The 72,089-nt window shown below is 44.6% G+C and overlaps 1 long non-coding RNA gene across 1 annotated transcript; it reads right to left on the bottom strand.

Annotated features, from left to right (window-relative positions):
* Positions 1-13,658: 13,658 nt before the first annotated feature.
* Positions 13,659-33,320, bottom strand: LOC116971688. Its single transcript, XR_004411555.1, has 3 exons — positions 33,310-33,320; positions 31,325-31,331; positions 13,659-13,804 (listed from the first exon to the last, which is right to left on the bottom strand). It is a non-coding gene; the product is annotated as an uncharacterized LOC116971688 (long non-coding RNA).
* Positions 33,321-72,089: the final 38,769 nt, after the last annotated feature.

Here is a 72,089-nt window from a genome sequence, read left to right as displayed (position 1 = left end):
GGAGGAAACCGAAGATCTCGGAGAAAACCCACGCAGGTCACGGGGAGAATGTACAAACTCTGTACAGACAGCACTGGTACTCGGGAACGAACTCGGGTCACCAGCGCTGCTATCGCTGTAAGGCAGCAACTTTACCGCTGCGCCACCATGCTGCCCTAAGTGTGTAATAAATCTTTGATGATGTTCCTCGGTGATCATAAACCATCGTTAGTCATCATGAAGTATGAGTTTGGACAAATGCTGGGCAATGCAGGAACTAATGCTCATCCCAGTGCCGTTTCAAGCAACACAAACAACATGGATACTTAGAATAAAGGGGAGATCATTTAAGGTGAGAAAAAACTTTTTCAGCCAGAGAGTTGTGAATTTATGGAATTCTCTGCCACAGAGGGCAGTGGAGGCCAAGTCACTGGATGGATTTAAGAGAGAGTTAGATAGAGCTCTAGGGGCTAGTGGAGTCAAGGGATATGGGGAGAAGGCAGGCACGGCTTATTGATAGGGGAAGATCAGCCATGATCACAATGAATGGCGGTGCTGGTTCGAAGGGCCCAATGGCCTACTCTTGCACTTATTTTCTATGTTTCTATGTGTCTATTAATATCAGTCACAATGAATTGGAATCACAGATCTTAACCTTGAGGAATAGCACAGAACAATGCCAGCAAACACTCCAAACCCTCTACATCCATGCCACATCTCTGCATGAACAATGCATCAGCTCTCACTTCTTCATTCTCCACTGTTCTGCAATATTTCTTCATTTAAGTATAGATCCAGAACTTTTTTGAAAACCAAGATTGAATTGTTTCCACCACTCTGTCACATAAAAATATCTTTCTTCATATCACCTTTAGTTCCTTCACCAATCATTTTAAATTAACTCTCTGTTTTTTTCAGCCTTCAGTCAATAGATGCCGTTGCTCTTTACCTCTTGCTTCATTCAAGGCTTACAATTTCAAAGACTTTGTTTTTGTTTTTTTAGTTTTAGAGAGGTACAGCGCAAAAACTGGCCCCTTGGTCAAACAAGTCCACGCCAACCAGTGATCCTCATACACTAGCACTAGCCTACACACTAGGGACTATTTACAACTCTACGGAAGCAACAAACATAGAAACATAGCAACATAGAAAAATAGGTGCAGGAGGAGGCCATTCGGCCCTTCGAGCCTGCACTGCCATTCAATATGATCATAGCTGATCATCCAACTCAGTATCCTGTACCTGCCTTTTCTCTCCATGCCCCCTGATCCCTTTAGCCACAAGGGCCACATCTAACTCCCTCTTAAATATAGCCAATGAACTGGCCTCAACTACCTTCTGTGGCAGAGAATTCCAGAGATTCACCACTCTCTGTGTGAAAATGTTTTTTTCATCTCGGTCCTAAAAGATTTCCCCCTTATCCTTAAACTGTGACCCCTTGTTCTGGACTTCCCCAACATCGGGAACAATCTTCCTGCATCTAGCCTGTCCAACCCCTTAAGAATTTTGTACGTTTCTATAAGATCCCCCCTCAATCTTCTAAATTCTAGTGAGTACAAGCCGAGTCTATCCAGTCTTTCTTCATATGAAAGTCCTTTCATCCCAGGAATCAGTCTGGTGAACCTTCTCTGTACTCCCTCTATGGCAAGAATGTATTTCCTCAGATTAGGAGACCAAAACTGTACCCAATACTCCAGGTGTGGTCTCACCAAGACCCTGTACAACTGCAGTAGAACCTCCCTGCTCCTATACTCAAATCCTTTTGCTATGAATGCTAACACACCATTTGCTTTCTTCACTGCCTGCTGCACCTGCATGCCTACTTTCAATGACTGGTGTACCATGACACCCAGGTCTCGTTGCATCTCCCCTTTTCCTAATTGGCCACCATTCAGATATAAGTCTACTTTCCTGTTTTTGCCACCAAAGTGGATAACCTCACATTTAGCCACATCTTTGGAGAAGAAACTGCGGCACCCAGGGAAATCCCACACGGTCACAGGGAGAATGTATAAATTCCTTACAGACAGCACCTGTAGTCAGAATCAAACCCGGGTCTCTGGCATTGTAAGGCAGCATCTTTACCACTGTGCCGCCATAAACCTCCCTCAATCACATCTCCTCTTAAGATTCACTTCTCAAAGAAGAACAACCTCAACTTGTTCTACCATTTCCTGTAACTTAATGTAGTAATTGCTGGTCTTAATGACTACAGGCTTGTCGCACTGACCTTGAAAGGCTTGTGCTGGCGAAGCTGAAAAATATCACAAACCCCCTGCTGGACCCTCTGCAGAGGTGAAGTGCTGGGCCACCGGGAGATCAGGTTGGTTAAGACGGACTGAGCGGATGAACCAACCTGATCTCCCGGTGGCTCAGCACTTCAAATCCCCCTCCCAATCCCAATCTGACCTTTCTGTCCTGGGCCTCCTCCATTGTCACGGTGAGGCCCAGCAAAAATTGGAGGAACAGCACCTCATATTTTGCTTGAGTAGTCTGCACCCCAGCGGTAAGAACATTGACTTCTCTAATTTTAGATAGCCCTTGCTTTCTCCCTCCTTCCCCTCCCCTTCTCAGTTATCCCACAGTCCTACTGTCTCATCCTACTTCCTTTCTTCCCCCCCCCCCAACATCAGTCTGAAGAAGGGTCTCAACTCGAAACATTGCCTACTCTCCATAGATGCTGCCTCACCTGCTGAGATTCTCCAGCATTTTTTGTCTATATTATCTGTCAATATCAGGTCACCACCATTTATAGAGGTTAGCACCATGGGAGTAATACAGGTCCCTCTGGTCCCTGTATTAACATCCAAGCTGTGTATCCCTGTCCATCTGCAACAGATTTTCTGACTAGATATGAGAATTTGGAGAATGTACCCATACTGTAGCATCATTTGACTGCCCACCATCCCTTGGGGCATCTTTCTTGGTCTCATCTTTGTCATTATCCAATGCTTGGATTTGTATCATCAGTTTACTCGGTAACAAGTTTTGGGAGGATGGTGGTGTTGAATTATAGTCGATGAACAACAGCCTGATGTACTGTTCTTACTATCAACATAATCCGGTGCAGTTTAGCGAGCAAGTGGGATCACATCCTCTATTGATCTATTGTGGCAGTAGACAATCTGTAGTGCTATTACAAAAATAATACATATCCCCTTTCACTTTGCCGATTCCACAATACTATGTGTTTCTAAATGTTTTGAGGATTTGCGGGACAGTGAGCCATAATTAGCGGTTCTTCACCTTCAACTGCCATCTTAAGGTTCGCCTTCAGCTGCCATCTTGGGGCTATTTCATCCAAATAGTTATTACACTGGATCAAGGATCATTGTTTTATAAGTGTGCATCCACATGGTTTATGGAAATAGTCATTTTCCAAGCCCTAGTTAAGATCTCTTCCCAAAGGTTCTTTTTCTATGTTTTTTCTGTTTCCTTGCATTGGTTTTCCCCTGATCTGCCAATATTGTGCTTGTCATTTCTTGATCCAAATTGGCATTAAGTTGGCCACCACCCATGAAATGGTAAGTGAATGTAGCTGGGATTCTTCCTCCAAATCCAGGAGAACCTCTGTCCGCATGGCTCCCATGGGTCTGGGATCAATTGGGTTACATGGGTATTGGATATAACCTATTCAAGACAAGAGAGTTTATTGTCATGTGTCCCTGATAAGACAATGAACCTACCAGCAAATCTTTGGGATGTGGGGGGGAAAAAAATCAAACAAAGGATACAAAGGACACAAAGGACATTTATTGTCACGTACACCAATTGGTGTAGTGAAATTTGACTTGTCATTTGCAGCACACAGATAAAGATAAGACACAACATTAAAGAATTTAACAATAAACACAAAAAACATCCCCCACAATGGTTCCCACTGTGAGAATAGGCACAAAGTCCAGTCCCCATCCCCATGTCCACCCATAGTCGGGCCTATTGAGGCCTCCGCAGTCGGCGCTACGAGGCCCGATGTTCCAGGCCCTTCTCGCCGGATGATGGTGCTCCGGCGTCAGGAGAACCCTCTCAGCGGCTTGGGACACCTGGAACGGCCGCTTCCTTACTGGAGACCGCGGCTTCCGAAGCCGACAGGCCGCGCTGGATGGAGCTCCAACACTGGCGATCTAGGCGAGAGATTCCAGGCTCCCGATGTTAAAGTCAGCGCCGCCGCCCGCAGCTGGCCCCTCCACAGTCCCGCAGCTCCGCGATGTTTCATCGGCGGCCTCAGCTCACCGGAATACCAGCACGGCGACCCGGGCTAGGCATCCCCCGCTCTGCTCAGCGATAGCGCTCCAGCGCCGTGCCGCCGACGAAGCCGAGGTTCTGGGCGGTCCCCTCAGCAAACGCCGCTCCAGGCCCGCTGGTAGGCCGTGAGGACGGGTCAAAGATGCTGCCCGGAGAAAAGCCGCCTCTCCGACTAGGTAGGGACCAGGAAAAGCAGTTTCCCCCCCCCACATAAAAAAGACTAGAGCTCCAAACAAAACATTTTTTAACACACTAAAAATAAAAGAAAGAAGTGAAAAGACAGACAGCTGCAGGCTGGGCAGCCATACCCAACTGGACGGCGCCCCCTACGAACGTATCAGAGGACCTGGGACAAGCCTACACAATCACAGGTAAATGTGCAAAGTGCACACTGACAGCATTGGAGGTCAGAATTGATCATTGATCTCCCAGAGGCAGCAGTATAATCTGCCGCACTGCGATGTCCTTGGGATTAAACTGCACAATATACCTTTCTGGCAAATCAACAAACAGGTGTCACAGTTTTTCTGCTAGTACCCTAACCTGGACTTTTAAAGAAGTCAGTGACCAGCTACAATATGCAGTGCAACCTCCATCACCTAAGCAATACTTATGTTGATCTTTAATTCCAAAACCTAGCCAGCTGCATTATTAAAGCACCTTGCGGAGATAAGGAAAGTTAATCGGCATTGTAATGGTTCAATGTTAAATTATACTTCAAGAGTAAGTAAATAACATTCAAATGTGTTACCTGCAGGGGCCATGGTTTAATGCAAAATGCCCTAAATACAATTTAAATAATATGAAGAATGTTCAAAATTCGGGAAAAAACGCCTCATGAAACACAAAGCATTCTTTACATGGAAAATGATGGAACTGGTTGTTCTGTATAAAATGAGCATTTGATAACTGCTTAACATATAACAAAACAAAAAAATGCTGGAAATAGTCAGCAGGTCAAGCAATACTTGTGGAAAGAGAAACAGAGTATTCACTTTAGGTTGAAAACCCTTAATTACAACCTGGTTAAAACAGATGGGAGTTGCAATTAACCTGAGTGGCAGATTTCAATGTAGCAATGTAACAATGGAATTTTCATGTGGTGGCAATATTTCTTTGTTTGGAAAGAGTTTGCCATTATTCTTAATTGTTCCTGCTGAGTTACTCCAGCTTTTTGTGTCTATCTTTGGTGTGATAACGAGTTATACAGACAGTGAAACTCATAGGAAGACAGTGAAACGAGTACAACAAATAGGATGGGGGAGGGATGGAGAGAGAGGGGATTCAGGGGTTACGAAGTTAGATAAATCAATATTCATACCACTGGGCTGTAAGTTGTCCAAGCAAAATATGAGGTGCAGTTCCTCCAATTTGCCATTGGCCTCACTCTGCAACAGATGAAAAAGCACATCATAATATAAACCATTGCATAACACTCTAGTCTGGGCTAAGGCATCTGCAGAATTGATCTTGCCTTATATTTTTCAGGGGTGCTCATGTAGGACAGGCAACAAACCCCATCCATAACAACGGTGAAAGTATGATAGTGGGCCAAAAAATGTTTTAATAGAGCTTGTTTCCAAAAGGTGTAGGAAGGAACTGCAGATGCTGGTTTACGATAGAAGACAGACACAAAAAGCTGGAGTAACTCAGCAGGTCAAGCAGCATATCTGGAGAAAGGAAATAGGTGACGTTTCAGGTTGAGACCCTTGTTTAGACAGAGAGTCAGGGGAGAGGGGAAACGAGAGATATAGAAGGGAAATAGAACGAATGAATAAAAAATATGCTAAAAGCAACAATGATTAAGGAATTGTGGAGCCTACAATGGTGCATTGTTGGCTGTGGGGTAGGTGATAACAAACTATACAGACAGTAAAACGCAACAGGATGACATTGAAACTAATCAACAACTAGGGTGGGGGTGGGAGGGGATGCAAGGTTTTGCTTGAAGTTAGAGAAATCAAGATTAATGCTGCTGGGTTGTAAGTTGTCCAAGTGAAATATGAGGTGCGGTTCCTCCAATTTGCATTGGGCCTCACCCTGACAATAAAGGAGGCCCAGGACAGAAAGGTCATTATGGGAATGGGGTGTTAAAATGTTTGGCAAATGGGAGATCATGTAGGTCAAGGTGGACTGTGTTCAGCTAAATAATCAAAAGGATTACCCTAAGCTTGTGCCCTGAATAAAAATAACAGTTGGGATGGATGGAGGGAGGGAGGGAATGAGGGAGGGAATGAGGGAGGGAGGGAGGGAGGGAGGGAGGGAGGGAGGGAGGGAGGGAGGGAGGGAGGGAGGGAGGGAGGGAGGGAGGGAGGGAGGGAGGGAGGGAGGGATGAAGTCACGTTTAGTGAGCTGTCAATTTATTCCTGAAATATGTCTGGAAGTACTTCTCGACAAAATAAACAGTATCTCTTCCCAGAGTGGAAATGTCATAGAAATGAGGGCATAGGTTTAAGGTGAGAGGGGCAAAGTTTTAAAGTAAACTGTGCAAGTCAAATTTTATTTACACTGAGGGTGGTGGGAGTCTTGAATGTACTGCCAGGAGTGGTAGTGGAGGCAGAAACAATGGTGGCATTTAAAATGCTTTTAGATAGTCACGTGGAAATACAGGGAATGGAGGGGGATGGATCATGTAAAGGCAAATAAGATTCATTTATCTCGGCATCTTGTTTGCCACAGACATGTGGAAGTTATGGCCTATTCCGGTGCTGTAGGTTTCTATGTTCTAGGGCCTAGCAGAGGTTCATGGGCCAAGTGTTGTACTTCCGGTGGCGCTGGTGCCAGCTGCCTCCACCTTCACCTTTTTGTTTTTTCTTTTTTTTTGTTATGTTGAAGTGTGTTTTTTATGTTTTTTTAAATGTTTTAATGTGGGGGAAGAGGGTACGGTGCGGCGGATACCGTCCTTCAGTCGCTTCCTGGAGAGGACGCGACTATTATTCGAGTCGCGTCCTCGCCCCCCCCCCCCCCCCCCCCCCCGGCGGCCTACCTACTGGATTGGCGTGGCCTTTCCTGCCTGGACCGACCAGAGCTCCAGCAGCGGCGGGACAGCGCTGATACATCGCGGGGCTGGCGATGCCTTACCGGGGATCGCCGTCTGGAGCCCGGAGTGCTGGGCCTGCGGCACCGACATCCTGGAGCTGTGGTTCGCGGAGCTCCCAATGCGGGCGGCGCTGACAAACATCCTGCGACTCTGCCCGGCTCAGCCTGCGGACTCGGGAGCTGCGGACTCTGGTGGGAGGCGGCTGATCGGGAGGTCCGGGCCGCTGAGGAGGATTTTCACCTTCGGGGTTCGGCGTCGGCGTTCCATCAGCCCGGCGAGAGGGCTTGAGCATCGGGCCGCCCGGGATGGCGACTGCGGGTGCTCGGAAGGCCCCGACCACGGGTGAACATCTGGGAAGATCGGAGGGGAGGCTGGCTGGACTATGGTGCCTTCCTCACCTTGGTGCCATTGCGTTATGTTGTGTCGTGGACTTTCTGTGTTTGTGCTTTTTTTTTAAAATTCTATTTTATTTTTAATATGTTTTATTATTTATCGTTTATTTATTTTTATGATACTGACTGTAAAGGGAAATTCATTTTGTTGTCTCTAATTGAGACAATGACAATAAATTTGAATACAATACAATACTATTAAAGGATAGGTTTAATCCTATCAGACATGGAAAAGCATGTGAAGCTGTTTTAAAGCATATAAAAAACATAGATATTAAAATAGTAAACGGCATTTGATTTAGTTAAAACGCTCAAGTATAGTTAAATAAAGAAAAAATAACAAAGATCATAACTAAAGTGATCTTTTTTAATCATTATAGCTATCACATTCAAATTGATGGAGCTGTGCAAGATATCCCAGCCGTGGCTTGCACCAAGCTGAAGAGCCAGTGCCAAAACGTATTTGACACAAAATTCAGGACATAATTGTAAGACCCTGGACTCAATGGTAAATCCAGGCTTGGAGCAAGAGATTCGACGCAGATACATCATATTTCTGCACTGCAGTACACAACTGTGGAAATCAGGAATGCACTCACTGCAGTTAGTCAGCAGTTTTCCGCAGAACCATTGACTTGTCATCAGCACAATTTGGCCTATCATTTAAATAGCGACTAATGACTGCTGACTTTCAGAGAGATGTGATTGCCCATGCACAAAAAGTCCAAACGTAGCATGCAATTTCAGCAAGTAATTTAAAAGGCAAATGGAATGTTTGCCTTTGTTACAGGAGAGATATATTTCAACTGTGTAAGGCTTTGGAGATACATCACTCATCAAAAACTTTGGTCTCTTTATTTAAAAGAAGATAAATATTTGTTTTTGAAAAGAATATACTGTACAACATGATTGTTTCTTAGAATGAAGAGGTTACGTTAAATTGAGAAGTTTAAGCCTATGATCACTCAAGTTTAGAAGAATGCAATATTATCTGATGGAAATATATGATTCTGGGTAGGGTTGTTGACGAAGATGCTGTGGGATTAGCCTCCTAATGAGGGAATCATAGTGTCAGACAAAGCATCGCTCACTTAAGTCTGAGATAAGGGGAGTCACTTTTCTCAGATAGTTGTGAAATTTGAGAACTCTCTATCCTAATGAATTAGGCATCTATGTCATTAAGTATATATATAGATATGGCTAAGATAGATAAATATTGGTATACATTTGAGAAACAGCGCTTCATTGTTTGACATGATACATTCTGACCTTCAGGACTCAACATTGAAGTCAGCAATTTCACATAACCAGCCTTTTAAGTTTACGTCAGGATTGGCTGGATCGAATGAAACTCACAGTCTTAATTTTGCTTTTCTCACTCCATATATGTTATATTTCTATCTAGATTTCATTGAGGCAGATCAGTGACAATTAAGAACCTTAAGGCACACTCCTTCAGTCAACCCTGCCACCTGCACTCCTGTCAATCAGTCTCTCTTGTGCTCCAAATAATTATTTTTGTCACTTTCCTGCTTTCTCCCTTCTTTGTTTAAACATGTTTAATTGTTCAACTTCCCCCAGTTCCGATGAAAGGTTATCAATATGAATAAAACATATCTGCTCTTTCCTCCAAAGATGTTGCCTGAATTGCTGACTATGCCCGTCAGTTTCTGTTCTTGGAACATATGGTTTCATTAGAATCAGCCAATACTGACACAAAGACTGCTTATCTGAAATTGCTTACTTCAGTGTTAAGTCCTGAAGGGTAGCACAGGACAGTACAGCACAGGAATGGGCGCTTTGGCCCACAATTATTGTGCCAAACATGATGTTCAGATGAACTGATCTCAACTGCCTGCATATGATCCATATCCCTTTATTCCCTGCCCTTCCATGTGCCTATCTAAAATCCTCTTGGATACCATTATCATATCTGCCTCCACCACCACCCCAGGAAATGTGTTATAGGAACTATCCCCCTGTGTGTAAATCACACATCTCCATTAAACTTTCCCCCTCTCACCTTATAGCTATGCCCTCTAATGTTCGGCCTTTTCACCCTGGGAAAAAGGTTCTGACGGTCTACCCTCTCTATGCCTCTCATAATTTTTATATACTTTTATCAAGTTTTCTTTCAACTCCCGACATGTCGGAAAAGTACAATCCTGTAGCTGAAACCCTCTAATCCTGGCATTATTCTGGAAAACCTTCTCTGCACACTATCCACATCATTCATTCCTGTAATGCAGTGGGCAGTACTGCACGCAATACTTCAAATGTGGCCTCACCATAGTTTTATAGAGCTGAATCATGACTTCCCGACTCTTATATTCAATGAGCCTAGCAATGAAGACAAACGTACCATGTGCTGTCTTTACTACCCTATCTACATGTGCTGCCATCTGTAGTAAGCCCTGAACTTGGACTACAAGATCCCTCTGCACATCAATGCTGTTAAGGGTCTTGCCTTTAATTGTATATCCTCTGCTGACATTCAACCTCCCAAAGTATAACACCTCACATTTGCTCAGGTTAAACTCCATCTGCCATTTCTCTGCCCATTTCTGCAGCTGATCTTTATACTGCTGATAGCTTCCCTTATTATCTCTGATAATATTCCCTTATTATGCTCTGCTAGCTTCCATTATTATCTGCAATTCCTCCAATTTTCATGTCATGAGCAAACCTTCTCACCAACCCATCTACATATACATCTAGGTCAGTTATATATATATCACAAATAGCAGAGGCCTCGACAAAGTTCCCTGCAGAACTCCACTGGTCACAGACCTCCAATGCCTTCTGTGAATAAGCCAGTTCTGAATCGATATGACCAAGTCATCATGAATCTTGGACAACTTAATCTTCTGGATCGGCCTACCTTGAGCGACCTTATCAAAAGCCTTACTAAAATCTAAGTGTACAGCATCCACCGCCCTACCTTCATCAATCTCCTTTGTCACCTTGTCCCTGTTTTTGCGCTCCATGTCTTGATTTATGAATCCCAGGTTCCCATATTGTTTACTAAGCACTATGTCAACATGTCTTGTCACAATCAAAGATTTGGGCACGTATATATATCCAGGTTACACTGTTCCTGCATACCCTTTAAAACTGTGACATTTAGTCCACATATTTTCTCCTTATTCTTTCAGCCAAAAGCTATCATGTCACATCTTACTGTATTCTATTGTGTTTGTCATTTGTCAGCCTATCCTCCTATTATTTACTGCACTTCCAGGCTTTATATCATCTGAATTTTGGAATTGTTACACTTCATACCTCAGTTGATGTTGGAAAAATATATCAAAACAAGTAATTATTTCAATATTGTCTTCTGGCAATGACACTATCTACTTTCTTCCAGATAATTCCCGCAACTCTCTGCTTTCTGCCTTTAAGCCAATTTCCTATTCATTCTTCTTCTGATCCTGTAATTTCATGAGCCTTAGTTTTGTTAACCAGTCTTTCACTGTATTGTCCCAGACTGATTCCTGGGATGTCAGGACTTTCATATGTAGAAAGACTGGATAGACTCGGCTTGTACTCGCCAGAATTTAGAAGATTGAGGGGGGATCTTATAGAAACTTACAAAATTCTTAAGGGGTTGTACAGGCTAGATGCAGGAAGATTGTTCCCGATGTTGGGGAAGTCCAGAACAAGGGGTTTAAGGATAAAGGGGAAATCTTTTAGGACTGAGATGAGAAAAACATTTTTTTACACAGAGAGTGGTGAATCTGTGGAATTCTCTGCCACAGAATGTAGTTGAGGCCAGTCCATTGGCTATATTTAAGAGGGAGTTAGATGTGGCCCTTGTGGCTAAAGGGATCAGGGAATATGGAGAGAAGGCAGGTACAGGATACTGAGTTGGATGATCAGCCATGATCATATTGAATGGCGGTGCAGGCTCGAAGGGCCGAATGGCCTACTCCTGCACCTATTTTCTATGTTTCTATGTCCCTCTCAAAAATCGTGAATAGCGACATAGAGACAAAGAGTGGTAGAGTCATGCAGCAGGGAAACAGGACGTTCAGCCCAACTTTCCCTCATCGACCAACATGACACATCTAAACTAGTCCCACCTGCATTTGGCCCATATCCTTCTAAACCTATACTACCCATGTACCTGTCTAAATGTTTCTTAAATGTTGCCTCAACTACTTCCTCCGGCAGCTCGTTCCATACACCCACCACATTGTGTATAAAGAAACATCATATATTGATGAAAATAAAACATCCGTTACATAATATTCCTCAAAAATATCAGAAACAAAACTTGGCAAGCACATTTGCCTGATATCCAAATTTGATAGTGGAAGACTTCTGGGCCAGGGGACCAGTAAAATTGCTTCTTCTCCTTTTGGTTATGATCAAGTGGATCCAAGATAGCGCCCAAGTCAGGCGACTCTTTATGTGCTGGTCACAAAAGTGGATCTGCAATCACGTATTACAATCGTTCCTCTACTCCAACAACAGATTCCCTTCATCATGTATCTGTACACTGTGGATAGTTCGATTGACATCATGTATAGTCTTTCCGCTGTCTGGATAGCACGCAACAAATGTTTTTCACTGTACCTCAGCTAAACTAAAAGTTATCTCTCAGGTTCCTATTAAATGTCTTCCCCTGGTTACATCATCTACTGCAGTTCCTCCACTGTAAGCTCATAAAAATCAAGATTATCATAAATTAGTTCCCTTCCAAAATTCATACTTGAGTTTCTTCTCCAAACATAGCCAAATCTCCAAATTGTCTTCATTGATTATTGTTTGTCTTAGTTTTTACCACAACTGATTGTGTATTTACAATGTCTTATTAGTTTTCACGTTGTATGCTTCCCAATTCCTCAAATGGATCATAGGAATACATTTGTTTTTGTTTATGCACTCACTTTAGTTTGCCATATCCTAAATTCCCAAAGTAACTCCGTGATATGTCTGTCTAAATCTTGCTTACATTTTTAACAATTTAGCATTGAAATCTAGTTTTCTTAACAAATTATCTGAATGGTTCTGCAAATGGGCATGCAGGCCTCTTCTGAGCCAAAAACTCCACCTTGGGTGTAATTGGCACAGTAGTTTAGGATTATTATTCCCGACCCACACAGTAATGATGTTCTACTATGTTGAATATAGATTCTATTAGAGTATTTCCTCATAGGTAATAGTCTTCAATTGTCAATCAACACGAGTTGAGATTGCCACATCAGCATTATTTTAAAATAATTCTGCCATATTCCTTTAAACTAATGCCTATTGTAAAAAGTGCATTACATACTTTAAAACGCTCATTGGCTGTAATATGTCCTCGTCCCTGAGATATCCCTGCCTGCCTAAGGTATATATTACACTTGCTTTCATTACGGAAAACTGAGAAAAGAGAAATTACAGAACTAAATATGTTGCCATATTTGAAAGATCACTTTTCTTGTTAAGATAAATTGTCTATAGAGTTCAATGAAATTGATTAACAATATCAATATACTATTTTCCCTTGCAACAATAGAAAGGAGAGTTCTTTTTTTTATGTTTAGCAAATAGTACTGAATAAACATTGCTAAATTTCTGGATCTTGGCTTAGATGCCTTCATCTGAAACTGGCTTCTGGATTTCCTAATTGACAGACTGGGCTGGGTCTCCGACTTTGGGCTGGGTCTCCGATGCTGGGTCGCTTGATGCTGGGCTATTTGATGCTGGGCTCCTTGGGCTGGGCTCCTTGGGCTAGGCTGATAGGGGCTGGGCTGCTTGGGGCTGAGCTGCTTGGGGCCGGGCTGCTGGGGGTGGGCTGGTTCGGGTCCCTCCGAAAATTGTGTCCAGTTGGAAACCTTCGCCGGCCATCCTCAGCTCCAATAAAAACGCGATGGCTCAGGAAGGGGCGGACCATCCCGGTGAGTGACAGGGGAAGAGACTAATCCATGCAGCGCTGAACAGCAGAAGAGATCGATCTGCGCATGCGCAGTTTTTAAGACTTTTTAAACTTCGCTAACTTTTACAACATTCAACTGATCGGAATGAAACGGTGCAATCGCAGCATAGGAGAACGGAGAGTGAACTGGCTAAAAATCCTAGCGCTATCACAAACCAATTTTGTGCAAATAGAAAGAACACACAAACCGGAAGATAACAAGATCAGAGTTTTAGTTATGTACTAGACTAAGTGGGACCCATTGAGTCCCAGCATCACACGGGATGGCTGGTCACCAACGCAATATTCTTCCTCTCCACCAATTCCAATATTGCTCGCCAGTAGGGGGGCTGTCTGTTGCGCTAGTATGGGTGTTGCGGGCCGAAGGGACTGGTTTCCAGAGGGCTAGTATAGACATTGTGGGCCGAATGGATTCTTGGGATGGCATCCAACTGTTGCAACGATTTTAAATGCCAAGCCAAGGCAAACAATTGGGCTGCAGTCACCTGACAACCAAAATTCATTTTGTGAACACAAACTTGTTAAAAAGGCGAGGCAAACAATTGGGCTGCAGCCACATGACAACCAAAATTCATTTTGTGAACACAATTGTTTAAAAAGGCGAGGCAAACAATTGGGCTGCAGCCATCTGACAATCAAAATTCATTTTGTGAACACAAACTTTTTAAAAAGGCGAGGCTAACAATTGGGCTGCAGCCACCTGACAACCAAAATTCATTTTGTGAACACAAACTTTTTTAAAAGGCGAGGCAAACAATTGAGTGGCAGCCAGCTGACAACCAAAATTCAATTTGTGAATACAAACTTTATGAAAAGGCGAGGCAAACAATTGAGCTGCAGCCAACTGACAACCAACATTCATTTTGTGAACACAAACTTGTTAAAAAGGCGAGGCAAACAATTGGGCGGCAACCACCTGACAACCAAAATTCATTTTGTGAGCACAAACCTTTTAAAAAGGCGAAGCAAACAATTGGGCTGCAGCCACCTGACAACCAAAATTCATTTTGTGAACACAAACTTATAAAAAAGGCGTGGCAAACAATTGGGCTGCAGCCACCTGACAACCAAAATTCATTTTGTGAACACAAACTTTTTAAAAAGGTGTGGCAAACAATTGGGCTGCAGCTTACTGACAACCAAAATTCATTTTGTGAACACAAATCTTTTAAAAATGGGAGGAAAACAATTGGGCTGCAGCTTCCTGACAACCAAAATTCATTTTGTGAACACAAACATGTTAAAAAGGCGAGGCAAAAAATTGGGCTGCAGCCACCTGACAACCAAATTTCTTTTTGTGAACACAAACTTTTAAAAAAGGCGAGGCAAACAATTGGGCAGCAGGCACTTTACAGCCGCATCGAGGGGGCTCACAGTGGAGTAGACGTGTGTAAAGTGTTATTCGCAGCTCAGAGAGCTGTGACCCTCTCACTTCCTGGGTCTGGCAGAGACTGAGTGAGGGACTACACTTCTAGGTTTTATAGTCCCTCCCCCCTGCCGCCAGTGGGGGCAGCAGAGAGAATGGCAATTAAAAAAAAAAACATTAATATCTCTCTGATTTTTCATCAATGGGAAAAATCCTCCAGTGCCGGAAGGCGGAGGGGGGCTCTGAGTAAGGTGGCCAAAAATGACGGCCGTAGGTGGTGGCGAAATCACCTATCACCTATCAAAGTCGCTGCCTCAAAAAGGCAGCCAACATCATCAAAGACCCACACCATCCTGTCCACACACTCATTGCACCATATCCATCGGGAAGAAGGTACAGGAGCCTGAATACTATTATGACCAGGTTCAGGAACAGCTTCTTCCTTACAGCCATCAGGCTATTAAACACAACAGCAAATAAGCTCTGAACTATAACAGATTATTATTATTATTACACTATATTTGCTTATTTATTGAGTATGTGTGAATATGTATATATACACACTTAACTTTTTATTTTCTCCCGTTGTGTACTATGTTTACATGTACAGTCTGAAGAAGGGTTTCGGCCCGAAACGTCGCCTATTTCCTTCGCTCCATAGATGCTGCTGCACCCGCTGAGTTCCTCCAGCAATTTTGTGTACCTACTATGTTTACATGTTCTGTTGTGCTGCAGCAAGTAAGAATTTCATGTCCAATCTGGGACACATGACAATAAAACACTTGACTCTTGACTCTTGATGTTTTGCTTTCTACAGATACTGCCTAACCTGCTGAGGGTTTCCAGCATTTACTCTTTTTTAATTTAACTCTCATTAGTCTATGGAGTGGGGGGCGCTGGGGGGCGTTGGGGGGCGCTGCACTGCAGCAGCCTCTACCTACAGCCTGTCTGTTTTTTCTATCTTTTTTTTAATTTTTAGTTAGTCTAAAGTATTGTGTTGGGGGAAACTTTAACTTTTCTATGTGGGGGAAGGGGGCAGGGTAAGGGGGAAACCGTTTCCCATTCTCTTCCTGGCGGGGACGTGACTATTTCTCTGAGTCGCGTCCTCGCTCCCCACCTCGCGGCCTACCAGCTGGATCGGAGCGGCCTTTCCTGCCGGGTACCGGGAACCGGACCAGGGCTGCTACAGCGGCGGCGCAGCGCTGGAGTCACCGCGGAGCGGGCGATGCCTACCTGGGTCGCCGTTTGGGGCTCCGGAGCGTTGGGCTGCTGCTCCAACATCGTGGAGCTCTGGTGCGGAGACCTTCCAACGCGGGCGGCGCTGAACGCCATCGTGGAGTCCTGGGGCACCTTGCAGAGGGTCTGCAGTGGCGGTCTCCACACGGCGCGGCCTACGGACTTTGGAAGCCGCCGACTCCAGTAGGAGGGGGCCGACTCTGGTGTCCACGCCGCTGAGGATGTCCCGCAGCCCCGACGTCGGACTTGTATCACCCCGGCGAGCGGTCCTGGACATCGGGCCGCCCGTAGCTGCAACTGCGGAGGGCTTGGGGAGGCCCTGACCACGGGGAACAGTGGAGGAAGAGACTGACTTTGGTGCCTTCCCACACAGTGGGAAACTTTGATTCTGCTGTGTGGGGATGTTTTATGTTAAATTCTATAGTGTGTGTTCTTTATACCCTTTCTGGCTTAATCCCTCCCTTCACCACCTCCAGTTTAAATTCCAGTTGGAATATTTTGGAGGACCCAAGAACCAAGAACCAAGAACCAAGAGTGAAATATAAATTAATTTATTTGTATCTGGAATATTTGAGGCCCCTTTCGGTCATGGCTGACCATGGGTGTCTCCAGGGATGGAGGACGCCAGTGCGTGACTTTGTTTAACATGGGGAGACTGGTGCACTGACAGCCACCACATGGTCCTTGACAGATCTGGGTCAGGATCCAGTGGCATGGGGTAATAATGGTTATTCAAATAATGTATTCACCTAACTTCTGAAGTTTGTGACCAGTTTTATGATTTATGTCAGTTTAGTTCAGTTGTTTCCCACTATTTTAAGAATGTCTGTGGAAGATATGAATCCATGTTGCAAGTGCTGAATAGCAGTGTACTTATGGTTCTGAAATTTAGACTTATTTAATATATCCTAAGTTTAGCAAATATGATTGAGGATATAATTCTTCCATGGACTCATATTTTTACTATAAGGTCCTTAAAAAGGAAGGATTCTTCCATTCGACTTAGTTGTTTACAAATGAGTACTAGCAACATATTTGGCAGTTATTCCTTATGGTCTTGTAAGTTTTATTGACATTCTTGGTAAAATGCCCCAAATAGGCCTTTTGCCAAATAAAACTTTCATCTTATTTAAATAAGTCGTTGAACAAACAAATCTCCCTCTTTTCCTCCAGAGGGCAAATATAATACCATGGATGCCACCATATTACAAATTGCCGTATGTCATTTAATATGTTTAAATCCACTGCTTGATTAATTCCCGGGATGGCGGGACTGTCATATGCTGAGAGAATGGAGCAGCTGGGCTTGTACACTCTGGAGTTTAGAAGGATGAGAGGAGATCTCATTGAAACATATAAGATTGTTAAGGGCTTGGACACGCTGGAGGCAGGAAACATGTTCCCGATGTTGGGGGAGTCCAGAACCAGGGGCCACAGTTTAAGAATAAGGAGTAAGCCATTTAGAACTGAGACGAGGAAACACTTTTTCTCACAGAGAGTGGTGAGTCTGTGGAATTCTCTGCCTCAGAGGGCGGTGGAGGCCGGTTCTCTGGATGCTTTCAAGAGAGAGCTAGATAGGGCTCTTAAAAATAGCTGAGTCCGGGGATATGGGGAGAAGGCAGGAACGGGGTACTGATTTGGGATGATCAGCCATGATCACATTGAATGGCGTTGCTGGCTCGAAGGGCTGAATGGCCTACTCCTGCACCTATTGTCTATTGTCTATTCCACCTGGTGTCAATTTAAGTAATTGAAGATGCTTGTAAATTTTTCAAGTCAATTAAGATTTGCAATTGCTTGTGAATTTCAGGGTGAAATGCCATTTTTTGTCCTTATACATTTTTTGTCATCTATAACAATATGTGCCTGAAAATTAGTGTAAAATGTGATGAATATATGCCACATGAGGGGAACATTTACCTTTGAAAAATCTGCAGTTACGAGAAATCTGAAATTTTTTAAAAAAGGCAGGGATTAATTATCTGCGAAATAAAAAGTTAATGGTTTAAGTCTTGTTTACATTATTTTTGACTTTAGACTCTAGAGATACAGCGTGGGAACAGGGCCTTCAGTGCACTGAATCCACGCTGACCAACGATCGCCTCATACATTAACATTATCCTACACCCTAGAGATAATTTACAATTTTACCGATGCCAATCTACAAATCTGTATGTCTTTGGAGTGTGGGAGGAAACCGGAGCACCCGGAGAAAACCCACGCGGTCACAGGGAGAACTTACAAACTCCGTACGGACAGCACGAGTAGTCATGATCAAACCCGCAGGTATGGCGCTGTAATGCAGCAACTACCACTGTGCCGCCCTCTCTTTCCACACTTGCTGTCTGAGCCGCTGAGCATTTCTAGTAATTTTTTAAATCTTCATTCCACATTTGCCAGTGTGATGGCTGGCAGAGAAGGTGCCATGACTTTGCTGATGATATAGGAATCCTACCTATGCAATTTAAAAGGGATATTCTGAGATATACCGATTATCAGAAATTACAGCTAATCTTGGAAATTAAGTGGAACAAATCCAAATCTTTACTCACAAGCCCAGATAATGCCGTTTATAATGGATAAAATGTGGTGTTTCTTTTATTAGCTATTAGTTTTTAATGCATGGAATCATTCCCATGAAATTACCATATTAATCTTGCCAGTGGCTGATGCTAGTACCTTATGCTATTGTAGTTGATCTTCAAGATTTGGACTTTGCAACAACTCAGTGCTAACCTTAAAAATAAAGTTTAAACTTATGTACCATTCAGGGACGAACACATTGTATTGAATTTTAACAAGCATGGGGATTCATAGTCAGTGGGATAGAGAGTCTACTGAGATATCCGTAGGATTAGTGTGATTTATGGCTTAGCTCAGACAGGTACCCCACTGGGAACGCAGCTTGCTTGACAGGCTTATGTCTCATCAGGCAAAGAGCACCGGAGCGCTGCATTAGTTGGTATGACTGCTATTGCTGTCAATGGGAGCATGAGGATGCCTGCTCCAACCCATAATGGTTGAGCATGGGCAACAATGTTTACAGCTCGCCCCCACAAACCACAACCTTGATAAAATTGAGATGTATTAAAATGAAGCATTTAGTTTAGTTTTGAGATACAGTGTAGAAACAGGCCATTTGGCCCATCTAGTCTGTGTTGACCAATGACAATGATCACCCATACTTAGTTCTATACCGCACGCTAGAAACCAAAACAATCTACAAACATGCACATCTTTGCAATGCGAGAGGAAACAAGTGCACCCGGAGAAAATCTATGCAGTCACAGGGTGAACACAAAAATTCCGTGCAGGCAGCACCAGTAGTCAGGATCGAACCTGGGGCTCTGGTGCTATAAGGCAGCAACTCAACACTGTGACGTTGGGTGATGGAAGAGCGAATAACCCATTCATATAACCATATAACCATATAACAATTACAGCACGGAAACAGGCCATCTCAGCCCTTCTAGTCCGTGCCGAACACTTACTCTCACCTAGTCCCATCTACCTGCACTCAGACCATTACCCTCCATTCCTTTCCCGTCCATATACCTATCCAATTTATTTTTAAATGATAAAATCGAACCTGCCTCTACCACTTCCACTGGAAGCTCATTCCACACAGCTACCACTATCTGAGTAAAGAGGTTCCCCCTCATGTTACCCCTAAACTCCTGTCCCTTAATTCTCAAATAATGTCCTCTTGTTTGAATCTTCCCTACTCTCAATGGAAAAAGCTTAACCACGTCAACTCTGTCTATCCCTCTCATCATTTTAAACACCTCTACCAAGTCCCCCCTTAACCTTCTGCGCTCCAAAGAATAAAGACCTAACTTGTTCAACCTTTCTTTGTAACTTAGTTGCTGAAACCCAGGCAACATTCTAGTAAATCTAGGAAAGCATTTCTTGTCTTTCTAATAGTTATGTTTCACAAGCCTTGATGTTCAGGGTTAAAAAAGCGAAACAGATCAATTTAGTGGCCAATAGCCTCATTGAAATACATAATTGCCACCCAATTCTGGGATCGGAATGTTTTCCAGCTCTTTGAATTGCTGCTAAAATCTGAGATCCAGTTTGTAATGTGTGGATTGAGATGTTGTTTAAGGCAAAGAACCACTCAACATTTCACCCAGACTCAAAGCACCAATTCAAAGTTTGGCCCACAATCACATCTCTCCATTTTGTACAGCACTTAAGGAATGCTGCTTACTGATCACATTGTATTTCAGTTAAAACATCTACAGATCCTGTTTATAAGTTTTGGTGATCAGGTGGGTGAGAAAATTCCTATCCCATAATGACAGAAATGCAAGTGGTAATGAAGGCCTGGCTAATATTCCTCATTGAGCTGACACCGTCAAAACAGACCACCTGAACATTTACCTCATTCTCATTCGCAGGACTAACAGATGTCATATGCAATCTATCTATCTATCTATCTATCTATCTATCTATCTATCTATCTATCTATCTATCTATCTATCTATCTATCTATCTATCTATCTATCTATCTATCTATCTATCTATCTATCTATCTATCTATCCCACATACACCCCGCCCTCACACCCCCGCCCCCACCATCCACGCACCCCCACAATGCCCCCGCCCTCACAACCCCCCACCCCTACAAACCCTCTGCCTCCACAACCCCACCACCCCACAACCCTCCCTGACCCCACAATCCACCCCTCCCCCGCCCTCACACATCCATCCCCCTACAACCCCTCCACCCAAACCCCCCCATCCCCGGCCACACACCCCACTTCCCTCAACCCTCTCCCCTCCTCCCCATGAAGAGGAGAGGGAGGGAGTGCTAGGGGATGAGGGGAAATGAGCCGTGCCTGCACAGCTGGGGGCTATGGGTGAGTGGTGGAATATTGCATTGGGGGAACGGGTTGCGTTGTGGGAACGGGTGAGTGGTGGAATATCGCGTTGGGGAATGGATTGCTTTGGGGGACCAGGCCTCCCGTGTGACTGGGTCCCAATGGGTCCCACTTAGTCTAGTTATATTTATATGTAATTAATTTGAATGTGAAACACTTTGAGAAACTTTAATGAAATGTCATACAAGTCCTTATTTCATAAATATAAAAAGTTTTACATGACTTTCATGATCTTTTCAGTCCAGTGTGCCGATTATGTATGCTGATTTTTGTCACGTAGGTGAGCAAATAATTTTCCATTCAGAAACTAATTTCCCACCTCGGAATGTTTATGAACATTTTAGCCTACATCTTACATTTATTTAAACTTGATGCTAATAAACATGCATTTACTGTAACACATCTTGAAAAGGAATCTTCCAATTTCCAATTAGAAACATATTGATTTTTTGTGATCATGCTTTCTTGTGGCCGTCATTTCACAAAACAGGATAAAAGGGTTGACTCGCCAACAGTCTGTCTGTCCCTTCCTTCTCTGTTGTTTTTTCAGTATCAAAGGTATCAAAGGTATCAAAGGTATTTTATTGGTCACATTCACATACACCTAGGTGTAGCGAAGTGAAATGCTTCTTGCCATTTTGCAGCACATAAAGAAGGAATACAGACATAACATTAATAAGAGTTTTAAACATAAAGAACATCCCCCCACAATGGTTCCCATCATGAGGGAAGGCACAAAGTCCAGTCCCCAACCTCAGTTCACCCATAGTCGGGCCTATTGAGGCCTCCACAGTTGCCTCTACGGAGGCCTGATGTTCCAGGCCGTTCTCGCCGGGTGATGTTGCTCCGGCGTCGGGAGAGTCCTCTCAGCGGCTTGGAAACCCTGGAATGGCCGCTTCCGTACTGGAGGCCGCGGCTTCCGAAGCCAACAAGGCTGCGCCGGTTGGAGCTCCACAACTGGCGATCTCATCTAGAGATCCCAGGCTCCCGGTGTAAAGTCAGCGCCGCCACCCGCAGCTGCTCGCTCCACAGTCCCGCAGCTCCGTGATGTTTTCCTCAGCGATCTTGAGCTCACCGGAGCTCCAGCGCGGCGACCCGGGCAAGGCATCGCCCGCTCTGCGATAGCGCTCCAGCGCTGTGCTGCTGCCGAAGCCGAGGTTCTGGGTGGTCCCCGACAGGAAACGCCGCTCCAGGCCCGCTGGTAAGCCGCGAGGACGGGTCGAAGCTGCAGCCCGGAGAAAAGCTGCCTCTCCAACCAGGTTGGGACCCTGAAAGGTAGTTTTCCCCTTCCCCCCCCCCCCCCCCCCCCCCCCATAAAAAAGTCTAGACAGACAGCTGCTGGCTGGGCAGCCATGCACAGGACAGCGCCAGTGTGTGTTAACTGTATGTTTTTACTGTTTTTTAGCTTGTTTTATATGGGGGTGGTGGTTGTGGGGGATGGGGGGAACATTTTTAAAATCTCTTACCTCGACGGAGATGCAATTTTTTTCCGTATCGTATCTCTGTCCACACTACGGCCTAACATCAAGGAGTTGGCTGCCTCCGCTGGAGTTCGACTTCGGGAGCTCTAACCGCGGGAGCGTCGACTGACCAGGTGGGGGAGCTTCGATCGTCGGCTGCGGGAGCTTCGATCGCCAGCTGGGGGAGCTTCAATCACCCCGACGGATGGTTCGACTACCTCAACCACGGGAGAAAAATTAGGGAAAAAGATTAGACTTTATTGCCTTCCATCACAGTGAGGAATGTGGGGAATCCGCTGTGCCGGATGTTTATGTTAACTTTTATGTTGTTGTGTGTCATTGTTTTTTTTAATATGGCTGTGTGGTGATATAAATATCACCTTAATTGGTACACGTGGCAATAAAAGACCTTTGAAGCCTTTGAAAAGTGGGATAATTTCAACTCGCTTATACTTGGGCAATGGGGGTTAATGTTTCTTGCAGGAGGACAGCAATTCTATCTCATTTGCAGGATTTCTATTGGAATGGATTTAACTCAACTGCTCGGTACCCGTTTGTTTTAAGATTTAGTTTTAGAGTTACAGCGTGGATACTAGCTCTTTGGCGCTATCCCTGCTGATCACCCATACACTACCACTATCCTACACACTAGGGATAATTTACAATTTTAACAAAGCCAGTTAACTTACAAACCTGTACATCTTTGGAGGAAACTGGTTCACCCAGAGGAAACCCACATGGCTACAGGAAGAATGTACAAACATTGCACAAGAAGCATCCATAGTCAGGATCGAACCTCGGTCTCTGGGCGTTGTAAGGTGGCAACAACACTGCTGCACCACTGTGGTTCCAGGTTAACAGACCATTTAGATCATCATCATCATCATCATCATCATCATCATCGTCGTCCTTTCATTGTCTACTTGCAAAGCAACAGTTGTACAGTGCAAAATGAGAAGACGTTTCCCAGGGAATACCGGAGCATCGCACATAAAAACTTAAACATTTCACGCATAAAATAAAAACGATAAAAAACAATCCAGTTCCTGATAAAAACAGTACGAATAGTTTTTTTAAAAGTACAGGTAAAAAAAAAAGCAACATTAAAACACAAGTAAAAACAGTCATAAAATGTCCAGGGCAGCTGATTTAAGTGGCCTGACACAGAAGGATCACAGAAAGATACACAATATTCAACTTCTGCAGCAGGCAGCAAAATCCAGCAAATGTTTCTGGCAGTGCAGCATAATGAGAGGACCCTATGAATTGAATGGAAAGGTGAAAACAACAGATTTGCATTTGCCACTGTTGTACAGTAGCTGATTCCCAGCTCATGCTGTCTGTTTTTATGAACATTCTAACAATAATACCCTAGAATTTTCTTCAGTCACACTCTAAACCCTGTCCCTATCACAAGAGATCTTCCCATGCAGGTATAAACACGTGCCTGGAAAAGGAATAATTTATCAGCTGTTGTTTATGTGCGTTCGGGTTAGAGGGTTTCAAAGCTGTCGTGACCAAGATATGATGACCTGAAGGAATAGCTTTGGCCGTGCTTTCATTCCCGGACTGCTCTCTGTGCACACCAATGTGACTTTGATCTCCACAGTAAAGCTTCATTTCCTTGCCACACTATTGTTAAAAGCAGCCACTACAGATCTCAGTTTAAGAAGGAACTGCAGATTCTGGAAAATATAAGGTAGACAAAAATGCTGGAGAAACTCAGCGGGTGCAGCAGCATCTATGGAGCGAAGGAAATAGGCAACGTTTCGGGCCGAAACCCTTCTTCAGACTGCAGATCTCTGCCACTTCTCTCATTGAGCTGCACAGCACATTGTCAAAAAGATCACCCAGGCGCATGTTAACGCAGGGACAATCTTACCAACAATTTTAAGTGAGCAACATCACAAGTCATAGGATTTGTAAGTAATTATTTTCACATTCATTGCAATCAGTGATCATAATTAATAATTAATCATATTAATACTATTTATTTCCCTCAATAGAAAATATTTTGACTCTCTCAATGTGTAGAAGTTTGTGCATCATCAGACTTCCCTGATGATAAATGGCATCTATGTGGAAGCTCACTTAGATTCATGGAGATACTTTCAGCAGACATCACTGCCTAGATCCAAAGGGGTGAAGGCTGGGTTCCCAAGGAAATATACAACAAAATCGACATGTACCGGGATACTCAAGGCAAATGTTGAGAGGAGGCACCCTGCAATGTAGGCCCAACATCTGTGAACGCTTCAGTGAAGTTGCTGTAAGCTGCACCATCTAGTATTCCAAAGGCAGCAGCAAAAGTCAGAGGAAAAGCAGGAAACACGTCTGCAGCCAAACAGAACACTGAGTGCCGTCAGAAACTGAACAGAATAGTGAGAAGAATGAGGAACACTTGCGGGAAAAATACATGAAGGAACAAAGGAGGACCTGGCGTGGAGGGACCACCATGAAAGAGGGGGAAGAGCAACGTGGACCCGGTGTGGGGGGGACCGCCAAGAAAAGGTGGGTAGGACAATGGTGATCCAGCATGGGGGGACCGTCATGAGGGAGGGGGTAAAGAATAGAGGGGGAATTGCAGTGGGGGGGAATTGTAACTTTGTAAGAGCCCTTTATGGGCGACTATTTGCATACCTTGGCAAGTTATGCAAGCAAAGAATTTCACTGTGACTTGTCACATGTGACAATAAAGTATTCAATTCAATTCAGCAGAGCATTAACATAATCATCATCCAACAGAGGAGGGAAATAATTGTCACAATGGGAGAAAGAGTCAACTCGATGGAGACAATTTTCATTCAGAACCTACTAAGTCAATGTCTCCAGTCCAGGTAAAGTATTCTTTCCAACACATCAACATTTTCCACCAATATAATTCAATAATAATCACTCAAAAGATTCAAGTGACAGAGTGGAGGAGGGCATGTAAGGAGCAGTACCTCAGAGTGAGGAATCAACTAGGTGAAGCTACAAGACTGGACGACTTGCACACAAAACCCCATAGACAGCATGGAATTGACAGAGGGAAGCAATCCCACAACCAAAATCAGATCAAAGCTTTGTTTTGCCATATCCCGTCATGGTGGACAATTAAACAAGTCTCTAGAGGAGTACGGTCCACAAATAGCCATTAATTCAAAACCAGAAATAGTCTTCAGGATATCTGTTCTAATGCACAGTGGAAGCAGTAATCAATTTGAAATCAAAGGGCACAAAGTTACTGGAGCATCTCAATGGGCCAGGCAGCACCCACCGGAGAACATGGACAGGTGAGACCTCGGGCTGAGACCCTTCCAGCCCCCATACCACTTGGGTAGCATACAACCCGCGCAATCTGCAGGAAAAACACATCATATTCCACATGGTGCAGCTTACAACTCATCTTCCCATTCCCACACTGACCTTTCTGCCCTGGGACTCCTCCATTGCCGGAGTGAGGTCACATGCAAGCTGGAGGAACAGCATCTCATATTCATCTTGAATAGCTTGCAACCCATCAATAATAATCTGGGTGCGGGGATTCCAACCCAGGGTGTTACCTGTCCATATTTTCCAGTGCTGCTGCCTGGCAGCCCGCTGAGTAGCACCAGCACTTTATATCTTTCTTTCTTTATTTGTAAACCAACATCTGCAGTTCCTTCTGTTTCTTCTTCAAATCTAAAGGGCCTGTCCCACCAGCATATGACTGCATGCGGCGAGCGTGACCAAACCGGAAGCGGGGGCTGCGCGGAGGTCGAGTGATCCCGTACGAGTTGACGTGAAGTTTGAGCAAAGTCAGCGGGAAGTTCACGCTAGGTGTACGACATCAAGACGCTGCGTACGACGTCAAGACGCTGCGTACGGCGTCGAGACGCCGCGCACGCCCGTCGAAGCGGTGTGTACGGCCTCAATGCAGCTGCAGGCCGGCAGGCCGTTACCGCGTGAAATTTTTGAACACTGTCAGTTTTTCGGAGCGATGTCGGGACCAGCTCCGCACAACTCTATACGGCTCCGGCGATCGAAGTGGGACCGGCCCCGCGAGGCCGTACGGCTCAAGCGACCACGTTAGGTCGCGATTGCCGCATGAAGTCACATGCTCGTGGGACAGGCCCTTAAAGGACAGCTTTGCAAACAGACAAGTTGTCTACTATGACAATTGAATATGTTAATTGGCCCTGCATTAAACCAGAAGTTCTCAGTTGAAGTTATTGTGATAGGGCTGAAGGGGGCTTCCACATTGGACATTTTGTCACTTGGTACATAAAGCTTGGTATAATAATTGGAGTATTTGTGTACTCAAAATAATTAGTTCTCACAACAGTTACAGTTACAATATGTCCCCTTTGTAATTATGTAATTCTGTAGTTACTTGTCTACACTCAAAATGGTAATGCTTAGTAGATCATTATTGCCATTGAAACGTTAATTGTTTACTGTTATCTTGGTGTGCCAGAGAAACTGAAGATCCCACTACCATAATCCCACCACCAGTCACATCTTTCCTTCTCCACTCCTTTCTGCCTTCCGTACCCTTTGCATTTCCTCGACTCACACATCACTTCCCACCCAAACCACGCCTCTATTACGTATTTTGCCCTGCAATCACAGGTGACACAACACCTGTCCCTATAGGTCTTCCCTCGCATCCTCAACAGCTCTTCCAGGTGTGAAGGAGCTTCATGGGCTCCTCTAACCTCATCTACTGCTTCGGATATCCCCGAAGTGGCCTTCTGTACATCAGTAAGACCAAGTGTAGTTCCACGACCCTTTCACCAAACACGTGCTCAGTCTGTCAAGGATCCACTGTTGTTAACCATTTGAACTCCCCTTCCCATTCCCACGCTGACCTTTCTGTCCTGGGCATCCTCCACTGCTGGAGTGAGGCCACATGCAAACTGGAGGAACAGCACCTCATATTCCGCTTGTAGCTTACAACCCAACTGTAATAACATTGAATCCTCCAATTTTAGATATCCTTTAACAACCCCCCCCCCCCCCCTTCCTCCTCCACTTTCGCTTCCACACCCCCCTTTCTTCCCCACAAACCTCCCCTGTACTCCACTTGGACCCACACTTATTTTTGCCCTCCCCTTCCCCATCACCTATATTCCTTTCTGTGGCTTCACAATTCTTCATTCCCACTGTCCTCCACAATAAGTCTGAAGAAAGGTCCTGACCCAAAACGTCACCTAACCATGTTCTCCAGCAATACTGCCTGACCCACTGAGCTACTACAGTAAACTTTTGTAAACTGGCATTAGCAGCTCCTTGTTTCTAAATCCTAATTGTATTTAATCATTTATTGTTGTCTCAGTGTTTAACACATATAAACTCAATGTACTTTGTGTTTAGGATATTCTACCATAGAAACATAGAAACATAGAAATTAGGTGCAGGAGTAGGCCATTCGGCCCTTCGAGCCTGCAAGGCCATTCAATATGATCATGGCTGATCATCCAACTCAGTATCCCGTACCTGCCTTCTCTCCATACCCTCTGATCCCCTTAGCCACAAGGGCCACATCTAACTCAAGAGGGTCTCCAAGAGAATGTCTGTTTCTCTTGACAAATAAAGACTTTCATATGAAATAGCTTCAGCTTCCTGTGCAGTTGGAAATCTCACTGCAGATGAATTGTGCATTGCTGTTGATGTTAGTATTATAAACCAGTGAAGAAGTGCTTGGGAGAACTCAATCATCCTTAAAATAAGGAGACAAGTTTCTTGACAGGTGCTAAAGCAATAAACAAATTGTACAATTTGTACTCGCGATTAAGCTCTTATTTTTTTTTCATCGGTGAGTCAATTTGTTTGTTGTGGAAATTAATTTTGAGCATGTGAATTTGCTGCTGGAGCTCAGGAAATGTTTTTGGGTTTCTGCAGACAAACACAAACTGTTTATATCCAGGCAGGCAACTTAACAACCATGTGCATTGCCTGGATAACTTCCTTGCCAGTTGTCTGAAACATGAGCGAGGAGCAAAAGCAATCGAAGATAGACACAAAATGCTGGAGTAACTCAGGCAGCATAATAAGGCAGCATCTCTGGAGAGGAATGGGAGACGTTTTGGTTCAAGACCCTTCTTCATAACATGTTATTTGCCAGTCTAACACGAGGCACCTGATTCAGACACTTTATGCCAAACTCCAAATGGGTGGAGGAAAATTATGTTTCCAATAAAATCAAAAGGACCTGAAACAGGGGTCCTTTGGAAGGGGTGGGATAGGGATCCACAATCCTGTTTCTATTATGGTGAAAAGGGTCAAAAACTTCAAATTACTGGGCTTGCATATTTCCGAAGATCTTTCCTGGTCCTGGCACACTGATGCAATTATAAAGAAGGCACATCAGTGCCTCTACTTCCTGAGAAGATTACTGAGAGTCAGTATGTCAAGGAGGACTCTCTCGAACTTCTACAGGTGCACAGTAGAGAGCTTTGTGGCCTGGTATGGCAACTTGAACATCCAGGAGCATAGAAGACTGCAGAAGGTTGAGACCACTGCCCAGTCCATCATCGGCTTGACCTCCTCACCATCGAAGGGATCTATCGCAGTCACTTCCTCAAAAAAGCTGACAACATCATCAAAGACCCACACCATCCTGGTCACACACACTCATCTCTCCGTTGCCATCGGGAAGAAGGTGCAGGAGCCTGAAATCTGTAAAATCCAGGTTCAGGAACAGCTTCCCCACAGCTGTCAGGCTATTAAACACAGCATCAAATAAACTCTGAACAATAAATCTATTATTACTATTGCACTTTATCTGTTTATTTATTGTGTATATATGGTCTATGGTCTATAGACACACTGAACTTTTATCTCCTGTTCTGTATTATGTTTACATATTCTGTTGTGCTGCAGCAAGTAAGAATTTCATTGTCTATCTGGCACACATGGTAATAAAACTCGTGATTCTTGATTGACTCTTGACATTACCTCTGTTTCTCTTCCGTATATGCTCTCTGACCTGCTTAGTGTTTCCGGCATGTTTTTTTTAATTTGCTCTTTCCACGGCAGATTAGATGACCACCAGAATCTAGGGTAATATCCCCTACCCAGAGACATCTTTTAGATGGGTCAATTGATTCTCAAGAGATCGTAAGGAATTTTGAAACGTACAAAATTCTTAAGGGGTTGGACAGGCTAGATGCAGGAAGATTGTTCCCGATGTTGGGGAAGTCCAGAACAAGGGGTCACAGTTTAAGGATAAGGGGGAAGTCTTTTAGGATCGAGATGAGAAAAACATTTCTCACACAGAGAGTGGTGATTCTCTGGAATTCTCTGCCACAGAAGGTAGTTGAGGCCAGTTCATTGGCTATATTTAAGAGGGAGTTAGATGTGGCCCTTGTGGCTAAGGGGATCAGGGGGTATGGAGAGAAGGCAGGTACGGGATACTGAGTTGGATGATCTGCCATGATCATATTGAATGGCGGTGCAGGCTCGAAGGGTCAAATGGCCTACTCCTGCACCTATTTCATATGTTTCTATGTTTCTATGTAAATTAAGGGATGATTCACCAATCATCTTCACCAAAAAACAGAAAGCACCAATGACCTGCAATGAAAACATCAAATATTCTATTGAAATAACTAGTTTACTCATTCTCGACTGTTGACTGGAAGAATGGAAGGGATGCTTGCAGAATGACTCCCCCCCCCCCCCCACCCCACCCCTCACAAAGCTCCCAAGGTTACAAGATTAATTGTTGTATTCTATATGTTCTATCAATTTTCTTTGACACACAGCCTCGACATGAAAGTTGTAAAGCCACAGTCAGATGAAAATAGAAAAAAAAAAGACAGTGAAGAATGAGCTGCAAAACCATCAATGCAAATGAACAAGGATAGCAGGCACAAATTGTTGGCTATTGCATATTTTAAGTGTGATTCATATGAACCCAAAGTTAGCAACGTTCAAACAGGGCCAAGAGGATGAGAGGAAGTTAGTGGGATGAGGTTTTGATTGTTCAGGCCATGAGCTGAAGCGGACATAATAGACTGTGTGACCCCTCTTGCTGGTAAAACACAAATGACTGCAATACTTGTTCGGAGGTCAGTTTGAGAAATTTCCACTCTCGGATGTCTACTCAACACTATCAAAAATGAACGAAAAATGAAAAATGCTATAAAAAATTGAAAAATGCGGGAGCTCATCTTTTTCTAAATATGATTACGTTGCAGATTGAAACTTCAAAAACTCAAACAACAGGGTCAGTGATGCACTGAAAACTACTCTGGAAATTTTATCAGACACATCCTAGTGCAAAGTGTCATTTCATGTTTCACTCTCTTTCTGTAGTATCTCATAGCCTGTGGCAATTCCCAGGATAACTAATTATGTGTGAAGCATTGAACAGGGATCCTACGAAGGTAATTGTCTTGGGATTCATCTATTTGGGCCTGTCTCTGTTCATCATCCCACAACCCCAATATTGACTGTTTACCCTTATTAACTGATCACTAACAGCATTATCCCCTAATACAAACTTCAAACCAGATCTGATCCTCCCACCACCTCCCACACATTTGTCCCCTGCCTCCTCCTTCACTGAAGGTACACAAAAATGCTGGAGAAACTCAGCGGGTGGAGCAGCATCTATGGAGCGATGGAAATAGACAACGTTTCGGGCCGAAACCCTTCTTCAGACTGAAATCTCCTCCTTCACTGATCTCCCTCTTGGCACTGTGATCCCTGAATATGCCCCACACCAGACATTTATTTGATCATAAAGTCAATGCTAATGGCTAAGATTTTCATTGTATTACTTCCCACCCCCTTCTGCAACACTGCAGCAGTCTCCCATCTGACCAGATTGCTGATTGCACCTAACCCTATAGTCTGTTTGGGCTAATGACTGTCTGCCCTCTCACTACAGACCCTAGTTGCACCCTTTGTGCTAATTAGCACAACTCCATTGGCAAAGCCTGCAATGCTGGGGGCGCCGTCCAGTTGGGTTTAGCTGGCCAGCCTGCAGCTCTCTGTCTTTTCACTTCTTTCCTTTATTTTTAGTGTGTTAAAAAGTGTTTTGTTTGGAGGTCTATTCTTTTTTATGTGGGGGGTGGGAGGTGGGGGGTGGGGGGGGGAAGGGGGAAACTGCTCTTCCTGGTCCCTACCAGGTCGGAGTGGCGGCTTTTCTCCTGGCTGCATCTTCGGCTCATCCTCGCGGCCTACCAGCGGGCCTGGAGCGGCGTTTCCTGAGGGGACCGGCCAGAACCTCGGCTTCGGCGGCGGCAGCGGGCTGGAGCGCTATCACGGAGCGGGCGATGCCTTGCCCGGGTCGCCGTGCTGGTACTCCGGAATTCTGATCCGCACGTGAACATCGTGGCGCTGCGGGTCTGTGGAGCGGCCAGCTGCGGGCGGTGGCATTGAACTTTAACATCGGGAGCCTGGGATCTCTCGCCAAGATCACCAGTAGTGGAGCTCCATCCAGCGCGGCGTGTTGGCTTCGGAAGCCGCTGTTTCCAGTAAGGAAGCGGCCGTTACAGGCACCCCGAGCCGCTGAGAGTGTTCTCCCGACTCCGGAGCACCATCACCCGGCGAAAGGGCCTGAAACATCGGGCCACTGTTGCACCGGCAGCAGAAGTCTCAATAGGCTCGACTATGGGTGGACATGGGGATGGGGACTGGACTTTGTGCCTTCCCTCACAGTGGGAACCATTGTGGGGGGATGTTTTTATGTTTATTGTTAAATTCTTTAATGTTGAGTCTTATCTTTATTTGTGTGCTGCAATGACAAGTCAAATTTCACTACACCAATTGGTGTATGTGATAATAAATGTCCTTTGTCCTTTGCCCTTTGGGTCGTGCCCGAGGCTCTCCAAATTTAGATGCAAGCTCCAACAGGGGTTCGTACACACTACATCTGCAGTGATGGATCAGCAGATTTCTTAAACATTGGACACATAACAAAAAATATGAGTTTGAGAGCTGCTGTCCTCATTATACGTGATCCCTTAGAATTTCCTGTACAAGTGTGTGATGTCTTATAGATAGAATGTTGGATAGATCTGCTGAACTTTGTTCTTTGTTCAGCATGGTTCTCTGTTTTAGATTCCCCATTTGTGTCTAATCATCTGGAACTTGTGTTGAATGTGCTGAGTTCTCTACACCATGCTGCAGTATATCCCTAGGCAATTACATCAGCAATAGCCAGCTTAATGATGGCAGTACACATTTTCTATGTTTTTCTGCTCAAGGCCTCTCCATGGATTAGTGTAATGTATTGCTATTTAGAACTTATTGACAGAAATGAGTAATCAATGTCCAACAACAATTCTGTAGACCTCAGGTTTGACACTCATTGGAAATGCTGGGTTGCTTTTCCCAATCAGCAAGATAGTGGAGATCAAACACAGTTAAAAACATTTTTAAAATGAGATGGCCGTTGCATGCACACAGAAAGATCTTGATACCAAGCTAATGGGAGGAAAGTGCTCCACAATTAACAGACAAAAGACCATCTCCAACAGAGATGCCATAGAGACACCACCGAAACTCCACTTATCAAATACTCATTAGACCTGTCACATAAATACTGCAAATACAAAAAATAAGGGGGTGGTTATTTATCAGTGATGAGTGACTCACCTTCTGAAGTCCCAACGCCTTTCCATGGATTATATGTCATAAAACGGGAATGTGAATATGCCTTACTCCTGAATTAATACAATGTGACAACACGTTTGACCCTTTTAATGACATGTAGGAACAAAGAACTGCAGGTGCTGGTTAATACACAAAAGGACACAAAGTGTTGGATTAATTTAGCAGGTCAGGCAACATCTCTCAAGAACATGGATAGGTGATGTTTCAAGATGCATCACCCCCCCCCCCCACCACCTGCCCCCCCCCCGCCCCCTACTTCCCCCCCCCCCCCACCTGCCCCCCCGCCCCCTACTTCCCCCCCCCCCCCTCCCCTTCTTCCCCCTCCCCTTCCTCCCCTGTGCTCCACTGGGATTACCACCTATTTCTCCCCCCCACCAGTAATCCTCCTACTTTCCTCCCCCTTGCTTCATAATCCGGAACTCTTCAAACCTGTGCCATACCTACTTTTCCTTATCGCTGGCCTTGGTTCCAACAATCTGCCTGTCAATTCCTCCCCCATCCGTGTTTACCTATTACCTGCCACTTTTTGACCTACCTCTCCCCTTTTCCAGGTTTCTTCTATCCCACTACAATGTCTGAAGAAGGGTCTCAACGCAAGACATCACGTATCCATATTCTCTAGAGTTGCTAAATGAGCTGCTGAGTTACTCCAGCGTTTTGTGTCCTTTTCTAGACATATGACATACGAGTTCACTTGCTTTGTAAGCCATCTGCCACATTAAATATTCACGACTTCTTCCATGGCTAACGAGTGGCCATGCACAAAATTCACCACAACAACCCACCTAGACTTCTTTGACAGCATTTTCCAAATCCATGACTTTATCATCAAGAAGGGCCAGGGTAACAAATGCAGGAGAAGTACGAGGAGAAAAATACCAGGGTGCAGAATATAGTTTTCAACACTGTAGCATACAGTTGCAGAGGATGGCCACCACCTGCAGGTTGACTTCCAAATTATCCCCTCCATCAGGCAGAAGATAGAACATTTTGAAGGCATGTACCACCAGACTCAGGAACAACTTCTTCCCCCCCTGCTCTCAGATTCCTGAATTGTCTTTCCATATGCTAGGATATAGTCCCGATCTTCCAACCTAACTCATTGTGGACATTTTCTCTGCAACTGTATGCTACAATGTTGGAAACTATATTCTGCGCTCTTGTATTTTTCTCCTTGCACTACCTGTTGTATTTGAATGCACTCATGTATACTCATGAATTGGATAGCATGCAAACAAAAGCTTTTCACTATACTTCAATATAGGTAAAAATAATAAAACAATAATAAGTTGTATATGATCCCTCTGTCTCTGTCTCTGTCTCGGTGTGCCTCTCTCTCTCTCTCTCTCTGTCTCTCTCTCTCTCTTCCCCCTCCCCCTCCTCCCTCCCCCCTCCTCTCCCCCCCCCACTCTTCTCCCTCCCCCCCCTCTTCTCCCCCCCACTCTTCTCCCCTCCCACCCACTCTTCTCCCCCCCCCACTCTTCTCCCCCTCCCCTCCTCTCAACCTCCCTCCCCTCACCCCATGGAGACGAAAGCACAAGGTGTTTCCTCCAAATAATCTATATTAATAAATCTCTGATCTTGACCACTTTTGGCCGACTGTGCTGCGATTTCCGAGAGAATGCCGCCCCCTACGGCCGTCATTTTTGGTCACCTCGCTCAGAGCCCCCCTCCGCCGTACGAGTGTGGAGGATTTTTTCCGTCGATGAAAAATAATAGAGATATTAATGTTTTTACAAAATTCCCCATTCTCTCTGCTGCCCCCGCTGGCGGCAGGGGGAGGGACTTTTAAACCAGGAAGTGTCGTGCCTCACTCAGTCTCTGCCAGACCAGGAAGCTCTCTGAGCTGCAAATAACACTGAACGCACGTCTACTCCACGGTGAGTCCCCTCGATGCGGCTGTAAAGTGGCTGCAGCCTTTTTTAACAAGTTTGTGTTCATAAAATGAATTTTGGTTGTCGGGTGTCTGCAGCCCAATTGTTTACCTTGCCTCGTTTAACAAGTTTGTGTTCACAAAATGAATTTTGGTTGCGGGTGTCTGCAGCCCAATTGTTTGCCTCGCCTCTTTTAACAAGTTTGTGTTCACAATATGAATTTTGGTTGTCGGGTGGCTGCAGCCCAATTGTTTGCCTCGCCTTTTTAACAAGTTTGTGTTAACAAAATGAATTTTGGTTGTCGGGTGTTTGCAGCCCAATTGTTTGCCTTGGCTTGGCTTTTAAAATCGTTGCAACAGTTTGCTGCCTGCCCAAGCATCCATAGGGCCCACAATGTCTATACTAGCCCTCTGGAAACCAGTACCTTCAGCCCGCAACACCCATACTAGCGCAACAGACAGCCCCCCCCACTGGCGAGCAGTATTGGAATTGGTGGAGAGGTGGAATATTGCGTTGGTGACCAGCCCTCCCGTATGATGCTGGGACCCAACGGGTCCCACTTAGTCTAGTTACTAATAAAAGACTATGGGTTCTAATCTTCTAATCTCTATGTGTGAGTCTGATCATTTCAACAGAATGACTTTCTGCACTGTCGTAAAGTACTGGTATGATGAGAAGGGGTTAGGAACATTTGTGAGATTCCTGCATGACAAAAGTTTTAAATGTGTGTTTTTTATCTGGCTTTACTAAGTACCACATCGCTGCCAAATTCCTGATGAAAGAGATGGGTGAGATACTGAATTGATTGAAAATTGATAAGAGATAACGGGCATTAGTTAGAGTGGATGTACTTAAAGGAAATGAGCCATAAAATTCTGATGAAATGCAGACAAGGTTGTAGTGGGCCAAAATTTGCAGAGGTATTGGCAATAACCTCACAATCCTCTTTGTTCAACAAAGGGATGTAAAAATAAATCCAGCAACTACAGACCAGTCAGTTTAACCTTGGACTAAATGCTAGAGACAACATTCAGGTGAAAAGGATTATAGTCACTGGGACATTTATGGATTATTAAAGTAAGTAATTGATAAAGCATGTCCTATTTAGCTAACTTCTTATACCTCTATAAAATGCTGATTCAACTGCATTTAAGATATTGCATGTAATTCTAGTCACCGCGCCATGGGAAGACCCTGGAGCAATTCAGTCGCTAAAATGTATTGCAATCGATTAGAGAGTTCTGCAACGTGAGCAAATTGGAGAAGTTAGTGTTGTTCTCCCTAGAGCAAAGAAGATTGCAGAATGAATTGATAGAGGAGCTTAAACTCGTAAATAAAAATTCCTAGAAAACGCATCACACTCTGACCATAATTTTCCGCAATGTATGGTTCAATTTTGATGTAAACTAAAACTGTAAATCATAGGAACTTTGCAATTTTCTTTTGGGTCCAAGGCTTCCAACTGGTCCCCACTTTTTCAATTACTGTTGATATATACACAGCGAGTATCCTTCAATGGTCACCCAGATGCAGGCCACACAATGCTTGTGAGATCAGCTTCATCATTATTTAAAGTAGACCTGCCTGAATATGTCCTGCTTTAGTACAAGACATCTACCTCAAGAAAACCCCTTCATTTATCTGTCCTTTGCTCAAGCCACCTGTCTCTCCCCAAAATGCACAAATCAAATGAGGGAGTGACTACTGACTTACACCCTCCCACCCTCATGACCCTTACCCAATCACACTCAATCACCAATATGCTGACACAATTGACGACCAACTTTCCTACCCTTATATTAGTTTACCTGACCCCAAACATTCTTCCCTATTATTCCTGGAAGCCAAACATTGCCAACCCTTTTCTTGACTCTTTGCTTACTGATTAACCTGTTCTCCCTTCAAATCCTTGTCCACGCCTTTCACTCCCGAGTCAGCCGTCCCACGAAACACTCAGAGAACTTTAGTTTTACAAAAGGTTCATTGTGTGTTGTTCCAATGGTGAACTGTGTAAAAAGGACAAATGCTCCAGATGCAAGCGCATTAAGGGCCTGTCCCACCAGCATACGATTGCATGCGTCTAGCACGACCAAACGTGGTGGCTTGAGGCATACGGCCCCACTTCCAACCGTGGAGCCGTCTGGAGTTGTGCAGGGCTGGTCCCAACATCATACTCACCAATCAGCTGGGCAGGAGGCGGGCTGACTGAATTTGGATGTCGCACGACGTTGGGCGGTTACGTCATCACGCAACGGCACGCCGGGCAGTGACGTCATCGCGCAACGCCAGGCGCTAGGCGTACACAATCAAGACGCTGTGTACGGTGTCGAGACGCTGCGTACGATGTTGAGACGCTGCATACGCCCATCGGGACGCTGTGTACGGCCTCAATGCGGCTGCGGGCCGACAGGCCGTTGCTGCGCGGAATTTTTGGACAGTGTCAGTTTATCGGAGCCCCGCACGATGTTGGGGCCAGCTCCGCACAACTCCATATGGCTCCAGCAATCGAAGTGGGACCGTCCCCGCGAGGCCATACGGCTCAAGCGACCACGTTAGGTCGCGCTCGCCACATGCAGTCGCATGCTGGTGGGACAGGCCCTTTAGTGTATGATCACTTATACCTCTTGACTTGACTGATGTTAAGTATCCCAAATGGCAAGCACTTGATTAAAATGTTTGCCAGTCTGAGGCAAACAGACTGTTCAACAAGTATCATTTAATTCCAAGGTAGAACTATTTTACTTCGGAGTCACGTGTGTGACTACATGAAGATATCGCTACACGCATTGCAACGAGTCACAGCAGGGGGAACGACGTTCCCCTTAGCGGCAAAAATTGAAAGCCAGGAACAGCAGGTAAGGAGACTGCGTTCCAGAATTTGAAAGTCGGGAACAGCAGGTAAGGCGACTCTACGTTCCTTCCACTTACCTTACAGGTGGAGAAATGGACCAGATCCACGAAGGCTGCGGAAAAGCTGCCGGGGGAGAACCGCGGATTTGTGGGCAGCTGGCAGCAGTAGCCAACGGCATGCCAATCTCCCGTAATGGGAACAGCTGTGCCCGACTTCGCTCCCGACTTCGCTCCCGCACCAGCCAAGCCGGGCGGGAGAGCGAAGCAAAAACTAACAGAGTCGTTGACTCCAATGAGTCCGACTCTGAATAGCCGTGAGCGGCCAGTGCCCGTGAGCATTTGGCCGGTTGGAGCGGCTTTAGGAGCAGCCGCGAACGGCCAGTGCCCATGCGCATTGGAGCCGGTTGGAGCGGCTGGGAGCGGGGAACAAAGCAGCCGCGACGGCCAGTGCCCGTGAGCATTGGAGCCGGTTGGAGCGGCTGCTGGAGGAAATACTCCAAAGTGGCAGGCTCCGGGAGATGGAGCCTAGCCACAGTGGGCAGTTAGTAAGCCCCACAGCAGTACCTCTTGTAGGGCTGCACAGTGTTTCTCCCTCATCAGAGGGGAGCACGGAGGGTCAATCCTGGGCTGTCTGCAGGAGCTGGAGCAGGAGCGGCTTCAGGAGCAGCCACGACGGCCAGTGCCCATGAGCATTGGAGCCGGGTGGAGCGGCTGCAGGAACTGGAGCAGGAGCGGCCTCAGGAGTAGCGGCTTCACGAGCAGCCGCGACGGCCAGTGACCATGTGCATTGGGGTTGGGTGCCCGAGAGCATCGGAGCCAGCTGGAGCGGCTGTTGGAGCAGGTAAGTGGCAGGCTCCGGGAGATGGAGACTAGTCACAGGGGGCAGCTAGTAAGTCCTACAGCAGTACCTCTTGTAGGGCTGCACAGTGTTTCTCCCTCATCAGAGGGGAGTATAGGGGGCAATTCTGGGCTGAACCTGAAGAGGGGTGCAGAACATACCCCTAGTGCACATGGGGTGCAGAAAACCTATTGGAAGACACTTACCATCAGGGAACTGCAAAACACTGAATGTTCCCAATATCAACCAGTGTATTTGAAAACATGGAAGGGCAGGGACTGAAACAAAAGAAAGTTCTGAAAGTCCTAACAGCGGGAATTACGGGTTTCGCCCGCACAATAAACAAAAAAGACATGACACAAGATCACCAGGATGCACTGGCCTTATTTTGCAACTACCAATACGAGTAAACAGCATTAGGAAGAAGTACCATCCAACCGGCTTTAGACCCTAATTTGCAGGCCTATGCAAACCTGGAATCTCCAAACCACCAATATTAATATTTGGAGGCAACTTATCAAAACAGGTGAAAGAACTTGACATAGAGGGAAAACCCTGGGGCTCATTAAAGCAACGTCTAAAAACTACTTCCTGGGGAATGCGCTAACCCTCAACATCGACCCAACTACAGATCCAGACACCGGCACCTCAACGTCCACGGAGGATGCCGAAAAAGTAACAAACCTACTAATAGTAACCATGGAGGAAGGTGGGTCTGGTTCCTTACGAGGTTGGTGGGAGATTACAGTTCTATCTGGATGCATAGAATAAATTAACTACCGACACTTATATTTTCAGAAGTATAGGGTTATACCATATAATTTATACAAAACATAATCCTCCAGTTCAGCATGTACCGAACTGAATGTTCGTGCTTACAGGCAAAGTAAAAATCAAAAGCGCATACTGAACTACAGTGCCCATATAAAAAAGGAGTAATGGAGGATATCCAACACGAATCACAGGAATTCGTGTCCAAAATCTTTATCATAAAATAGATGGTGGTTGCCACATCATCATAGATTTGACCAAATTTTGAATACTTTCGTACTTTATATTCATTACTAGATGGGAACCTTTGTTACTGCTAAGTAATTGATCCTAGGTTACTACATGGCAAGCATCGTATTTAAAAAAAAAAATGCTTACTATACAGTACCCATTAGAGGTGACCAGAGATGTTATTTAATACAATGGATCATCTGCGGTTCACCCTTAACACAGTTCACATGTCAGTGACTTTGCCGAAAGAAAAGGTTACAGCCTTAATGGAGGCTTGCAGCTAAACTAAACCATCCATCAGACTGGTAGCAAGAATAATTGGCATTATAGTGGCTGCGTTTCCAGCCACATAAATCGGACATTTACATTATCAAATTACAGAGCGCAAACATGCACTCAAAAATTATGGGGGTCATTCTGACAGACCAATGAAGCTACCAACAGAGGCCACAATGGAACAAAAATGGTGGAAACATAACATTAGGCATTGTTCCGATCCAAACATTAACAGCTACCCGTCTATGGAACTACATACTGATGCCAGTGCACTTGGATGGGATGCTACCAATTCCATCTCCAGCTGTGGGGGAGATGGAATGCACAGGAGGCATCATTATTACAAACACGGGGCATAAACTACCTGGGAATGTTGAGTGCATTCCATGGCTTTAAGTCATATTGTTCTGGGTTATATCACCAGTATGTTAGACTACTAATTGACAACACCACCGTGGTAGCATATATCAACCATATGGGTGGAAACATATTGACATCATGTGACAATCTGGCCAACACAATTTGGCAATAGTGTATCCAGAGAGATATTTGGATATCAGCTACCAACTTACCAGGTAAACTGACTTTAGTGGCAGACAAAAGGTCACGCTAATTCTATGAAAACACTGAATGGATGTTGGATAAAAAATGTATTGCTGAAATTACAGCATGGTATGGAACACCAGATATCGACCTATTCGCATCCATGCTCTCACCAGTTATCGAATTATGTTCATGGGAACCAGAACCTGGGGCAGTGGCTACAGATGCATTTTCGCTGCATTGGGGGATTCATTTATGCATTCCCTCCTTCTGCCTCATCAGTCGGGTATTTAGGAATATACAGTAGACTCCGTGTCTGGTATTTTGATAGTACCCGATTGACCTACTCAACCATGGGTCCCGGTGATACACTACATGGTTTTAGAACCATGCATCACCATCCATCATTTACCTAATTTACTGGTTCTTCCCGCAAAAAGGGGTAGTTACCCATGTCATAATTATATAAACCTATTAATTTATAGAGTTGAAAGCACCTCTACTACACCTGGGACTGACAGACCGAACAGTGGATATTATTTCAGCGGCCCACAGACAGTCCACCAAAAAAAAAAAAAAAAAAAAAAAAAACAGTACTTGGTGTCTTCAAGAAATGGGAAGTACTGTCACAACAATAAACATCACCCACAGATCTATGAACATCCCCTCTGTTCTGGAATTCCTGGCAAGCCTCCATTATGATGAGAGGCTCAGTCATAGTGCCATCAACTGCGCCAGAAGTGCTCTGTCAACATACCTGTGGCAAGGAACAGGGCGGCATTCTGTTGGGACACACCCTGGTAACCAAACTCATGAGGGGCATTTTAATGTTAATCCCCAAGAACCAGGTACTCCCAAATATGGGATGTGAGCATTGTACTGACCATGTTAAGAAACTGGTCTCCAGCTGCAGCTCTGTCCCTACAGAAACTGACAATGAAAACAGTCATGCTGATGGCCTTGGTCACGGCACAAAGGGTCCAGTCACTACAGAAACTAAGGCTGGACAACATGATTATTTCATCTGGAAATTTAACTTTTCACATCAATGAAATAGTCAAACAGAACAGACAGGGGTCAGCAAGCCTAAAAACAGAATTCAGGGCCTACCCGACAGATGGTCGTCTCTGTATTGTAACACACTTACTATTATATATGGAGTATACTAAGATCATCAGAGGGAAAGGAATGTAACTTTAATCAGCTACAAACAGCCACTCAAAACAGTGACAGTCCAGGCCATCTCTAGATGGCTAAAACAGGTCCTAATAAAGGCTTGAGTAGACACTAGCATTTTTAAATCTCACTCCACCAGGGCTGCAGCTACATCGGCAGCTATGAAGTTGGATGTTCCTATGGACCAAATCCTCAAGACAGCAGGATGGTCAACGGAGGAAACTTTCCAATGACTTTATAACAAACCAGTCATTGAACCTGGAACATTTGCAGAAACAAATTTAAGTTCTGTAATATAATTTACCCCATAAATAGGGGCAATAATTGGTGTTAATATATTTATCGTTGGGTTTCAATATCGTATTGATGTCTAATGATGTTAACTCTATTCTCCCCATAATCAAGGCAGATGTGATGCATGGACTCGTTTCCACGGCATGAAATCACAGAGCTTTAAAATCTTCACGTAGTCACTCACGTGACTCCGAAGTAAAATAGTAAGATTAAACGAGAACTTACCAGTTTGAAGTTTGATCGTTATTTTATGAGGAGTAACGTTGAGGGAATACGTGCCCTCCGCTCCCACCCTTGATCATATACTCAACTGGTATCTCTTCTCTAATCTTACTATGTTTAGTCATTACAGTTATCTGTGATTTCACACCACTGCTTTGAAGAATGACACGCATGCGTCCTGGTGGGGTTCTTCAGGTATTCCCTCAACGTTACTCCTCATAAAATAACGATCAAACTTCAAACTGGTAAGTTCTCGTTTAACCTTACTATTTGCATTGATAGAATTGTTGCCAACTGCTGAAATTAAAGTGGTTGCCAAAAAAACAGATGTTACCAGCATAAATCTCTTGTTATGTAGCCTGTTTAAAGTTTGGACTTCATTACCTGAAATTATGTTTGAAGCAAACTCAATCATAGCCTTCATAATACAAAGGTTAGATGTCTGAGGTTGAAAATACTGCATTTGCAAATAAGGAATGGGTTTGCTTATAATGTTGGTGAACGTGGATCGAAAGCTTCATTCCATGCTCAGATTTATAAGCAAAGCATTTTGCATCAGAAATTGCTGATGACTATTCTATAGTCACCAGCATCTGAATTTTCGGAGTTTCTCTGTATGCGAAGGAGAGGAAATTTACATTTTCTCCCCAACCTGCATCCAATATTTAATATCTGTCACTTGCGTCCTGTCGATCACTTGCCAGTTTTTACCTCACTCCTTCCCCTTAACTTTCTTTGCCAATTTTCTCCCCACCATCACTAAAGGATCTTACTTTCAATTTCCCAATCTCCATAAACCATGGTTACCCCCATTGCCCCAGTACAGTTTCAGAAAGATTCATTGCTCATGTTTCCTTCATTTCCAGTAGTTCTGCTCTCGCAACCCTTCATCCAGCCAAAACAGAAAAAACATTCCCCTGGTCTTCACCTTTCATCTCACCAATCTGTGCATCCAAAACATTGTTCTGAGATACTTCCCCCCACCTGCAGCATGAGCCACCCACATCTTCCTGTCACCATCCTTAATGCTTTCTGCAGAGACCTGTAACTCTGCAAATCCATGGTTCTCTCACTACTCCCCACCAAACTCTTACCTTCCCCAAGCATGTTTCCCCTATAACTGCAGTAGCTGCAATATCTGCCCCCTACACATTCTCTCTCACCTCCATTCAACCAGCAAGGCCTACTGGAACTCCAAGTTACCAGCCTTAGGGTAGGGTACAACCCAATGGCATGTGATAAAAATTCTCCAATTTCAGGTAAACTGCATCCCCTGCTTAACATCTACCCTGTTCCCACCTCCCCTCCAAATACCGTTCTTTCCATTTCCACTGATCCCCGTCACCCAGTTCCGTTCTGCTGCTCCATCTGCTCATCTTGCACCCTTCCCTTTAGTGAGTCTCCTATTTTACTTCGGAGTCACGTGAGTGACTACGTGAAGAACCCGCCAGGATGCATGCGTGTCATATCGCTACACGCATTGCGAAACGACAGGCGGGGTGGAACGACATTCCCCCGTAGCGGCAAGTTTAAAAGCCGAGACCAACAGGTAAGCGAGTTACTCTGCAGTCGTTGTTATTTCCCGTACTGTTTCACAGGTGGGAAAACGATGGATAAAACCAAAAAGTCAACTAGAGCTGCGACAAAGCTGGCTGGGGAGGACCGAGGAGTTGCGGGCAGACAGTAGCGGCTGATGGCACTTTAGTGGGATCAACTGTGCCCGACTTCGCCCCCGCGCCTGCCAGAACAACACCGCGATCGGGCGGGAAGGCAAAACGGAAAACTAACAGAGCGGTTGACTCTGATGAGTCCGACTTTGAGGAGATGCCGCGAGCGGCCAGCGACTGTGAGCGCTGGAGCCGAATGGAGCGGCTTATGGAGCAGATTCTCCAACGTGACAGACTCCGGGAGATGGAGTCTAGTCACCATGGGTTATACAAAACACCCACAGCAGCACCTTACGTAGGGCTGCACAGTGCATCTCCCTCGATAGAGGGGAGTACTGGGGTCAATTCTGGGCTGACCCTGAAGGGGGGTTTGCTGAACAAACAACAAGTGTGCAGGGGGTGCAGGAAGGAGAAAACCTACTGGACATGGTGTCCAATTACATAAAGCCAGATCAGACTGGAAAAAATCTAGAACAAAAACTAGCATCCAGCATTGATTTCCTATCATTCAAGCAACTACAGGAACAGGCTGTGATGGACACCACTGCCAAATATTTGGCACCAGGAAATTGTGTATCTCTGAATGTTCTAGTGGAGAACAATTGTATTTGGAAACACGTCAGAGCAGGAGTTAGAAGGCTGGATGTAAAACTCCGGAAAGTACTAAAATTACTAACAGCAGGGATCACAGCATTCGCTCGTACAATGGATGAGAAAGAAACGTCGCAAGAACAACAGCATGCACTAGCACTCTTCTGCAAAACGCAGTATTAGATCAATAGTATCAGAAAGAATGCTATCCGACCTGCCTTAAATCCAAAGTTCGCAGGCCTGTGCAAACCTGGAGACACAAGGCCACCAATATTATTATTTGGGGGCAACCTGTCCAAACAGGTTAAGGAGATCGACGAGGAGGCAAAAACCCTGGGGCTTATAAAGGCGACAATAGGAAGGAACTCCTACAGTCAAAGTCAGCACCCTTATGCACCCACCAGCAGAGCAAGACAATCAGAAGCTGGTGAAAGCTCAAAGACCGGACATACAGGACAGCGGTCTTTTTTAGGCCATGGCCCAGACCGGCCTTCGTGGAAAATGCGCAAACCACAAACCCAAACCCAGACACCGGCGCCTCACCCTCCTCAAAGACTACACAGGAAGAAGTAAACTTTCCACTGGTAACCATGGAGGTAGGTGGGTCTGGTCCCTTACAAATTATAGGAAGTGTGGATAATACACATATCGGTGGGAGATTACACTTCTTTTGGGAGGCATGGAGTGCATTAACAACAGACACTTATATCCTAAACAGTATCCAGGGATATACCATTGAATTTGTGCACAAAAATAGCCCCCGAGTTCAGCATGTTCCGAACCGAACGTTCGTATTTTCACGAAAAGAAAAATTGGAAGCACATATAACCATATAACAATTACAGCACGGAAACAGGCCATCTCGACCCTTCTAGTCCGTGCCGAACACTTATACTCCCCTAGTCCCATATACCTGCGCTCAGACCATAACCCTCCATTCCTTTCCCGTCCATATAACTATCCAATTTATTTTTAAATGATAAAAACGAACCTGCCTCCACAACCTTCACTGGAAGCTCATTCCACACAGCCACCACTCTCTGAGTAAAGAAGTTCCCCCTCATGTAACCCCTAAACTTCTGTCCCTTAATTCTCAAGTCATGTCCCCTTGTTTGAATCTTCCCTACTCTCAGTGGGAAAAGCTTATCCACGTCAACTCTGTCTATCCCTCTCATCATTTTAAAGACCTCTATCAAGCCCCCCCTTAACCTTCTGCGCTCCAAAGAATAAAGCCCTAACTTGTTCAACCTTTCTCTGTAACTTAGTTGCTGAAACCCAGGCAACATTCTAGTAAATCTCCTCTGTACTTTCTCTATTTTGTTGACATCCTTCCTATAATTAGGTGACCAAAATTGTACACCATACTCCAGAATTGGCCTCACCAATGCCTTGTACAATTTTAACATTACATCCCAACTTCTATACTCAATGCTCTGATTTATAAAGGCCAGCACACCAAAAGCTTTCTTTACCACCCTATCTACATGAGATTCCACTTTCAGGGAACTGTGCACAGTTATTCCCAGATCCCTCTCTTCACCTGCATTCTTCAATTCCCTACCATTTACCATGTACGTCCTATTTTGATTTGTCTGAACTGGTGAGACTCCACGCTAAGGGGGTTATTGAAAAAACCCAACACGATTCTCTGGAATTTGTGTCTATTATTTTTACCAAAAACAAAAAAGATGGTGGTTGTCGCATCATCATAGATTTGACCAAATTGAATACATTTGTGCAGTATATTCATTTCAAAATGGAAATCTTTGTTACTGCCAAACAATTGATTTCCACAGGCTACTTCATGGCTAGCATCGACCTAAAAGATGCTTACTATTCAGTGCCTATACGGACTGATCATAGACGTTATTTAAAATTCAACTGGATGGGGCAGTATAGAGCTCTACCCGTTGAATTAACATCAGCCCCCAGGCTGTTTACCAACATTTTGAAACCAGCCCTAGCGTTTCTTCGGAAACAAAAACATATGGTCATGGCCTACCTGGATGATATATTAATTGTGGGCAAAACTTTGGAATTAGCTAAACTAGCTGTATCAGCCACCAAACAATTGTTTGAGAAACTGGGGTTTATCATCCATCCAGTTAAGTCTAAACTAAGGCCTTCCACCATAATGGATTATTTGGGGTTCACAATTGACTCAGTTCACATGTCAGTGACTTTACCAAAGGACAAGGCTACTGTCTTAACTGAGGCCTGCAACAACCTCATTGACATCAGTGAACCATCTACTAGATTGATAGCAAGGGTAATTGGCAAAATAGTGGTTGCTTTTCCAGCCACACAATTTGGACCTTTGTATTACCAAAATTTACAAAGGGCAAAAATACAAGCACTCAAAATTAATGCTGGTCATTTCGACAGACCAATGAAGCTACCAATCAAAGCAATTATGGAATTAAAATGGTGGAGGGATAACATTCGGCATTGTTCCAGCCCTATCATTGTCAGCAACCCCTCAGTGGTGCTACAAACTGATGCCAGTGTGCTTGGTTGGGGTACTACCAACTCCATCTCTAGCTGTGGAGGTAGATGGAATGCACAGGAGGCATCATTACTTCAGACACTTGGCATAAACTACCTGGAAATGTTGGGTGTGTCCTATGGCTTAAAATAGTAAGATTAAACGAGAACTTACCAGTTTGAAGTTTGATCTGTATTTTATGAGGAGTTACGATGAGGGATTACGTGAAGAACCCGCTCAGTGCGCAGGCGCGGCATACTTCCAAGCAGCGGTGTGGAATCACAGATAGACACAGTTATTTGAAGTAAACATAGTAAAGATAAGGAGACATCAATTTAGTAGTTTGATCCATATAATGAGGGTGGGAGCGGAGGGCACGTAATCCCTCATCGTAACTCCTCATAAAATACAGATCAAACTTCAAACTGGTAAGTTCTCGTTTAATCTTACTATTTTACTTCGGAGTCACGTGAGTGACTACGTGAAGATTTCAAAGCTCTGTGATTTCAAACCGTGTAACAGTTTCATTTCACTCACTGCCGAAGTTCTTGAGGGAGGAAGTGTTATCGTAATGAACCAATGAGTCTATTTGTAGAAAAACACAATGGTATTTTTTAAACAATAACAACAAAGAATTAAGTTGCTCCCCTGGGCTTAAATTAAATATTTGCAGTTCGTAAATCTTTACTGCAAATAAACCAGGTTTTGCCAACGGCTTATTATAAAATTTCTGAACGTTTTTTTTCCCCCCCACCATCCTGCTGTAGCCAGGATGTGGTCTATAGGCATGTCCATTCTTTAGCCGTCGACATGGATGCTGTCCTGGTGGAATAAAATTTGTACATGTTAATAATAATTAATAAATACTTTATTGATCCCCTCAGGGAAATTCAGATGTCCAGATGTTAGTGTTTATCCCAGCAGTTTCTAGCACCTGCTTGAGCCATCTCGCAATGGTTTGGCTCGTCACCCGACCATAAGGTTTTTGTGACTGACCCACAAGGCTTTTCATCTCCCTCGTATATTTTGGTTGTGTCTATGTAGGATAGTAGGTGAGTCATGGCACATAACCGTGGTTCTGGTGGGTAAGCCACGACTGGATTAGGTGTTCCTGGTCTGCTCTGTTTGATCAGTCGCTGGATAACGACAGTTCTGGTCTGGAGCTGTGATCATGTTGTCCAGTCGCAATAGGTGTAGTGACTGGACCCTCTGAGCGGATACAAGTGCCATCAACATGAGCGTCTTTAGTGTAGCTTGCTCGAGGCCGGGGGATCTGGCTGGTGGCCATTCCCTGAGATATGTCAGGACCACACTGATATCCCAAATATGGGTATACCTGGGCTTAGGGCTTGATATTGTAAATGCCCTTCATCAGTTTTACCACCAGTGGATGGGATCCCATCGCCTGTTGTCCTGGCGCTGGTTTGAGATAAGCAGAAAGAGCACTCTGCGCTGTGTTGATGGCACTGTAGCTGATCCCTACATCGTGGTGTAGATAGGCCAGGAACTCCAGTATGTTGGTGGCTGTAGCTGTTGCGTATGTTGTCCCTGTTTCCTGGCAGTACTTCTCCCTTTTTTGATGCTGGTTAAGTACTGCCTCTGGTGGATGTTCGAAGGGATGCCGACATGGTGATGGTTTTTTTGGACAATCCCAGTTCCAGGTAAGGTCTGTTCAAACTTGCAACCCAGGCGTTTAATTTTCTCATGGCATGGGTGTTTAGCTTACCTGGTAGGTAAGTAGCTGATAGCCAAATATGTCTTTCGACACACCATTGCCAAATCATGTTGACCAATTTGTCGCATGACAATGATTTTATGCCACCCATATGGTTAATATAAGCCATCACCGTAGTATTTATCAATTTGTAACCGAACATGCAAGTGCTGCATATTGGATACATATGCTTTTAAACCATAAAAGGCGCCCAACATCTCTAGATAGTTAATGCCCAGTGTAAGTAGTAATGATGACTCTAGGTTAGTCCATCTACCACTTGTGCTGGATATGGATTTAGTCGCTCCCCAGCCTTGAGCACTGGCATCTGTTTGAATAACTAAAGTAGGGTTAGTGATAAAGATAGGGCTGAAACTATGCCAAACGTTTTCTGCCCACCACTGTAGCTCTGATATTGCTTCAGTGGGTAAGTTCATGACACGATCATAATGACCTGTATGTCATTTTATTGCCTGTACCTTTGCTCTCTGTAAAAAAAAATTTTAATTTATTTTTTATTTATTTATTTTTTTGATAGTGCAAAGGTCCGAATTGAGTAGCCGGAAATGCTGCTACCATTTTCCCAATTACTCTTGCTACTTGTCGAATATCCTTTGGAATTCAGTTGTTTGGCAGTAACATATGTCTCCATTTTGAAATGTATATACTTAACAAATTTGTTTAGTGATGTTAAGTCAATGATGATGCGACAGCCACCATCTTTTTTGGTTTTAGTGAATATATTCGATACAAATTCCAAAGGTTCATGTTTGGTCTTTTCGATGACCCCCTTTGTGATAATTCTCACCAGTTCAGCTTGTCCCTCACGTTTCTCTTTGACGTAGGGAGAAATACCCTTTGGGGCCATTGTTGAACTGGCGGCGTTTTTTCTTACATGAATTGTATTTTATATCCACTATGCTTCAAACCAGTGCAATCTACCTCCTGTTAGTATTAAGCCTCCACCTCCCAAAAGGTGATAGGAACCAGACCCACCTACCTCCATGGTTACGGGTATTTCCTCTGATTCCCTTTGGTCGGCTTGCGAGGTGTCTGATGTGGCGTGTTTGTTGGGGGTTGGCGCATTTTCCATGGGGTCCGCTCTGGGCCCTGGTCTAAAAAAGACTTACGGTGAAAGTAAGCGGACCTCGAGCTTTCACCAGTGTTGAATGGTGGATGTTTACTGGTGGATGCGGCGGGGTGCTGCCACTTGGTGGTGTTTCAGTTTGCTCATTTTATACCCTGCCTTCCCGAAGAGCAGCCTGTCTGGCTTATCGGCTGGTGTTTTACACAGCCCGGCAAATCGAGGACTGATGGCAGGTTTGATGATTTCTTTCCTCAGATTATTAATTTCAACCTGCGTGTTACACAACAACGCGAGTGTATCCTGTTGATTGGTGGTCATCTCGGTGTTGTTTATAGAACGAGCAAACGAAGTGATGCCTGCTGTCAATAGTCAGAGTATCCGCTGCAGCTTTAGCTCGTGGTGCCAGATGGTTGCCCCAATGTGTCCCCAGATTTGGCTGTTCACCGCTGGTACTTTTTAGAGGTTCACAGTTCTCCGGCGCCGTATAGTATCTAAAGCTTCATTAATCACCTGCCCCTGCAGAGCTCTGTTGGAAAGGTGATTGATACTTGCCGCTAGTTTGGCCTCTAGCGGTTCCCCTGCATGGGGTTTTGACACGTAGCGGCCCACTGCGCCAAGCAGCTGTTCCTGCTCCTGCACCCCCTGCATACTCCCAAAATCTTCAGCCATAACCCCTTGTTCTGGACCAGCCCAGTCCTGGTCCCCAAAGCTATCCTCTGGAAAGGAGGATGCAATGGACAGTGCAGGAGGTACTGTAGAGGGAGTGCCTGACCTCCCTCTGCAAGAGCTCCCCTCCCGGGGTGCACCTTGCTGGAACACCTGCTCCAAGAGCTGCTCCATGCGGCTCAGGCGGCTGTCCCTCCCCCTCCTGGGTGGAGAGACGTCCCCGTCCGACGAGTCGGATGCCACCGGCCGGTTGCTCTTCCGTTTGGCTTAGCCTCCAGCCCGCTGTTCAGACATTAGCGGAGCTGGACACGGCTCGGTGTCGGGGATAGCGGGGCGCCTGGATAGCGCTCCTACCGCCTGTTGCTTCCCCCCCTTCTCCTCTTGCGGAGTTGGACGGGGGCAGATTTCGAAAGTCTTATTTTTTCTTTTCGCGAGAGCGCTCTTTCTGCGCATCTCGCTGGAGCTGCTTCAATTGCTGTTGGATGCAGCTCAGGCGGCTGTCTCTCCTCCATTTTAAGTAGAGACATGTCCCCGTCCGACGAATCGGACGCCACCGGCCGGATGCCTGTTCGGATGGCTAGATATCCAGCCCGCAGTTCAGGCACTAGCGGGACTGGGCTCGGCGCGGTGATGGGGATAGCGGGGCGCCCGGTTCCTACCGCCTTCTTCTGGAGCTTTTGCCTTGTAGATGCGAGAGCGCCTCTCAAGCAGCGCGTCTCGCAGGCACCTGCTCCGTGAGCCGCTCCAGCGGCTCAGGCGGCTCTCTCTCCCCCCGTGCGGGTGGAGAGACGTCCCGTCCCAATCGGGAACACCTGCCGGATGCCTCTCGAGTGGCTATGCATCCAGCCCGCTGCTCAGGTACTAGCGGGTTGGGCTCGGCACGGTGCCGGGGAATTACGGAACACCGGGTCGCTCCTACCGCCTGTTGCTGCCCCCCTTCCCCCCGACGGGAAACCGTTCCTACTTGAACGGGGGACAGTTTTGTTCCAGAGCCTTTTTCTCTGCCTGTAAAAAACACAAGCAGAAAAAAGGCTCACCTGTAAAAGAAACCCCGACCTCAGGATACTCACCTGACGGTCCGGTTCATCCTGTAACGGGAGCGCCTAACTCCCGTTGCGGCCGCCGTTGCACTGCTGGCGTAATGCCGCGCCTGCGCACTGAGCGGGTTCTTTACGTAGTCACTCACGTGACTCCGAAGTAAAATCATACTGTTCTGGAATGCATCACCAGCATGTTAGACTACAGATTGACAATACCACCGTGGTGGCATATATTAACTATATGGGTGGAATCAAATCGACATCATGTGACAATCTGGCAAATACAATTTGGCAATGGTGTATTCAGAAAAATATTTGCATATCAGCTACTTACCTACCAGGTAACCTCAATTCAGTGGCAGACACCAGGTCACGCAAATTCAATGAAAACATCGAATGGATCAAAAAATATTTGCTGATGTTGTAGCACGGTACGGAACACCAGATATCGATCTATTTGCATCTAGACTCAATCACCAGTTACCAAACTATGTTTCTTGGGAGCCAGACCCTGGGGCATCAGCGATAGATGCCTTTTCGCTGCATTGGGGGAAATTGTTTTTCTATGCATTCCCTCCTTTCTGCCTCATCAGTCGGGTATTACGCAAAATACAACAAGACACGGCGTCTGGTATTTTGGTAGTGCCCGATTGGCCTACTCAACCATGGTTCCCTGTGATTCTCGACATGGTCTTAGAACCTTGTATCACCGTCCTGAAACAACCAGATTTGTTGGTTCATCCCGTAACGGAGGATAGCCATCCATGTCATAATACGACAAACTTATTAATTTGTAGAGTCTAAAGAAACCTCTACTGGAACTGGGACTGACGGACCGAACATTGAACATTATCTCAGCGGCCCACAGGCAGTCCACCAAAAAACAAGATCTGGTATACATCAGGGAATGGGAGATATATTGTTTCAAAAACAACATCACTTACAGCACGATGAACATAATGTCTGTTCTGGAATTCCTGGCAGGCCTCCATTATGATGAGGGGCTCAGTTATAGTGCCATTAACTGCGCCAGAAGTGCCCTTTCAGCATATCTGTGGCGAGAATCAGAGCGTCATTCTCACCCCCTGGTAACCCCAGGACTCACCCCCTGGTAACCAAACTTATGAGGGGAATTTTTAATACCAATCCCCCAAGAACCAGGTACTCTCATATATGGGATGTGAGTATTGTCCTAACGTTGCTAAGGAACTGGTCTCCAGCAACAGCTCTGTCCCTGCAAAAACTGACGCATAAAACAGTAATGCTGATGGCTTTTGTCTCAGCACAAAGGGTACAGTATTTACATAAGTTAAGGCTGGACGATATGACTTCTTCAACAAGAAATATAATTTTTCATATTCACGAATTAGTCAAACAGAACAGACCGGGATCATCAGGCCTCAAAATAGAATTTAGGGCTTACCCTATAGATGATCGTCTCTGTATAATAAGACATTTATTGTTATACATAGAGAACACCAAAAATATCAGAGGCAATGAGATGGCACTACTAATCAGCCACAAACAACCCCACAAAAAGGTGTCGGTTCAAACTATTTCCAGATGGCTGAAACAGGTTTTAACAACAGCTAGAGTGGATACTAACATATTCAAATTTCATTCCACCAGGGCTGCAGCTACATCGGCAGCTATGGAATTGGACGTTCCGATTGACCAAATCCTAGAGACAGCAGGATGGTCTAGGGAAAAAACGTTCCAACAATTCTACTATAAACCAGTGGTTAAACCTGGAACATTTGCAGAAACAATTTTAATTTCTGTATTATGATTTCACCCCATGAAATAGGGGCTATAATTTGTTGTTAATAAATTTATCATAGGTTTTCAATGTCGGATTCATGTTTAAATATGTTAACACAATTCCTCCCTTAGTCAATTAAGGCAGATGTGATGCATGGACTCGTTTCCACGGCATGAAATCACAGAGCTTTGAAATCTTCACGTAGTCACTCACGTGACTCCGAGTTAAAATAGTAAGATTAAACGAGAACTAACAAGTTCGAAGTTTGATCGTCATTTTATGAGGAGTAACGTTGAGGGATTACGTGCCCTCCGCTCCCACCCTTGATCATAAAGTTCAACTGGTAACCTCTTCTCTAATCTTACTATGTTCAGTCATTACTGTTATCTGTGATTTCACACCGCTGCTTTGAAGAATGACACGCATGCGTCCTGGCGGGTTCTTCACGTAATCCCTCAACGTTACTCCTCATAAAATGACGATCAATCTTCGAACTGGTAAGTTCTCGTTTAATCTTACTATTTTATTTCACCCCCCCCCATTTCCGCCCTGTGCCCCATTCCCTTTCACCCACAATCCCTCCCTTTGATTTTGCATTTCACTCTCCATCCTTCTTCTTAATTAAGAGCCATGCTTGCACCGTTCTGATTCCACCAACTCCAGCCTTAATTACTATCTTCACCCATCTGCCAATTACCCTTCCTCACTTAAGTAGGGGGGGGGCACAATTTCCTGGTGGTCCGACCATCCCGACCAGTGGGCTTGAACATCGGGCCGTCCGTAGCGGTGACTACGGAGGTTCAGGGCCCCGATCACGGGTGAACAAGGGAGGAGGAGGAGGAGGATCTGAACTGTATTGCCTTCCACCACAGCGAAGAATGCTGTGGTGGATGCCTGGGTTGAATTATGTTGTGTATTGTGTCCTTTTTTATTTGTAACACTGCATGGTAAATTACATTTCACTGCACCTTAAGGTGCATGTGACAAATAGAAACATACAAACATAGAAAATAGGTGCAGGAGTAGGCCATTCGGCTCTTCGAGCCTGCACCGCCATTCAATATGATCATGGCTGATCATCCAACTCAGTATCCTGTACCTGTCTTCTCTCCATACCCCCTGATACCTTTAGCTACAAGGGCCACATCTAACTCCCTCTTAAATATAGCCAATGAACTGGCCTCAACTATCTTCTGTGGCAGAGAATTCCAGAGATTCACCACTCTCTGTGTGAAAAATATTTTTCTCATCTCGGTCCTAAAATATTTCCCCCTTATCCTTAAACTGTGACCCCTTGTTCTGGACTTCCCCAACTTCCCCAACAATTTGAACTTGAACTTGACAAGTGTGCATGACAACTAACAATTTTATCTCCTCCCACCCCTCCCCCCCCCCCCCACATCTTCCATGCATCTTACACATATCTTACTATGATGATCTTGGGGCCTGGGGAAGACTTGAGAGACAGTGAAAGAAGGCTTCAATGGTGTCAATTAAAATAGATATATATTTGTGCTGAGGCCTAACATCTAGGAGCTAGTGGCCTCCAACTGGAATCAACCTTGAGGGCTCCAGTCGCAGAGCCTGTGGAATCACCATCACGGAGCTGGCTGACCGGAGGCTGTGGTGGCATTGCAGCTGCGACTCGACTTCAGAGGCTTTGGCTGCGGGCCCTGTGGACGGTAACATCAGGAGCTCATAGGTCCCTGGTTGGTGACCGACATTTGGGAGCTCCAGCAACAACAGCAGCTTCTTCCACCCCGAATCGTGGGGCATGAATTGGCCCATTCGCGGGGCCTTTCATCGCCCAGCGCGGCTTAAAATCGGCCACAAGATCTACCAGCGCCCAGTGGGGGCTTCAACATCTTGAGCCTCGATTGTCTCAATGCAGTAGTTTGAATGCCTGACCGCGGGAGACGAAGCAGGGAAGAGATAACTTGGAGGGATTGTCCCCCTCTCAAAAACATTGGGGAAAACGTCCCCCCCCCCCAACCCCCCGTTCCCCCGGGATTTCCGCCATGTTTGAATCCATCTACCACTTGCCAGATTGTGCCCCACTCATTCCCCTCACCTCTCTTTTCCAACTTCTACCCTCTACGCCATCACTCTAAAGGGTCCCAACCCAACCTTTGTCTGTCTATATCCCTCTACAGATGCAGCCTGGCCTACTGAGTTCCTCCATCACTATTTTTTTGCTGTAATTAAACCTCATATTTGCTGCAGCAAGAATCATACTGGTGTAATTGTAACTTCAACTGAGGTATTAACCGGATGAAAGTGTAAATGATGCAAAAGGGCAATGACAACAACTCGAAGAGCTTAAACTGAAGTCCCAAGATGGCGGCGCTGCCTTAGCAGCTGCGGCTCGCCTGCAGTCTGTCTGGTTGTTTTTTTTTCCTTCTTTTTTTGTGTTGTTCTTTTGTCCTGTTTAGTTGATTTTTGGTTTATTACGTTGTGTATGTGGGGGGGGTGGGGGGTGGGGAACACGGGAACACGTTTTTGGTCTCTTCCTTCGGGGGATGCGACTTCTTTTGTCGTATCCCCCATCTCCGCCTGCGCCGAGGCCTAATTGCGGAGCTGGCGGCCTCGGAGTTGGGGCAGCGGCAGTGGCGGCTGGGACAGCGGCAGCGGCGACCAGAACTCGGAGCTGGGGCAGCGGCAGCGGTGGCTTTGACAGCGGCAGTGGCGGCCTGGCCTCGGAGCTGGGACAGCGGCAGCGGTGGCTTTGACAGCGGCAGCGGCGGCCTGGCCTCGGAGCTGGGACAGCGGCAGTGGCCGCCCGGCATCGGAGCTGGGACAGCGGCGCCAGCGGCTGGGACGGCGGCAGCGGCAGCGACAGCGGTGGCCTGGCCTCGGAGCTGGGGCGGCGACAGCAGCGACCTGGCTTCAGAGCGGGGACAGCGACAGCGGCGGCCTGGCCTCGGAGCGGGGGCAGCGGCAGCGGCCACACGGCATCGGAGCTGGAGCAACGGCAGCGGCGACCTGGCCTCGGAGCTGGGACAGCGGCGACCAGAACACGGAGCTGGGGCACGTTCCGGCGGCAGCGGCCACTCGACCCGACCGCGGGCCCAGTGGACGACAGCGGCGGCTGGGACAGCGGCAGCGGCCTCGGCGCAGAGGGAGAATAAGAAGGGATGAGACAAAGACTTAAGACTTTTGCCTTCCACCACAGTGAGGAGGTGCCTGGTGAACTCACTGTGGTGGATGTTAATTTGTGCTTATTGTGTGTTTTGTCATTTTTACTATATGTAGGACTGCAAGGCAACAAAATTTCGTTCAGACCGCAAGGTCTGAATGACAATAAAGGCTACTTGTTACTTGTTACTTGTTACTTGTTTGGAAATAATTGAGGAAAGGCTGATGTATCATCTGAATGGTGGCCGATTAGGAAAAGGGGAGATGCAACAAGACCTGGGGGTCATGGTACACCAGTCATTGAAAGTAGGCATGCAGGTGCAGCAGGCAGTGAAGAAAGCAAATGGTATGTTAGCATTCATAGCAAAAGGATTTGAATATAAGAGCAGGGAGGTTCTACTGCCGAGACCACACCTGGAGTATTGCGTACAGTTTTGGTCTCCTAATCTGAGGAAAGACATTCTTGACATAGAGGGAGTACAGAGAAGGTTCACCAGACTGATTCCTGGGATGTCAGGACTTTCATATGAAGAAAGACTGGATAGACTCGGCTTGTACTCGCTCGAATTTAGAAGATTGAGGGGGGATCTTATAGAAACTTACAAAATTCTTAAGGGGTTGGACAGGCTAGATGCAGGAAGATTGTTCCCAATGTTGGGGAAGTCCAGAAGAAGGGGTCACAGTTTAAGGATAAGGGGGAAGTATTTTACGACCGAGATGAGAAAAACATTTTTCACACAGAGAGTGGTGAATCTGTGGAATTCTCTGCCACATAAGGTAGTTGAGGCCAGTTCATTGGCTATATTTAAGAGGGAGTTAGATGTGGCCCTTGAGGCTAAAGGGATCAGGGGGTATGGAAAGAAGGCAGGGATGGGATACTGAGTTGGATGATCAGCCATGATCATATTGAATGGCGGTGCAGGCTCGAAGGGCCGAATGGCCTACTCCTGCACCTATTTTCTATGTTTCTATGTTTCTATGTATCATCTACATAGTTTAGAACACTAATACTGTCAGAAAATATAAATAAACGGAAGGATGGGGTGGCTAAAAGCCTGTGGTTGCAACATAAACAAATAAATCAAGTGAACGATTGAATTAATCAGATGTACTGATATCTTTGTGATTTAAAGTTTTAGGAGGTGTCACACTTTTAATTCCACTGGAATCAACTTGATGGAGAGTAAAGTTCCAGAAACAATCATCGGGGCAGAATTGAGTCAAGTTTAATTAAACAAAGCCAACGCAGATGTCTTAAAGGCAGGTAGATACAAAATGCTGGAGTAACTCAGTGGGGCAGGCAGCATCTCTGGAGAGAAGGAATGGGTGACGTTTCGGGTCTTAAAGGCATATCATCTTAATGGAGTTTTTGATAAAGGTACAAAGAGAGTAGAGGAGATGCAGTGTATATGGATTTCCCAAATAAACCACAAACACAAACCACAGACCATGGGTACGTACTAGCAGGAAAGCGGTGAGGAGAGTGTCTGGTTTATTTGGCAGACTGAGAGGGAAATAGCCTCGGTGTTTCCCTAGGAGTCAGTAGTAGGACCACTGCTTTTCTTATTGTATATCAAATGATTTAGACAAGGATGTTTAGAGTACACTTCCCAATTTGTATAAGACACGAAACTAAGAGACAGGAGAATTATTTGAAGGATAATTATAGCCTTCAAGGAGATATAAAGATGCTAGTAGAATGTGAATTGAGATGACAAATAAAATTTAATGCCATGTCGCATTTCAGTCAGAGAAATGAGGCAATATATAATAATAGCATTACAGAATTATACAGAACAAAAACGGGTCCTCTAGCCCATTTCATATTCTGCCGACAGTGATGGTTATCCATACTAATCCCATTTGCCTTCATTCGGCACATATCCCTCTATTCATTTCCAAGCCAAATACCTGTTCAAATGACTTTTAAACATTACAATTGTATCTGCCTCTATTATCTCCTTTGGCAGCTCATTCCATGTAACTACCACCCCGTGTGACAAAAACCTGCCACACAGATCTCTTTTAAATTTCTCTCCTTTCACCTTAAACATTTGCCATCCAGTTTTAGACTCACCTACCCCGGGGGAAAGATTCTGACTAGCTACCATATTTGTTCTTCTTATAATCTTATTAACTTGTGTAAGATTTGCTTCCAATGCTCCCATCAGAATAAGCCAAGTCCTATCCAATTTCTTCTAGTAACAAAAGCCCTCTATTTTATGCAAAATCCTGGCAAATCTCTTCTTCATAGTTTCTTCATCCTTGCATCCTTTCTGTAAAGTACTCCAAGTAAAATACACAAGTTTCTGAAGTGGTCAGGCAACATCTGAGTGGTCAGGCAACATCTCTGGAGAACATGGTTAGATAATTTTTCAATATTGCAATATGATGTTCCAAATCTTATACTAAATGCCAATAGAAACTAATGAGTAAAAATGAAACAACAGTAGGAACCAGGACGCTATGTGGATTGATCACTGAAAGTGCAAGGACAGATTGATAAATTTACAAAGATCTTGATTTCCTCTAAAGCACAAGGGCAAGGAAGTCATGTTGAACCTTTGTATTACACTGGTTTGGACACAACAAAGGTATCCTGCCCATTCTGGGCACCATAATTTAAGAAAGATTAAAAAAACTACAGAAGATGCAAAAAAGATAAAATGCTAAATATTATTTTGGGAATGAGGAATCTTAGTTCTGTAGATAAACTGTGGAACTAGGGTTGTTCTTTTTGGAAGAGAAAAATCACGACACAGTTGATGCAGGTATTTAAAAATGTTGAAGGTTACTGTCATAGAAAATAGCATTAAAAACTCTTCCAACGGCCAGAGGGTCCCTGAGCTTAGGTATAAAAAAAGTGATTGTGAAAAAAATAATTTATATGACAAGGACAAATATTTTTCTGCAACTAACAGACATGATCTAGATTGTACTGCCAAGTGCAGTAGTGGTGGGAAATTAAATTATAGCATTCAAAAGAGTGCTGAATATTTATGAGAAGAAAGAATTTCAGGACAAAGGGAAGAGGCCAAGAGAGTGTGACTAGATGGGCCGAATAACCTCCTTCCCCTTCTTTTCAATAACCATTCTGTGTTCCACTATTAGCTTTTTTATATACTTAAACATAGAGTATATATTTTATTTGCTGCTTAATGTTGTAATCCTCCTTGGTGCTCTGTCATTATATAGGATAACACTGAGCTATAAGTACACTTTATCTGACCTTCTGAAATTGAAATGTCAGGCTTTGGACTGCGAGGTTAGAGGACCTGGTCATTCTTGTTCTGATATGAACATTGAATATTTTTTTCCAATAACAAGACAGAGCTCATCACACTTTGTCAGTGCTAGTTTGAAAATTAAATCATTCTTTTGGCCTGAAAAAATGGATCCGAGAACCTATTTAATGCTGTTTGGAGAAGGGAGAATTAGTCCAGTCCCCATCAGCTTTGTTTAATCAAAAACTACTTGTCGTTTTAGTTCACACAGATTTTCCTTTCACTGATTATTGACGTCATCCTCTGTGGCACACTTCACTTCCTCAGCCTATTATGCTGCTTAATTCCATACTCTGCCACTTTCCTTGCTGGCTCCTTACCACTTTACACTCTCGTGCTCACCACAGGTCCGGAGAATGCTCATCCTCAAAGAAATTCATAAACATATTTCCAACGCTGTTCCCCTTTCAAAAAAAAAAAAAAACATGTTCTAGGAACTAGCTGGTCAGGCAGAATCTGTGGAGGGAATGGGCAAACGACGTTAGTGGTCAGGAACCAGTGATACAATGATACAATTTATTTGTTGTCATTTGAACCTCATTGAGGTTCAGACGAAATTTGGTTTCTGCAGTCATACAAACAAGAAAAAGAACCAAGACACAGCATAATTTACACAAACATCCATCACAGCGAATTTCCTCCTCACTGTGATGGAAGGCAAAGTCTTATCTCTCCCCTGCTCTCCCCATTCTCCTCCCGATGTCAAAATCAAAGCCCCCGGCAGGCAATGGTAAATAAGTCCCGCGACTATTAAGGCCACGCCGGGCGATGCAAGGCCGCGCTCCGGGTCTTGGTGCAGGAGCCCCCGGCGGGCGCTAGCAAGTCCCGCGGCCATTTAAAGCCGCGCCGGGCGATGTAAGGCCCCGCTCCAGGTCAGACTCTGGAGACCAGTCTGATGTTTGTCCATTCCCTCCACAGATGTTGCATGATCCATTGAGTTTCTCAAGCACTTTGCCATTTGCTCAATATTCTAGTAATGCAGTCAGTTGCGCCTCCTTTGTTCCTCCATCTCTGCAGGACAATTTCACAACTAATAGACACAGTAGAGATGCTGGTATAAATCGAAGGCAGGCACAAAATGCTGGAGTAACTCAGCGGGACAGGCAGCATCTCTGGAGAGAAGGAAAGGGTGACGTTTTGGGTCAAGACCCTTCTTCAGACTTCTTCAGAAGCAGGAAGAATGTCTGTTATGGTTCTCCTCGCAGTTGTGGAGAACATCTTACTGAAGATGCTGTCTCACAGCTCCAGTCACTCTGATTTCAGTCCTTACCTCTAGTGCCATCTGGGTGTAATTTGCAAATCTCTAGTCTCTATAACAGTCTCTATGACTGTTTTAATTTCACCCACATCCTTAAGGCATGTGGAATGGAAGGCAAATTGGCCACCGTAAATTCCAGCTAGTTTTAGCTGGGTGATAGAATCTGGTAGGAATTGAAGTAAATGTGTTGAGAATACACTGGGCTTAGTTGAAACATGGAATTGCAGCCACTGGTTCACACAAAAAAGACACAAAGTGTTGGAGTAACTCAGCGAGTCAGGTAATATCTCTGAAGAACATGGAAATGTGATTTTTCGGGTTAGTGCCCTTCGTCAGACTGGGTTAGTGTAATTGGGTCAGGTTGGAATCAGTGTTTCCCAATAGCATTTCTCTATGACTGTTATACAGATTGTGTGAAAGGATGGCATTAGGAGCACTAGGAGCAGCGAGACATGAGATGTCCTTTGATGTCATCACTTACCTTTTACCCTTGCCATACTCACTGAAATCATCTCCACACATCGCATGATGAATTGCAGCTGTTTTTAGCAGATATTCAACTTGCCCTGCTGATCCCTTTCAGGAGAAGCAAATATGAAGTCCCTGAGGACGAAAGCTGAAAGAGGGCAGAACTGACAACATAGCATCACTTGACCTAGCACCAGATCAGAGTGTGGTACTGTTTTTTTTTTAAAGAATACTAGATGAGTCTGTAATCAGCAACCTTCTATGCTTAAACATGAGCAGAGGAAAAGGAAATAGCTCACTGGAGGGAAAAGTCGCATCCTTGATCTGTTACAGAATGCAAAAATGAACAATTTGAGGACACATAAAGAGACTAATTGATCTATGCCAAACACATTTAGCAGAGATGGGCAACCTGCCAGTGTGCTTGCAAATAACTGCAGAAAGAGCACACAGAACTGCTCCAACCCTCATGGTGTTTTATTCGTCAACGAGTGTAGGAACACAATGTGTAGGAAAGAACTGCAGATGCTGGTTTAAATCGAAGATAGACACAAAATGCTGGAGTAACTGTAGTCTGAGGTAGTCTGAAGAAGGGTCTCGACCTGAAACATCACCCATTCCTTCTCTCCAGAGATGCTGCTGTCCCGCTGAGTTACTCCAGCATTTAGTGTCTGCTTTAGATTTAAACCAGCATCAGCAGTTCTTTCCTACAGATGTATTAGCTGCGGGCAGCAGGTAAGGCACTGCATTTCAGATTTATGCACCTCTGCATTGCATTCAAGAACGTGGAAGTACACAGGACATCATATATGCGCAGATCTATCTTCTCACTCTATCTTGTATTGAGCATTATTTGGCTGAACGAAAATATTAGATATAATTTCTATCCAACACCTTAGCTTTGCACAAGCCATAGCCGGTGCATTCAGCATGTTCGGGCCTTTGTTTAAAATGTTTTTTATATTTATTTGTTGGTTAGACCTAACACTATCTAGTTTAAATGCTGGTTTAAATCTATCGCAGTCGCTGCCTCAAAAAGGCTGCCAACATCATCAAGGACCCACACCATCCTGGCCACACACTCATATCTCTGTTGCCATCAGGTAGAAGGTACAGGAGCCTGAAATCGGCAACATCCAGGTTCAGGAACAGCTACTTCCCCACAGCCATCAGGCTATTAAACCCAACATCAAACAAACTCTGAACTATAACAGCCTATTGCACGTTATCTGTTTATTTATGTGTATATATATGGTCTATGGTATTTAGACACACTGATCTGTTCTATATTATGTCTACAATATTCTGTTGTGCTGCAGCAAGCAAGAATTTCATTGTCCCATCTGGGACACATGACAATAAACTCTCTTGACTTGACTTGACTTAAAGGAGAGCTGGAGTAAGTCATAGAGGTTATAGTCTTAGGCAGCCTGGAACTTGAAAGAAAAGCTAGTATGAGAACAATAACAATGAGTTTCGTTATTGTAAGAAGCTCACCTTGTTTTAAAGTCCTTCAGGAATAAACATCATCTCTCTTTATTTAGTCTTTGTTATTTGTGACTCTAGACCCACCAACATTGTTAATGTTTAATCTCCTTTCAGGGCAATCAAGATTGGACAATAAATACCAACATTTCAAATATTGCCCATATTCTGCAAATGAATTAATACAAATAGAAAAGAGCATAGAGAGTATGAGTAAAATATTCTGATCATCACTACTCACCTACACAAAGCGAGTAATTAAATGTAGTGTGTCCATTAAAGATAGTTAGATGTTGTTATGTTTGCAGTTTATTTGTAATGTAATTGAAACACTCACAATGTAATGATATTGGAGGCATTCAGATAGGTGAAGATTTTGTTATATCTCGGAAGGGACTTTTAATCTATGTGGGAGGAACTGTCAAGAGAAGCTACTTGTGGCTTTAAATTTCTTGTGACATTGTTCAGCCATGGTCTTCCTTGGCATCATTAACTTCAATCAATCAATCAAAGACTTTATTGTCATTCAAACATACACCAACAAATGCAAGACTGAACAAAATGTTATTGCATCTGGCTCACCGTGCAACATAAAACAACAAAAGGATAAAATGGATAAAAGGATAAAATAGATAAAAAGATAAAATAGATAAAAAGATAAAATAGATAAAATAGATAATGGTGGCAGCACATTATATGGAATTCAAGAGTCTGATGGCTCGGAGGAAGAAGCTGTTGCAAAACCTGGCCGTTCTGCTCCTTATACTGCGATACCTTTTGCCCGAGGGCCAGGGGCGGAAAACCCGGGGGGGCAGAGGGGACATGTCCCCCCCATGTTTTGAGAGGTGGGCGACATCCCCGCCAGGTTAACCTGCCTGGGCTTGCGGGAAATATGGCCAACGCGGAGAAGCAGCACTGGTATCCCGTCAGTCCAGACAGGGCTGTAGTTAACCCGGTGAGACAGGCAGTTGAGCTGCATTTAGCGCTGGATTGAGCCTCCGAAGCCTCGCGCACATGTGTGAGTGTGCGCATGCGTGCGCGGCCGCCAAAAAATTGTGTCCCCCGTCCCCTCCATGTTTTGATAGTAAGTTCCGTTCTTGCTGAGGGCAGCAGAGTGAACAGTCCATGATGGAGATGTGTGGGGTCTTTTATAATGCTGTTGGCCTTGGACAAGCAATGCTTGCATGCAATGTTTGAAGGAAGAGAAGTCCCGATGATTTTTTCAGCTGTCCTCACCACTCTCTGCACGGACTTCCAGTCGGAGGCTTCGCAGTACCCAAACCAGACAGAGATGCAGCTGGTCAAAATGCTCTCTATGGTGCCCCTGTAGAAAGTGGTGAGGACGGGATGGGGGAGGTGAGCTCTTCTCATCCGGCACAGAAAGTGCAAACGCTGCTGCGCGCTCTAAACTAATGCTGTGATGTATTGTGACCAGGTCAGACTGTTAGTGATCTGCACCCCCAGGTACTTAGTGCTACTGACCAACTCCACATCGATGTCATGAATGTGTAGTGGTGTGTGACTGTGCCGGTTTCTCCTGAAGTCAACGATGACCTCCTTTGTTTTGTCAACATTCTGGATCAGATTGTTCGTGTTGCACCAGTCCACCAGTTGTTTCATCTCCTCCCTGTAAGCCAATTCATTGTCGTCCCAGATAAGGCCCACCACTCTTGTGTCATCTGCGTACTTCATGGTGTGGTTTGTACTAAACCTGGCACAACTGTCGTGGGTCATCAGGGTAAACAGCAGTGGATTCAGGACGCAGCCCTGAGGGGAACCGGTGCTCAGAGAGATGATGTTGGAGGTGTTGTTTCCAACCCACACTGACTGGGGTCTGTCAGTGAGGAAGTCCAGTAGCCAGTTACACAAGGGGGTGCTGAGGCCCAATGGACCCAGTTTGCTTATCAGGTGCTGAGGGATGATTGAGTTGAATGCTGAACTAAAGTCCACGAACAGCATTCGCACATGTGTGTTCTTCTCCTCTAGATGTGCCAGGCTCAGGTGGAGTACGGAGGCTATGGCATTCTCTGTGGAGCGGTTTGGCCTGTAAGCAAACTGGAACGGGTCAAGTGTGGAGGGAAGTCTGGAGGTAATATGGTCCCTGACCGGCCTCTCAAAGCACTTCATCATTATGGGAGTGAGTGCTACAGGGCGGTAATTGTTGAGACATGTTATTGCTGATTTTTCTTCCACATCCTACTGGCTATCTTGTAACAGATCCTATTTTGCATAAAACAATAATTGCTCCACAGCAGTTTGGGCATCAAGACATTTTTCTAAGGTCACCGATTATTTTCTCAGTGGGAGATCCAGTTGCCATGTTGAAGTTTGTAATAGAGCCTTGCGTTTATGTTGGGTGACTGAGCTGAGGTAGACTCTGAGTCATAGAGCTGTACAGCATGGAAACAGTCTGAAGAAGGTTCTCGACCCGAAACGTCACCCATTCCTTCCCTCCAGAGATGCTGCCTGTCCCGTTGAGTTACTCCAGCATTTTGTGTCTATCTGTGGTGTAAACCAGTATCTGCAGTTCCTTCCTACACATAGAAACAGACCTTCTGGCCCACATTGGCCATGCCGACTAAGTTGGCATACTGGGTCAGACTGACTTACCTGCATTTGGCCCCTGACCCTCTGAACCTTTCCTTTCCACTACAACTCTCCAAATATCTTTTAAAATGTGTAATTGTAATGTTAATTACAATGATCAATTACGATGATGATGTCAGGTGTAGAGGGGACTTTCCTTGCCTGCACAGAGCAGTAAGCGAGTGTGCATGTGTGCGCATGTCTGTGTGTGTTTTGCACAAGTGCATGGGCTCATGTGTGAAATTGGAGGCAGGGGCTTAAAATACGTTCCTGGATGGCAGGATGGTGGTGAATTAAAAACTGATATAAACTGAACATCTTTGGACTCTTTCTTGGATAACGGAAAGGATAAATAAGTAAGCTCTTTGCTGATAATTTTGTAGAGGAAATTCACAACAACGTGTGTGTAGCCAATTTTATTACTCTCCTGGGAAAATAAAGCCCCACAAGCAAACCCAAGAATTCTCTCAAGCTAATCAGCAGCTCTGAGGAGGAAAGTGATTTATTGGTGTATTCTCAGCCACCTGCCTGATTGCCTTGTGGACAGCAAACTGATTGATGTTGCTGAAGTTAACACCGCAACTATAACATGAAAGCACTGAAGCTGGAGCCAATAGTCATTTCTTCGACACATATTTCATATCAAATTAATCCCAAACTTAAACATAGAAACATAGAAAATAGGTGCAGGAGTAGGCCATGCGGCCCTTCGAGCCTGCACCACCATTCAATATGATCATGGCTGATCATCCAACTCAGTATCCCATACCTGCCTTCTCTCCATACTCCCTGATCCCTTTAGCCACAAGGGCCACATCTAACTCCCTCTTAAATATAGCCAATGAACTGGCCTCAACTACTTTCTGTGTCAGAGAATTCCACAGATTCACCACCCTCTGTGTAAAAAATGATTTTCTCATCTCAGTCCTAAAAGACTTCCCTCTTATCCTTAAACTGTGACCCCTTGTTCTGGACTTCCCCAACATCGGGAATAATCTTCCTGCATCTAGCCTGTCCAACCCCTTAAGAATTTTGTAAATTTCTATAAGATCCCCCCTCAATCTTCTAAATTCTAGCGAGTACAAGCCGAGTCTATCCAGTCTTTCTTCATATGAAAGTCCTGCCATCCCAGGAATCAGTCTGCTGAACCTTCTCTGTACTCCCTCTCTGGCAAGAATGTATTTCCTCATATTAGGAGACCAAAACTGTACGCAATATTCCAGGTGTGGTCAAAACAATCACAACATTGTGCAGGAGGTAGCCCCATTGCCGTCATCATTTTACCGGCCAGTGTACGTCTGAAACAGGGATTGTTCAACATACCGAACAAAAGGGCAGGCATAGTTAAGGCCCATGTGAGTGCCCATGGCTTCACCATTGATTTGGAGGAAGTCGGAGAGTCGAAGTGGAAACTGTTGAGGGTGAGGACCAGATCTGCTTAGACGGAGGAGAGCGTTTGTAGAGGGAGATTGGCTGGGTCTTCAGTTGAGGAAGAAACAAAGGACATTAAGGCCTTCCTGGTGGGGAATGGATGTGCAGAGTGACTGAACATCCAGAGTGAAGATGAGGGAATGGGGGCCTGGAAACTGAAAGTCAATAAAGAGTCAAAGTGCATGTGAAGTGTAATGGACATAGGTGGGAAAGGATTGGACCAAGGGGGATAGGATGGAATTGAGGTATGTGGAAAATAAAAATTCTTATTAATAGTTGGAGATGATTTACCTTTGATGAATCTATGCTGTTTCTTTTCTAATCATGCTCGCCTGTTCAATTGACTGGTAATTCTCTCAGATTATGGTTACTAGAGTATTTTCTATAACTGAGGTTAAATCAACTGGTCAGTAGTTATTGTGTTAATCCCCATACCCTTTTTTTTCTAAAAAAAAAAGGGATCTTATGTCAAAAATCTTCCGGTCTTCATGATCATCATGAATCTTTAAATATTTGGAAGATTATGCCCAGGATCTCTTAAAACTTTCCTTCAACTATGTAAAATGCAGCACATCTGAACCCAGATATGTTTCCACTACAAGTGCAGCAAGTAATGTCTCTTTATCTATTTCTGGCACATACATAACTTCAACTATATTTTCTTTCACTGAGAGTTCAACAGTATTTTGTTCCTTGGCAAAGACTAGTGCAAAGTACCCATGTAGTATATTACCCGTGTCTTTCCTTATATGAATGGATTTTTGTTCTCTGATCTCCTATCCTTTTACAATTATTTTCTTGTTCACTCTTCCACAGAATGTACAAATGGAACTTACTGCTCATTAGTACTTCCCAGAGTTCCTGAACAATGATAAAGTTATCAGAGCAGAGAATGAAGAAAATCTCCATAATTGTGAAGTTCAGTGTGAGAACAAAAATGTCAAATTTGCCCAATCTAAATTAATATTGCTCATTCTGACACACTACGCATGCTCACAGCTGAACAAAATGACCAATGTGAAGCAGAGCATTGTCCTGGACCAGCTACATCGATACTATGGTCAAGAAAGCACACCAATGTCTCTGCTTTCTTCGAAGGCTTATGCCCTGTCCCACTTAGGAAACCTGAACGGTAACCTCTGGAGACTTTGCGCCACACCCAAGGTTTCCGTGCAGTTCCCGGAGGTTCCTGGAGGTTTTTGTCAAGTCCCCCTAATGGTCGAAAGTGGTTTCTGTTTCTTCTATGTTCCGGCGATTATTTCAAAAAATTCAAAACCGGCCGCGACTAAAAATAGGTTGCCGTTTTAAAAATCGGTAATTTTTTAGTCGAAGCCGGTTGCGATGCTAGTTGAAGGTGGTTGCCGGTTGCAGGTAGTGGAAGGTAAGACCTTCCACTATCTGCAACTTCCGGCAAACACCTGCAACCTCCGGCAACCACCTTCAACGAGCATCGCACCCAGCTTCGACTAAAAAATTACCGATTTTTAAAACGGCAACCTCCGGGAACCGCACGGAAACCTTGGGTGGGGCGCAAAGTCGCCAGAGGTTTCCGTTCAGGTTTCCTAAGTGGGACAGGGGCATTAGGAAGTTCAGCATGTCCCCAAGTATCCTCAACAACCTCAAGAGATGCACTGTAGAAATAATTTTATTGGGAAGCATCACAGTCTGGTTTGGGACCAGCTCCATCCAAGACGGCAAGAAATTAATGCGAGTTGTAGATGTAGCCCATACCATCAAGAGTCAAAGACGTTTTATTGTCATGTGTCCCAGATAGGACAATGAAATTCTTGCTTGCTGCAGCACAACAGAATATGTAAACATAATACAGAACTGGAGATAACATTTCAGTGTGTCTATATACCATAGATGATATATGTCCACAATAAATAAACAGATAAAGTGCAAGAGGCTGTTATTGTTCAGAGCTTGTTTGATGTCATATTTAGTAGCTTGATGGCTGTGGGGATGAAGCTGTTTTTGAACCTGGATGTTCCAGTTTGCAAACCAACCTCCCTTCCATTGACTCCATCTACAATTCATGCTGCTTCGGCAAGGCTGCCAGCATAATCAAAAACTCAGTCTCACCCTGGTCACTCCCTCTTCCCCCCTCTCCCATTAGGCAAGTGATACGAAAGTTATGGAATGCATACCTCCAATCAGGGACAGTTTCTTCCCAGCTGTTATCAGGCAACTGACTGGTTGTCTTATCAGCTAGAGTGCAGTTCTGATCACCCATCTTCCTCATTGTAGACCTTTGAACTATCTTTAATCGGACTTTATCTTGTACTGTATTTATCTTTTATCTATGCACTGTGAATGGTTGGATTGTATTCATGTATAGTCTGATTTTACTTCGGAGTCACGTGAGTGACTACGTGAAGAAGGCCGTCAGCCTGCATGCGCGTCATTACGTCTACGCATGGCGCCGCGACTGGCTGGTAAGCGCGTCGCTCCTCCAGCGGTAAGTTTAAAGACCTCCAGGTAACAATTGCAATGGGTATTATTCATTTATCTGTTTAATGTTCAATACGCTTATGTTGTTTTATAGCTGCAGTCTGATAGAAATATATTATTTTTCCCACAGAGAATATGGAAAAAGCTGACATGTTCCTTTAAGATGGGGCACAGAGGAAGGATACCAAATTCAAACCAAAATGATTATTATTTTTACTTGGATTCTGGCAATGAAAAAACATGGATAATGTGTGGAATTATTTTAATGAACACAATTAGCATTTGACATATTTTTTAAAAATTGAATGTTTAACACTGTAATTATTGGAAAGAAAGACTGAATTAACATTTTGGTTCAAAATGAATCTTTGACCTGACACATTAGCTCTATTTCTCTTTCCACAGATATGCTTACCTGCTGAGTATTTCCAGCATTTTTTTCTTTTCTTTTAAATTTCCAGCTTCTGCAGGTTCTTGTTGAGTTTTACAATGATTCTTAGATTGCAGACTGGATGCAAGTGGTAAAATCAATATCAATATCCTTCAATACAAGGAGCTTGCAGAGGGAACATCCAATTCATGAAACATCATTGCGTTCCAGGGAATGATTGAGGAGTTCCATTCTTAAGGCTTAAATTTATAACTGATTAGATTTTTTGAAAACTAATACTTAATTATTACTGGGATGATGTGAATGCAGAATTTCAAAAAAGCATCATGATTTACGTAACATAATTGAAAATAACATGAAGATGGGCTGAATGTATAATGCAATGAGCCATTTGCTTTTCCCTTGTTTTGGAATGCTGCATCATCTGCTTAACTACTTATGCAAGATATATTACAAGAGAGTAGACGTGGTGGCTGAAAACATTTCTGTTTATAGTTTAACGAACCACCTATTCCCTTTTTATTTAATGCTATCAACTGCTGCTGATCCACTTGGATACAGACAATTAATGCCTTGGTTTCTTCATGTTTGGTTTTCTGAATTTATCCCAGAGCTCAGTAAAGCTGACAACATCGATTTTGGAGCCCACTACCTTAATGATATCAACTGCCTTGCAATCATTAGATCTTCAAAGTAATTTGCTGTGTTTGAAGTTCCTCGATGATGCAATGAGGTGCTGTTTAAACCTGTTCAAGAAGGAACTGCAGATGCTGGAAAATCGAAGGTACACAAAAATGCTGGAGAAACTCAGCAGGTGCAGCAGCATCTATAGAGCGAAGGAAATAAGGTCTGAAGAAGGGTTTCGGCCCGAAACGTTGCCTATTTCCTTCGCTCCATAGATGCTGCTGCACCTGCTGAGTTTCTTCAGCATTTTTGTGTACCTGCTGTTTAAACCTTTTCCTTTAAGAATACTGATGCTCTAACTGTAATTATTGCCTGATTATTTGAGATCCCTCCAGCAAGTGTCCACCAAATAAATTCTGGGCAATCTGCAAAGTTGCTTTACATTTTACAACTGTGTAGCAAATGTTTGCAAATAAGTCACCAACATATGCATTCTTGCTCCTGATGTAACTGTCATTTCACATGTAGAAAGACATAGATTCTGGAGTAACTCAGTCGGACAGGCAGCATCTCTGGAGAGAAGGAATGGGTGACGTTTTGGGTTGAGACCCTTGTATAGTGTCATTTCACAAGATCTTGGCATGGGAATAATATAATGATTCTCATGGCTGTGATGATGATAGACTTCTGAGTAGGATTGGGTGATTCAAAAAAATCTGCATCTCTTTCTTTTACATGCTTAAACAGTAAATTAATAATGAGTCTTGCATTAAATTAGTACAGTACTCTTTTGTTTGCCTTGTCTTGGTAATACTGCATTCTGCTGAACGGCTCATTGCTGAGAGGACCTGACTTTGTTCCAGTTGTAATTACATATTCTTGTCATCTTGTAACTAGGTTAGGCACAACTATGTGTATATTGCCGATTCTTCAAATAAGAAGACAACATGTAATTACTTGAAAATTGTTCAAGGATTCAATGTTCATTGGGCGGCACGGTGCGTAGTGGTAGAGCAACTACCTTACAATGCCAGAGACGTGGGTTCGATCGCGGGTGCTTGCCTGTGCGGAGTTTATACGTTCTTCACGTGACCTGCGTGGCTTTTCTCCAAGATCTTTGGTTTCCTCCCACACTCCAAATAAGTACAGGTTTGTAGGTTAATTGGCTTGGTGTAAATGTAAAAAATGTCCCTAGTATGTGTAGGGGAGTGTTAATGTGCGGGGATCGCTGGCCGGCACAGATTTGGTTGGCCGAAGGGTCTAATTCCGCGCTGTAGCTCTAAACTAAACCAAATGCATAATAATTGACACAAGGTGTCTTAGAGAGTTGGGTTTTTATCTGTGTTTCAGAAATTGCAAATTCTGAATCATGGGTATGATCTAAACATAGGATCTTGTTCGTATTAAAGGCAAAAGTGGCAGATGCTGAAAATCTGAAATAAAAATTAAAATGCTGTAAATGCTCAGCACACATGCAGTCACTGTGGGAAGAGACTCACTTAATGTTTCTGGTCAATGAGCTGAGCTTGTATTAGATCTGATACAGATTCTGTTAGAAGGTTACTCAACTGAAGCATTAAAGGGCCTGTCCCACTTGTCCATCATTTACAGGCTGGTAGTGACTGTCGTACACGTCTTCATGCCTCAGCACAGCCGTCTGGAGCACGTGACATCATTTGAATACCCAGTGGGAAGTTGTTTAGTGCAAAATACAGTATTTTCTTTCGAATTATGGTGTAATTCAGAAAATTGGTCGCTTTGGGTT

This window comes from Amblyraja radiata, chromosome 4 (genome assembly GCF_010909765.2).
Source record: "Amblyraja radiata isolate CabotCenter1 chromosome 4, sAmbRad1.1.pri, whole genome shotgun sequence".
Lineage (NCBI taxonomy): Eukaryota > Metazoa > Chordata > Chondrichthyes > Rajiformes > Rajidae > Amblyraja > Amblyraja radiata.
This window is presented reverse-complemented; position numbering and strand designations above follow the sequence as displayed.